Source organism: Balaenoptera borealis, assembly GCF_965194805.1.
Source record: "Balaenoptera borealis genome assembly, chromosome: 1".
Taxonomy (NCBI): Eukaryota; Metazoa; Chordata; class Mammalia; order Artiodactyla; family Balaenopteridae; genus Balaenoptera; species Balaenoptera borealis.
In genome coordinates, this window is record NC_138860.1 from 175,477,217 (window position 1) to 175,547,806 (window position 70,590).

Consider the following 70,590-nt stretch of genomic DNA (forward strand, 5'->3'; position numbering starts at 1 on the left):
GCTGAGAAAACCTCCCCTGATCTGTTTTCCATGCAGTCAGGCCTGAGCTATGAGCTCCTTTCCACTGCAGCGGCGGTGGGGCTAGAGCTGGATTGGAAGGGATGGAGCCGAGGGGAGGAGCTCTCTTTGGGAGGAGGTGGGGGTGGGGACAGCTCCACCTGTTGCCGTCTTGGCAATGCTGGACCCAGGGAACGGCCCCTCCCTCTGTCGCCCCCCCCCCCACCCAAAGTTCTCATCCGTTGTCATCACACTGCCTCAGAGCTGCTATATTTAAGGCCCATGCAGGCTCCAAGATCACATTCTTCTCCCGGTCCCCGCTGAGTCCAGGGCAAGAAGAAATCAAGGACCCTCTCATCCTCTGGAATCTTCTCCCCAGAGACACCTAAGTGGGCACGGCTGCTTCTGTGAGTCACCTCCAGGGATCAGGGGTGGGGAGGGAGACCTCCAGATAATGAGACCCTCAGCTTTCCATTGGCAAGTGGAGTGTGTGTGTGTGTGTGTGTGTGCGTGTGTGTTGGGAAAGGATCCTGGGAGATTTGGAAAGAAAAAGTATACATATGCTTAGGTATCACCCCAAGTGGAAATGAGAGGGGATTCTAGAAAAAATCTCTGCGCCATCACACTGTTCTGTGTGGCCCTGGGTCTTCTGAGCTGAGCCTTCTGTGATGTGAAAGCTACAAAACACACGCACACACACATCATTTGGGGATGCCCTGAGAAGTGGAGGCTTTCCTGCAGGAATCAGGCATCAGCAAGGACCGGGGTGGGCCGGCAGGTCCAGCAAACCTAGAGCAGTCCTGGCGGAGCCCTGCTTGGCCGGCCCGGCAGGCGGGGGATGAGGGCAAGCCCGGAGGGCCCGCATGGCGAGGCGGGGAGGACGTTCATCCAGCCTGGGCCCACTGGTACGAAACCGAGGCCAGCACTCCAGCCTCGGAAGCTGGTGGGGAGCATTAGGAGCACATCCCAGCCTGGGCAGGCGGTGTCTCTGCTCCCACCCACAGGACCCAGCTTTCTGCCATCAGGGCTCTGAGTCACTGTGGCTCGGTGCGCTTCTCTTCCACTCCTGAGGAATAAGAGAGGCCTCCTTGCCCCTTCTCACCGAGGGATGCCGTCAGGGGACCGGGCGGGGCAGGGCTGGGGGTGGGCGGCAGACAGACCGAGGCTGGGGAGGAAAGTGGAGTGGGTGGGGAAAGCCACACAGCAGGACCCCTGGCCCGCGGCTTTGCACCCTCTGGGGAGGGCAGGGGGGACGATTTCCCTTCCTGGCCAACCGCACACTGCTGACCCCTCCGCAGCAGGCACACACAGCACTCTGGAGACAGGACTAGGAAGCTGCGATCTCCTCCTTGCTGCCTAATCCTTAGCCTCAGCCAGTGCTTTAAAAAGAATCGATGGCTCATCCACTAAAGCCAGGGGTCTGGTTGCAGGCGGCCCTGGAGGTCAGGGATGAGCGCCAGGCCCGTCCTGCTGCGCTAATCAGGAACAGAGCATTCGGGGAAGGGAGCCAGCAGCTGATGCCAGGGAACGTTAACCCTCAGCTGCTGGGGCCAGGGCCGTGTGTCCCAGGAAAGCCGGGGGCCTCCCTGCGCAGGGTGGTACCCAGCGGCTCTCTCCTTGGGCCGTGAGGAGGAAGGAACACAAAGAGCAGGCCAGTCATTCTCTGGGTGCAGGCAGACCCTCCTCCTCAGGAGGAGCCGGATGCGAAGCCCAAGGGGTGACTGTCCCGTTGTGTTCAGCCGAGGTCACTGCAGGAGGCCAAAGAAGCCTCACGGGCAGCCCTTGGTCCCGGAGGACACTCTGCAGTAACCCAGTCTGCCTTGGGTGTCCTTTGTGGATACCCAAAGGGAGCAAACTTTTAGGAACCGGAAGGATCAAATCCCACTAAAATTGACCCTTGGCAGCCTGAGCCCCCTGACACCCCAAAACAGGCCCTTTTAGGCCAAGGATCTCTGATGAGGTCAGCGGGCCCACCTCACACATCATGGACTTAGAGAAATGGTCCCCCACGGGCGAGTTCACACCCCGGTCAGAACACAGACCGCACGTACACACTCCGCCGTGGCCGGCAGGCCCCGAGGGAGAGGCAGGGACAGGGCAGAGCCGGACCTCATAGAAGCAGACAGGAGAGGGCTGAGGGGGTGGTCCCCGCTTCTGCTTCCGCCTCCATGCCCAGGGTCTACATCAGGGCCTCCCAGGTCAGAGGCCTGCCCCCGAATTCCCACCTGGAGAAGGTTTGGGAGCCATTCCAGGGGTTCCACCAGGCATCCTAGAGCTTCAGTATCAGAGGGCCCTCAGAGGCCTGGTGGTGACACCGCACCCCAGATCTGGGAAGGAATTTAGTGCAAGAACCCAGAGCTAGCTAGCTGGGGGTCCCCCACTCTCCTCGCCTGCCTCTCCATGTCCTGGACATCAGAGTGCCCAATCCCTCACCGTCTGGGAAGCTGAGACCCGGAGAAGGGAGGGCCTTGCCCAGGTCATGCGGGGGAGGGGGGCAGGTGCCGGTGGAAGCCGGGGGCCGCTGGGGCAGCGCATGGAGTGGTGGACAAGCCAGGCTGAGAGCGCAAAGCCTGCCTCTGTCACCTGGGGCGGGACCCCGCGGGACCCCCCCCATCGGGCCTGAGCTCCCCCGTCTGCCCACGGGAGAGAGAACCCCTACCGGCAAACCTCCAGAGATGCTGGCGGACCCCACGGGGAAGGGCTGGGTGGACGCCTGGTGGAGTGACCGTGCACCTTGGCTCGGCAGGTTGTCGCTCTTGCAGCCATAACTCTGCCCCAGAGCCCGGGAGGTATGGGGGAGCCCCGGGCACCCGAAGCCGTGGCGGTGCACAGGCTAGAACACCGCCAGGAAGAAGAACAGAAGGAGGCGCGGCAACACAGCCTGCAGATGGGCTCCTCCACGCGGAAATGGACCTTCCGCAGCAGGTGGGAGCCTCGGGGACCCACCCCAGCCCCTGCCCTTCCCCCAGGGCCCTCGGTCTGACGGGGAGGCACAGCCCTGCTCTCTGGAGGCCCCAGTCTGCGGGGGGAGGCGTAGCCTTGACCTCTGTATACTTCAGTTTGAGGAGACAGGCACAGCCCTGCTTTCTGAGACCCGGTGTGAGGAGAGAGGCACAGCTGTGCCTGCTAGTGCCCTGAGGTAGGCAGGTGGATCCCCCAGCCAGACCCCCAGCCAAACCTGCAGGAGCCATGAACTCTCTTTTCCCGGGGGCAGCGAGGAAGAGGATCAGTTCAGCGCGGCAGACTACGCCCTCGCAGCTGCCCTGGCTCTGACGGCCTCCTCAGAGACATCGTGGTAAGTCAGGTGACCTTTCCAGAGAGCCCTGGGCTGGGAAGAGGTCATCCTGTCCAGTCCTCTGCCTCCCCACTGGGCTCCCACACTCAGCTTGAAGAACCTGCCCGAAGTTACACATCTAGAGTAAGCGGCTAGTCAGAGGTTTAAGCCCGGGGCTGACCGACCACAAAGCCCGCTGCACCACCCTCTGGATGAGCCCGCAGGCAGTAGTGAGGGACCATCCCCGAGGGAGAGGCTGGTGGGGGTCTGTACTCCACCATCCGGCTTCCATGGCGGGGAAGGAGGCTGGGGATAGGGAGAGGAGGAGCAAGGAAACCAGCCCAAATTTTGGACACGAGTCCCGAGATGGGAAGGCCTCTGAGCCCTGGAGCATCAGGAGGCCTGGGTCCTGGTCCTGGCTGGCCTGGAGCAAGTTACCCAGCCTCAGGTCCCTACCCTGTAGAATGGGGAGACTAAGACCTGTCCACCTGCTTGTAGTGAAAACAAGAGGAACAATGGTTTGTGAAAGAACCTTATGAACTGTATCAATAATATTCATTACACACCTTCTAAAAGCCGGACCCACTCAGGGTATTTTGGAGGCAAGAGAGGATTAGAAGTTGCCCTTGTCCTCAAGAAGCTTTAAGTGTGGCCGGCAGTGCTGAGCTTGGGGAAGGCAGGGCCAGGGCATCCCCACATCACCACCCCCAGGGTCTCCACCCCTGACAGCCTCCGTCACCGCAGGGAGGCCCAGCTGAGGCGCCAGACCAGCACCGTGGAGCTGGAGGAGCGAGGGCAGAAGCGGGTGGGCTTCGGCAATGAGTGGGAGAAGATGGAGATCGCCTTCCTACAGACCCGGTGGCTGCTGCGCCAGAGGCGAGACCAGAAGGCGCTGAGATGGCAGGTGAGAGGGATGGGCTGGGGCCTCCAGGGCCCTGGAAACTGAGACCCATCACATGCCATCCAACTCGACCTACCCCCTTCGCAAGAAGTGCTGGACATCCCAGCGCCCCTACCCTCTAGCTGCGTGACCTTGGTCAAGCAATAATTCTAACTGAGCCTCGGTTTTCTCATCTGTGAAATGGGTGTATGTGGTACCAATGCTTGGTGTCGAGGTGGGAAGTAAATGAGATCAGGCTGATAAAGTCACTTTCCCAGTGCCTAGAACACAGAAGACCCTCAGGGAATGCTACTCCTGACAAATGTCAGGGATCTGAAGCCACTTCCATACCCCCTCCTTGGGCAGGACAACAATAGTTGTAATACTTACATGGGTGTTATCAGTGCCTATGTTTTTCGCATATTAACTCATTTAATCCTCACTGCAACCCCACAGGCGGGTGGGGGAATATTATTATCATCCCCATTTTGCAGATAAGGAAATGGAGGACTGGCCTATGGTCTCACAGCTAGTAAGTGGCAGCGTTTGGCCTTGACCCCACGCCCTGCGCTCTGTGGCACGCTGCCTCTCAGCCGCTGGTGGGGGAGGGGCTCTAGCCCACGTGGGCCCGACTCCAGAGCCTGGGTTTTCGGGGGGGGGGGGGCGGGGGGGGAGGTAACAGCAAAAACGGGGGAGAGGTGGTGCCCCGGCTCATAGAAGTCACAGGCCCCCTCCCGCCTCCAGACAGAGAAGAAGGTCCGGGAGGCCAAGGAGCTGAGGGAGCTGTGTTCCGGACGCGGGCCCTGGTTCTGTATCCCGCTGCGCTCCCACGCGGTCTGGGAGCGCACCACGGTCCTACTGACCTGCACCGTGCAGGCCTCGCCTCCACCCCAGGTCACCTGGTAAGTCCCCGGGGGCAGGAGAGAAGGGGTCCTTGCCCTGCCCCCACGCTCTGGGCCTCTGGGGGTTCCCTGAGTGTGAGTTCCTTACACCCAACACCTCCCTTCCAGGGACCCGGCCCCTCCCCTAGAAGTTCCTGCCACCTTAGAAAAGCTGCAGACCCACAGACCCCGAGCTCTGCCCGCCCCAAACAGAGCAGCAGCTGCTGGGGAGGCTCCGGAGGGGTTATTCTTAGCTGCCTCCCAGCCAGCCTGGGGCTAGAAGTCTGGGCTGCCCGGGGAGTCAGCGCTTATAAAAATACGATTCTGGTGGCATGTGAAGGCAGCTGCTCTGAGCTGGACATCTCTGGGGCTGCAGGAAGATGGGGGGAGGCAGGGAGGGTGGGGGCCCCGCAGTGAGAAGGAGCCCAGGCCTCGCTCTCTCTCTGCCAACTTGGTGTGTGGTCTCAACTATGGCTCTTAACCTCTCTGGTCCTGCCTCCATTTCCTGTTCTGTAAAATGGGTTGAAGACCTCCTGTCTGGCTTGCACGTGGTGAGGATTTAATGCCACGACAACGTGGAAGCCCTCAGAACTTGAAAGGTGCTGGGAAAGCAGGAGGTGCCTTTCCTGGGAATGAACACGTAACAGAACCACAGAGTCGAAGCCTTGCTGGCGGAGGCAGGCAGAGGCAGGAGCCTCCTGAATGGGCCTGGGGGAAGTGGGGGTGGAGAGTAGGAGAGAGTAGGAAAGTGATCATTACAGTTGGTTTTTCTTTTTTTCTTTCCTTAAAGCATATATAATGCCTCAGAAGTCAGAGAAAGAAAAAGAGCTTAGGCCAAGAGCAATCAAGAAAAGTGTTCTGAGGGAGGTGGCCTTGGGGCTGGTCATTGCCAGGTGGCATTCATTCAAATTCCTTGGGGACCAAGGCAGTCCGGGAGGAGGACTGCTCCCAACAGCCAGCCTGGGCTAAGTGGGGGTCAGCTTCTCAGCTGGCCTGGCCTGGCAGCCAAGCCCTGCCCTGCCCTGGCACTGAGGCCCACATCTAAGGCATTGCATGGGAGCCTCCTGGGAGGGAGTCTTGTTTCCACCCTTGCCAGCAAGGTTGCCACAACAAGGAGCTGAGCATTTCTTGTAAGTGGCAGAGGCCAAGGCCAGGCCCACCTCCAGCCAGAGGGACTCAGGTGGCCCCCGGGGCTCCTGGCTTTGGGATCTGGTTTCCCGTCATCAATCACCTCCGGCAGGGCCACACATCATCCTGGGATTGGCCTCCAGAGCTCTGCCCAGGCCCTGGTAGAGACCCAGCCCCCCCGGTCAGCAGGAAGATCCTGGCTGCCCAGGCTTGTCAGGCGAGTCCATTCATTCAGCAATATTGAGCACTTCCTGAATGCAGGAGCAACTTCAGGGCGAGTTAGGCAAGGCCCAGGCTGGCTATGTTTACACTGCAGAAGTGGGCCCTGGCCACAATTCATTAATGTCAGAATCACTCTCCCAGGCCAAGTAGCCTTCAAAAGTAAAATCTCACACCAAAATATGGGGAATTCCCTGGCGGTCCAGTGGTTAGGACTCGGCGCTTTCACTGCCAGGGTCATAGGTTCGATCCCTGGTGGGGGAACTAAGATCCCACAAGCCGCATGGCCAAAAAATTAAAAATTAAAAAAATAAAGGGGTGGGGAGGGGGAAAAAAACACCAGAATATGTAGGGGAAAAATAAACCTAGAAAAATAATAAAAATCTCACTCTTTTATGTGGGCCTCTCTGAGCCAGGCTCTAGGCTGGGTGCCTCGCCTTAGCTGTCTCACTTAATGCTGTTTTATGATTGGCTGCCATTCAGCCTCATCCTTCAAGGGCCTGCCGTACAGGCAGGAGACTGAAGCCCAGAGAGAGGCAAAATGAGACCTCAGGTCTCTGGCTGTCCAGGTCGAGCCCAGAGCTGCAGCTGCTGCTTTTTCTGGGAAAGGCAGAAAGCTGGCCAGGCTGAGTTGTCTGGAATGTTCCTGACAGCTGGCGGGTTGGGGGGGCTGACCTTGGCCCCCAGACCTGGGAGACGTGGAAAGATTGGGCATGCAGATTAGGCACCATCCTCCCCACAGGACACTTAGTTGGGCTCCTTTCAGAAGAGGTCACAGCCTGGGGGCTGTGTAGTGGGGCGTGGGCACAGCACTGTTTGGTTGCCATGGAGACAAACGGGGCAGGGGCTGTCCAAGGAAGATGATGTACTGAGGTTGGGGTGCCCTCTCTTGGCCAAGGCCTCCTCTTTGACCTCAACCACCACTGGGGCTGACTTTTCATGCAAAGTTCTCATGGACACAGAGGCCCAGAGAGGGGGACTGATTTGCCCAAGGTCACACAGCAAGTTAACTTTCACAGACATTCACTCGCTAGCCCCGACTCCTCAGGCCTCCAGAACATACCCCAGTGGGCTGTGGACAGACACAAGGCCACCTCATTGTCCAGTGCCTGTGGCAGAGAAAACCAGACCCCAGAGTTCACAGAAAACAAAAGGAAGTATCCAGGGTACAGCCGGGCAGGGCGATCTGCGGGGCCATGCTCGGGAATCACCTGGGAAATTTTAAAAATTACTGATACCCAGGTCCCATGCCCAGGTGGCATTCATTCAAACTGAGCATTTCTTGTAAGTGAAATGTAAGCATTTCTTGTAAGTGAATCACTTACATTTCTTGTAAGTGATTTCATTGACCTGGGCTTCAGACTGGGCATGGAGATTTTTTTAAAGGCTTAAATAAGATAGATCTTTTTTTCTTTCATGTAAATGTCTGATGTAGACAGGATAGGGCTGCTATGGCAACTCCACCCACAGATTCCTCAGGGACGCAGGCCTGTTCCCTCACACTGCTTCAGGGCTCAGGCCTTCCCGGTTCGAGATGCAGCCCTCATGGCCGTATTCTTGCCACAGAATGGAGGGAAAGATGATGGGAAAAGGGGCAAAGGATGTCATCAGAAGCTTGTACTTACTTTCTGCTGACAAGACTTAGTTTAGTCACATGGCCACACCTAGCAGAAAGAGAGGCTAAGAAACATGTTATATTTACTTTAGAATAAGAGGGAGAATGGCTACTGGAGAACAATGAGCAGTTTCTGGTGCAAATTCTCAAAGGCTTACGTTCAGACTCTGAGCATGGAGACTGTTAAAGCTTCCTCTGGTGATTTTAACAAGAACTGAGATCAAGAACTGCTGTCCTTGGGGTTGACAAGAAGGTAGGGATGGGGAACTTTCCTTGGTACCCCCTTCAGAGAGGAAGGAAAAGCTGGGGCCTGGTCCTTGGGGGATACCACTGGTAGGGGGAGGGGCAGATACCCCTAATTACAGTTCCCTCTTCTCACCCTCCAGAAGAGAATGAACCCTTGAGCATCTACAGCAGGGGTTCCCAACCCCTGAACCATCCCCCTCCCCACCCCTCCCTGTCTGTGGAAAAATTGTCTTCCACAAAACCGGTCCCTGGTGCCAAAAAGGTTGGGGACCAGTGATATGTACAGCCTTCAAGCTTTACGTATCTTATCCCATTTAATCATCACAACAACCCTACAAGGTCAGTGCAATTATTATTCCCATTTCACAGATGAGGAAAACTGAGGTTCAGAGCAGTGAAAGTGCTGCCCTGGGTCACACAGGTAAGCAGCACAAAGCCGAGGTTGGAATCCAGGTCTGAGAGGCTCGGGATCCTTCCCACACAGAATCACACTGCCTTCCACAGACCACTGTGTCTCTACAGGTACAAAAATGACATGCGAATTGATCTCCGCCTCTTCCCTGCCGGAAAGTACCGAATCACCAATAACTATGGGCTGCTGACACTGGAGATTAGGAGGTAAGACCATGAACCCTAGAGATCCACGGCCCCCAGTCCTAGCACTACCACGGCCAGAGCAATGAGTCCAAACCCTTCCTCGGAGCTATGAACCAAGTCAGCCTCATCTTCAGAAGTATCTGGGGTGCTTGTTAAAATACTGATTTGTGGGATGTACCCTCCTTTTGCCCCCAGAGAGTCAGGTTAAATTGGTCTGAGGTGGGGCCCAGGCATTTGTATTTAACAGACACCCCCATGTGATTCTAAAGCCTTGGAATATGCGGTGAGAAATTTGGACTCAGAGGCTAGCAGCAAGGACTGAATGACTGCTGAGCTAGGCGTGCGGGGAGAGCTCCTGGCTGGAGGAGAGAAAACACATGTACACACACACACACACACACGTGCAAGGGGAAGCAGCTGGAAGGAGAGAATTAGGTAGGTCTTTCAGGAGGTGGTGAGTCTCAAGCATGGTTTTAAAAGAAGAGGCAGGATGTATGGAGGGAGAATATGAGTACCGTCTGCCCCGAAGTGTGCATTATTCGTATGAGCTGCCAGGTGCTGAATTCCTCCGGGTGCTAAGGCCTGTGCTTGCTGCTTTACACATATGGTTGATAATGCCCACCACCATTCTCAACAACGCCGGGAAGCATTGTTCTGTCCGTGTTACAGATGAGAAAACTGAGGCTCTGAAAGATTAAGTGTCTTGCGCAGCTTGTACAGGGCAGGGCCTGGGTCTGAGTCAGTTCTCTCCATCTGGGTTCTTTCCAATACACCAAACCCTCCATCTCAACCAACTCGGGCTTCAGAGACACAAATGTGAACAGGACCCTCGAGAAACAAAGTGAGGCTACACGGACATAAATACCTGACCATCCAAGGCTACAAAGGGAGGTGCCCCGTGGGCTGCACAGTCGGGGAGAGCGTGCAGGGCTGGGCAGCCTGGAGGGACACATGGAACCGGCCCTTGAAACGAGAGGGATTCCTGCCCCGAGCAGCCAGGGGAGGTGAGGGGGCACCAAGGGGCCTCTCTGCTTGCTGATGGGGCTGGATGTGTGACTTGTGTCCTACCATCTACCCTCTTTGCCACCATGGTGCCCCTGGGATGGAGCTGGCCCAAGCCTCCACTGGGAACAAGACAAGGCAGTCCTGGCTGGTGGTGAGACCCAGGCCTGCGGTTGAGAACCCCTGGGCATCCGGCCCAGTTCTGGCGCAGACTGGCAGTGTACCTGGGGCAACTACTGCTCCAGGGTTCTGCTCTGGAGGTGTTGATAGGGCCAGAGGCCGTGCCTGGGAGAGGGCTCGTCACCTCAAAGCTGGGTTGAGTTCCAGTTGCTCTGGGACTCTGGACAAGTCACTCAGCTTAAGTGTTCTGATAACAATCATATTTTCAAAGCACTTTCCCCCGAGGTGGTTTAGGCTGGTGTTACGTCCCGAGATTTTCAGCGGAGGACTTGGAGGCGTGGAGAGGGACAGTGGCAGCCCAAAGGCCCCCAGCTTCTCAGAGGCAGGCCCTGACCTAGAGCCTAAAGCCCTCCCCCAGGCCTTCCTGTTAAGCCCCGCCTTCCCCCCACACCCCACCTGCACGGGGACTTGAGTTTCCCGTGGAGCCCAGCCGTCTCGGGGGGAACTTCTCCCTCCCTCCTTTCCAGATGCACCATTGAGGACGCAGCCACCTACACAGTGATGGTCAAGAACGCCTACGGCCAGGCCTCCTCCTTCGCCAAAGTCCTTGTCCGCAGTGAGTCCTGCCGTCACCAACAGGCCAGAAAGCCCACAGCAAGCCCCACATGAGCAGATGAGGACATGAGTCTGCGTCAGACTCGGGGAGGGACCCCCAGCCCAGGGGTATTTGGTCTGGGATCAGGTGACCAGGGCAGCCCCCGGGATTCCCGCTCCCCGGGGCCTTCAGAGCAAGTGAGAGTCTCCGCCCTCAGACTGTACAACCTACATCCCTGTTCAAGGGGACCCCACCTGCCTGTCCCCAAAGACCATGCTCATCCCAGCGAGCTGGGCTTCGGTCCAGATCCAGCTCAGGGCCCCTGGGAGGGCGGCCTGGCTACCAGCGGTCCTCAGGGGCAAAGGCCGAGTCCTACCAACTCCCCTCCTGACCCCCACGGCCCCTTTTGGCTTCTGGTGCATGTTCCCCAGTTGGCTCAGGTGCCTCCTGGAGGTTAATCACAGCATGAAGCAGAGGAGACGCTCAGGAATCTGCCAGACCCCAGTCCACATGCTGCCTCTGGCGCTGACTGGCCGTGAGAGCCTGGGTGCCATCTCACTTACCTGACCTCCCCACCTGCAAAGGGGGAATCCGACTGCCTCCCTCAGATACTCCTGTGGATTAAATGAGATGGTTTAGGTAAAACTTTGCTGGATCAGGCTCTTGGGGGAAGGCTAACCCTCCCTCCCCCGACCCCAAGGCCAGGGCCAAGCCCAGCCCAGGAGGCCACACCTCTGAGCCCAAGGCCTTGCCCTCAGGGCCCCGAGAGAGAAGCTGCACGTGTGTGAGTTCGTGCGCGCGCGCGCGCACACACACACACACACACACACACACACACACACACACACACACGGCAGCAGACAGGCCGGAGTCTAGTTCTCACCTCCCAGCCTCTCATCGGACCTTGTTCAACTGTCCTTCACAGCCTCTCTACCCCTCTGCCCTGTTCCCCAAATAGCTCTTGGGAGGCAGCTGTCCCCGCTGCCAGGCCAGGCTCTCTGGGTGGAATCTGAGCCGTCCCTATAGGCAGTGCCCAGAGTCAATTGCAAGGTCAGGCGTCGGGCCCTTGGGCCCTGCCTTCCTCTGTCCGCCCATCCTTCCCATCCTTTCATCCACATCCCCATCCCTCCTCCATCAAGGCCATCCCAGGGACCAGTGTCATGTCCTGGCTTCAGGCTGCTGGGGTGCTCGCTAGGTGATTATGCCTCAGTTTCCTCATTTGTATGAGAGGATAATAATGACAACAACAGACAAGGCTTCTGTGGATTAAACGAGTTAATAAGTGGCACGTGGTACACGCTATGTGAATAAAAACTGTTCTCACTATCCCCTGGTGGTCCGTGTCCACACCACCTTGGACTTCACCCTGAAGCCTCCAGGAGGCTCTCTTAGCGCTGCCCTGGACCCACCAGAAATCCCAGTCTGACCAGGCTCCACCTGCAGGACTGTGATTCTGCCGGTGGATTTGGGTAAAGGAAGGAAACCACCATTTATTGAGCACCGACTGTATGCCAGGCTCCTGCTGAGGGCTTTGTTCATGTGAACTCATGTATTCAGAACCCCACCACCACCTCCATCAGGGAGGAATCAGGAAGGAACTGAGGCACAGAAAGGCTAGGAAACTTTCCCCAAGCCGAAGCGGGAGCCACTGCCAGATCAGGATTCAAACCCACGCCCAAAGGCCATGCCTCCAAAATCCAGTAGGAACGTGGGCTCTGAGCCTTCTCCAACTCCATTTGCTCTGGGTTTTCAGCTTACCTGGGGAAGGATGCTGGCTTCGATTCGGAGATCTTTAAAAGTAAGGAGGCTGGGGGAGGGATGGGCCTTCAGGGAGGAGGGTGTCTGGGGCTCCTCTTCAGGGCCCCCAACAGTCCCCTTTAGAATATAGCCATCCACTGCCCACAAAGGGATGTCCACGGGTGGTTTGCCTATAAACTGTTAATACTTGTAGACTGGTTTCTGGGGTCCCTAGGCACCCCAGAGCTGCCTCCAGCTGCTGCACTCTCAGTGGCCAAAACTGAATGACAAAGGCAAATCCAAAAAGACAAACCAGTATTTGCCGTTTCAGCTCATCTGGTCCCACCTAGAGAAATCTCTTCCCCAACCCTGGCCCCCAGGATCAGGCCCCCTCTTCTCCTTGTTAACACCACCTGCAAAACTGTGAATCCTGACCCAGAGGAGTGGGGACACCCCAGAAGGGTCCTCACTCCCATCTAAGCCCCAGGCTAGGCTGGCAGCCTCAGAAGACTTCTGCCCTAAATTTCTGTTCCCGCCCAGGACTGATGTTTGGCCCCAACGTGGAATTCACGTCGGTGCTGAAACCAGTCTTCGCCCGTGAGAAGGAATCCTTCTCCCTGTCCTGCCTATTTTCGGAAGATGTGTTAGACGCCAAGCAGAACATCCAGTGGTTCCGAGATGGTGAGGACCCCTAGTCCTGGCCCCTAACCTTCAGAGGCAGAGGTGGAAGCCAGAGAGGGACTAGAGCCCGGGCTCCACCCCCACCTCTGGGGCCCCCGGTGGAGAGAGGAACTCAGCTATGCCCACCCCCTAACTCGTACAAGCTGGGCGATGGGTGCCAATGAGGTAGAGGGAAGCAGAGCACAGCCAGATGGGTTCAGATCAAGTCACCCTGCAAAGTGTCACCGAGCACCCGTGGTGCCAGGCCCTGTGCTGGGTGCCAGGGCAGGGTTAGGAACAGACATGCATGAGCTCAAACGGCTCTCCATCCGGGAGGGAGCAGGAAGCCAAAACACAATTGCACACTGCCCATTGAGAGCCTGTGGTTGGCCAGGCACCAGCCCAGCCCTTTACATCTATGGGCTCGACATCAGCACCCTAGGGGTAGGTGATGACATTTGAAGCAACAAGAACAGAGGCCAAGGCCAGGAGCAGGTCAGCCTGAGGAGGGTCAGGGCAGGTTGTGACAACTGCCTTGGGCTTTTCAGAGTCAGGGTTGGAGGTGCAGGTACATAACTGCTACTCGTGAGCTGGAAGATGCTGGGGGTGGTGGGCGGGTCATGGACCAGGGCTGGGGAAGGCCGGTCAGCCAGGGAGGAGAGGAACAGCTGGACCTCCTGCCCCATTCGTGACCAGGCCTGCAGCCAAAGGGCCAGGAGCACAGCCCCCTGACCCCACAGAGCTTGAGCCTAGGGAAGCTGCCCCTGCTGGGGGCTGAGGCGGAGGAGTGGGAAAGCCACGAGCCCTGAGAAACAGCTGCGATAACAGGCCGAGAGGTTTCCCAGACCTGTAGGTCTTCCGGAACAGAGGTGCTGACAGGAGGGAGGGGCCTTCGCGTGGCACAAGGAGCAGGATGGTCCAACAGCAGGACCTCAGGGCGAGGCCTAGAGCCCCAGAGCCCCTTCCCCTCGCCCTCACTAAGGTCCCACCTGCCCAGTCCCCACCTGCCTCACTGACACCCCAACTCTTTCAGTAAGTCCCCTACCCCTTTCCTGAGTCCTCACCCACCTCAACAGGCCCCCCTCCCTCCATTAAGCTCACAACTCCTCCCCACCGAGCCCCATCTCCTTTCTCAAGCCCCCAGCATCCCAAAGAGCCCATGATCCTCACACAGGGCCCCATCTCTCTTGTTCCCACTTCTTCACAGGACCTCCAACTCCTTACCGAGCCGCTCACCGAGCCGCCGACCACTTCCCTGAACCCTCATTACCTCACTGAAGCCCCAGCCCCTTCCCTGGGCCCGGCCCTGCCACCCACCCCCCCCCCCCCCCCGCCCCGCCTCAAACCTTCTGCAGAGGAAAGTTCAGAGGCCACCTTGGTAGAGTCCTAGAGGTCACCACCCCCTCCCCAGCTCCCCAGCAGAGCCTCAGGCTCTAGCCAGGCCAAGCTCACCTCTGCCTAGACCCCCAGAGCATCTGTGGGTTCCCAGGTGAGGCCCAGATCCCCCACGAGCTCACCCTGGACCCCTCCCCCTGCAGGGAGGCTGCTGAAGTCCTCCAGCCGCCGGCAGATGCTCTACGCAGACCGCCAGGCGTCCCTGAAGGTGTCCTGCGCCTACAAGGAGGACGAGGGTCTCTACACGGTCCAGGTGCTCTCGCCCTCTGGGCTCCGGGAGCAGAGGGCCTATGTGTTTGTGAGAGGTGAGGGGGGCGGTGAGGGACCGGGGCTCTGCCTTGACTGATTTGCTGTGGGACATTTGGGTGAGTCCCTGCTCCTTGAGGCCTCGGTTTCCATGCTATATATTGGAGGTGCTGGGGTAGAGTCTCTCTAAGAATCCCTGTGCATCCCATGACCCTCCAAAGGGACACAGCCTGAGAGTCTCAGACGCGGAGACAGCTGGAGAGGGAGGGCTGATCGTGGGCTGGGATCATTCTAGTCCTGGTTGATTTCTGTCTCCTGGCTTTGCCACTTCACTAGCTGGGTGATTTGGGGTAATTCACTTCTCCTCTATGAGACTCAGTTTTCCCACCTGTAAGATGGGGGTTTGCGCCGGGACTCAGAGATTAATTATGCCAATCATTCAGGTGTGTGGCATAGAATGGGCCCCTAATAAACAGTCCTCCTACCCCCTACCCCCAGATGCTGTTGTTTGAAAGGAAGAGGCTGTTATTCAGGTCGTGCTCCTCAAGATCAAACTGAGCCCCTGGGGGGTGGTTAATGAGAAGAGGACAAGGGGTGAGAATGGGAGGGGGTCTGTCGCCAAGTGGACATTCACTGGAAGAGCCTCCCCCTCACTCTCTTCCCACCCCCGCCCACCCCGGGCTTCAGATGCTGCAGCCGAGAAGCCAGGGGCTCCAGGCTCCCCCCTGAATGTTCGATGCCTGAACGTGAACAGGGACTGCCTCACCCTGACGTGGACCCCGCCCAGCGACACCCGTGGCAACGCCATCACCAGCTACTCCATTGAGCTGTGAGTCGGTCTCTTCAGTGGCAGAGCCCATGGGGGTAGATGGCTCTGTGAGGATAAGAGTGGGGGCCACAGGAAAGAGGGACCCCCATGCCTGTCCTTGGAATAGGGCAGGAGGTAGATGTGTTATTTAGGGGCAGTAGAAGGGTGTCCGCCCCTGGAGTCAGCCGCTGCCCTCTAGACCCTTTACAGCAGGAGCTGACACTGGGAGGGGCAAACATCAGTGCTTGAAACCTGAGCACGTGTGGAGGCTGTCCTCCCTGAGTGACGGAGACGGAGTAGCACTGACGCGGGAGGGAGGGGGCACACCAGGAAAGGGAAGGCCCAGAACATCCCACCTCCTTCACCTGCCGCTGGCTCCGAGGCCCTAGCTGGAGGTAACCTAATCCAGCCACTCGGATCCTTACAACAATCCCTATCTAAGGGGGAGGGGGACTCTCTAGTGCCCCATTCTACAGATGAGGAAACTGAGGTACGCGGCCCCATCCAGCCAGTACTGAGGACAGTGGCACCCAGGGGGGCGCAGAGACCCCAGACTCCGAGGGTCACTCTGGAATGCACTCCGACAGGGAGTGGACAGCCCTCGGGGGAAAGGCTAACTCGCCCACTCACAAGCCGTGTGACCTTGGGCAAGTCATCTCACTCTCTAAACGCGGATCCTGTTGGTAGAGTGAAGGTAATCACACCTAACCGTGAGGACCGTCAGGATTAAACGAGATAACGGGTGTGGAGGGACACAGCACAGCTCCAGGCACGCAGGAAAGCTCCATGAAAGGCACTAGCTATTTTGATTAGCACCGTGCTTGGTGGAGGATGGTGAGAAGGCCTCCTGGGGCCCGAGGTTGGAGCCGGGCTTTTAAATGGAGAGAGATGAGCTGGGCCGGCAGCCCAGGGCGGGGGAAGGGACCTGGAAGACGCTCAAACTGGGGCGATGTGAGTCGTGGGCAGGGGCTGCAGCCGGGGCCTCTCTCCCACAGGTGCCAGGGCGAGTCCGAACAATGGGTGCTCTGCCACCAGACCCCCGGCGGGACCTGTCGGTGCCCAATCCAAGGCCTCGCCGAAGGCCAGAGCTATCGGTTCCGGGTGAGAGCCATCAGCAGAGCCGGCGGCAGCATCCCCTCCAAGGCTTCGGAACCGGTTGCCATGGGCGACCCTGAGGAAGCCCGGAGGAAGACAGGTGGGCACAGAGGCCCTGCAGGGACATTCCAGAGCATCAGTCAGGGCATACTCAGGACTGCCTCACGCAGCAGACAGGCGCACAGCCCCCATGCCAAGCCCTGATCCAGGAGGGGAGACACAGCCCCGCCCTCAGGAACCCCTAATCTGATGGAGGAGACACAGTGCTGTCCTTAGCAACCCCTAGCTGGAGGGGGAAGGTACAGCTCGTCTGATGTAAGAAACACAAACCTGTCCACACAAGATGCTAATCTGGGGTAAAACCACAGCACCCTCTTCAGATGCCCTTAATCTGAAGGAGGAAGACCGTCCTGCCTCAGAAGCCCCCAGCCTGGACGGCGGGGGGGACACAGCCCTCTCAGCCCTGAGGAGCCAGCCTGATCTGGGTTTGCTGTGCCCTAGGGATCTGACCCCATCACTTCTCTCTGTCCCTCTTTGTCCCAAGAGGACAGAGCATCTTTGGGGTCCAAGAGCAGCAGTGCTACACTTTGGACCCCTGAGATCGCTGGGGCCCAGATGGACCTGCTTGAGTGCCCACAGTGAGGGGCCGGAAGGCCAGGGCCAGGAGCCGGGGAGGAATCAGCACCCAGAGTGGGGCAGGCCCTTCCCTGTCGCCTGCTGACCCCGCCCACCACACACACCCTGCACCCCTTAGTTCTCCCCTAACATGTTCCCTTCTCCCCACTAGAGATCCCCTTTGATATGGGAAAAACGATCACGGTCAGCACAGATGATTCTGAAGGTACGTGTGAACCTCCTGACACTTTGTCTCAAGACTCCAGCCCCCTTTGCGGTTCTGGAAACTCTGGGCCACAAACTGAACCCAGAGGCAGAAGCTGTCGTGTGCAGGGTGTGGGGAGGCGAGCGCGGGTAGGATCCAGGCTGAGGGGCCAGACTCTCTGGTGGGCGACTGCGCCCCTCGCCGAGGAAGTACACGTCGGGGAAAGTCCCGGCAGGACGTGGGGAGACCTGGGTTCTGGCCCTGGCTCTGCCCAGCCTTGCTGGGTGACTGGAGCAAGTTCCTGCCCCTCTCTGGGCCCCAGTTCCCTCCTCAGTGAAGTGAGGGGCTGAGATTCGGGGTCTCTGATGGCCCACACATCTCCGCCCCTGGACGGCTCTGCTTCCAGACTTCGTGACCATTCCCTCGCCCCCGACCAATGTACACGCCAGCGAGATCCGCGAGGCCTATGTGGTTCTGGGATGGGAGGAGCCAAGACCCCGGGGCAAAGCCCCACTGACGTACTTCCTGGAGAAGGTACAGAGCCCCCAAGGGCCCCAGCCCCAGGCCGGCCTGAGAAATAGACATGCTGTGTTACCAGGACGTGGGGGGGGGGGTGTTCAGGGAGGCGCTGGGAGACCCCGGCATTGCCCCCTGGGGAGGCCTGAAGAGAAGAGAATTTCCTGCCTGGAAGACTTGAGCATAACCCTGCACAGAGGCAGGGGAATGGATTAAATGACCTTTTGAGGTTACCTCCAGCCCCGAGAGGCCAGTTACTGATGGCAGTTCCGGAAGCTGTTCACGGAAATACACAAAATTAAGAGACACAGACAGTAACAACAGTAAGATCCACCATTTCCTGCGTACACCCCCAACCCAAGTCTGTCTGGCATCTGGTCACACATTGGGTCGAACACCTAACCCTGGCCAGGGCCAGGGTGGGAGGGAAGTCAGGATGGTGCCCACCTGCTAGGGTCATTGATAGACAGCACATACAGGGCATGGGGGGTGGAGGCGGGTAGCACCAGGAGGCAGTTCTCCCTGGGGGCAGAGTAGGGGCGGGAGACTGGGGAGGGGGGCAGCTCATGTGAACTGGATTTCACAGTGGAGGGGAGGCATCGTGGCAGAGTAAAAAACAGCATGGTGTTAAGATCCATCCCAATCCTGACTTCCGCTGTGTGAGCTACTTTGCTAAGTTCTCTGAGCCTCAGTTTCCTCCAGCAGAGAATGGAGACCCTACTCCGGGAGGACGAAATAAAAGCAGCACATAGCCAGGGCCCGCAGCCCTGGGACTGTAAACCCTTCCCAAGGAGATGCTCTTGCCTCTGATCCCCCTAAAGGAAGACACCAGGTTTACCTTCTCATTACTCGCTGGGTCCAGCACGGTGCCTGGCACATGGCAGGTGGGCAGTACAGGTTTAGTGAATCAAGGAATAAAAATGTTCCAGGGAAGAGTCTCTGGCTCTCGTTGTCCAGATGGGCCTCTCTGCACATTCACAGGTGATCCTATTTCTCTGACATGGGAAAGCTATGGATAATGGAGGATTTGTTTTGTGAGGCTATAGAGTATAATGGTTAAGACCTTGGAGTCTGACTGCCTGGGTTCTAATCTTGTCTCTGCTACTTACTAGCTGTGTGACCTTGGGCAAGAAATTTAATCTCTCTGTGCCTCAGTTTCTTCTTCCATAAAATAGACATAATAATTGTACATCTTATAGGGTTGATGTGAGAATCAAATTAACTAAAGCACGTCAAGACTTAGAACAGAACTTGGCACACAGTGGGTGGTGCTCAGCCATGTTCCTTGGTTTTTGTAGCGATTTCTTAGCCTACCTGGGTTCTAGGCTACTGACAGCCAGGTGGGCCTTGGGAGGGAAAAGCATAGAGAGGGCAGGGTCAGTGGGTCCCCCCAGGGCTTCTAGGTTTTAACTCTCACACCCAGACTCAGCAGAAGTGGCCTCTGGGTGCCTTATTAACCTGCATCACCCTCGGCTCTTCACCCTCTATCTACCCAGAGACACAGGATTTATGGCTGCCTTTGGGGCCCCCGATGCTGTGTAGAGTAGCAGGTTTGGGGGGTACCCACACCTGAGCTTAAATACCAAATATGCCAGCTATTAGACGTGTGACTTTTGGCCAAGTTACCAAAACTTCCTGAACCTGAATTTCTTCATTGGTGGGGAAATTAACCCTTACTTTGCAGAGTTTTGTGAGAATTCATCCATTTACTCATGTATTCATCCCACAAACATAGACTGAGCCCCTCTCACGCGTCAGTACTGTTCTCAGTGGTGGATAAAACAGACAAACTCCTGCCTCCAGAGCTGAGATTGGAGTAGGGAGTGGGGGATGGATGACAAAGAAGATGAATCCGAAAAGTATTTGGCACATTTGCTAATGGTAGGAGCTTAGGAGAAAGACAGAAAGCATGGAGGGGATTTGAAGTGTTGAGGGAGGGGCTGCTGACCTTTCATATGGGGGGGGGTGCTGGAGAGGCCACCCTGAGAAGGTGAGTTTTGAGTAAAGACCCAAAGGAAATAAAGGGCAAACCAGAGATTTCTGGGGGAAGAGCATTCCAAGAAAAGGGACCAGCAAGTGCAAAGGCCCAGAGGCAGGGATTGGGCCTGGCACCATCAAGGAACTGCAGGGGGACACAGAGCCTGGTGAGTGGGCAAAGGGGGGCATGGAATGTGGCCAGAGAGGTGGCAGGAGTCAAGCCATGGAGAACTTCGCTCTGAGGGAGATGCGGGGCTTGGCAGGGTTCTGGGCAGACACGGATGTGATCTGACTTGTGTTGTAAAAGGATGCCCCTCTGCCTGTCAGTTGGAGAAAAGACTGAAGGGAGTTAAAGGTAGAAACAGGCAGACCAGTTAGGAGGCTATTAAGATAACTCAGGCGAGAGACGATGGTGGCTTGGATCAGGGTTGTGGAGGGGAGCATGGGGGTGATAAGCCATGGTTGGACTCTGGATAAATTTTGAAGGTAGAGCCAACTGGGTTTGTTGACAGAGCATCTTCGGGGGATGAGAAATGAGAGAAAGAGTCCAGGATGGCTCCCAGGGTTCTGGCCTGAGCAGCTGAAAGGACGGGTGCCACTAACTCGGTGTGGGCTGCATTGGCATGGGGGCAAGTTCCAGGGTCAGTTCTGTTGAATGCGAGATGCTCGATGGGCATCCAGGTAGAGACGTCACGGAGGCAGGTGGATCCAGAGTTCAGGTGTTGAGGGGCAGCCTGGGCCAAGGATAGAAGTTAGTGAGAGCACATGTGGGAAGGCAACCACTTAACCAAAGGCAAGTTTCTCTCCCTTGTCACAGTCGGTCATAGGTAGTGGCACCTGGGAGGCCATCAACTCAGAAACGCCTGTGAAATCCCCGAGCTTCGCCCTTTTGGATCTGGAGAAAGGGAAGTCGTATGTCTTCAGAGTGCGAGCGATAAACCAGCACGGCATGAGCGATCCCTCGGAGCCCAGCGAGCCCATCGCCTTGAGGGGGAAGCCAGGTACCTGTGTGACGCAGGAGATGGGGCCAGGCCAGGCCAGGCTGTCAGCGTCCAGGGCTCAGGACCCCATGGCTGCAGGGACAGAGCCGTGCGCATTTCTCTGTCCTTGACCACTTCTACCTGTCACGAAGCTGAAAAGCAACATGATCACAGGCCTGTAAAGTTTTAGACCATCAAGAATTATTGATACATTTCTCTGGGCAGGAGGCTCTTGAAAGTATAGACGTTTTTTCTAGATCAACAATTCACAGGTTGCAGAATCCAGCCAGGTCCAGCACAGGATCTGAGTGTGACCAAGTGGTCCCTCAGTTCTAAACGTCTCCAACCAGGGCCTGACCCCACCTTGTGCAGCCAGGAGTGAGCCCCTGGGCAGGCCTCCGGCCCTCTCCCTGGTCCCACCCCAAGCTCCGCCTCACCAGGTGGGACCCCTCTCATCTGCAGCACAGCGTGGGCCTGGGCAGGTCATTTCTGAGCTGCGAACCTTGGTGTCCTCACCTGCCAAACCCATTGTTCTGAAGGCCTGGTTATCGCCCCCACCTGTGGCTCCTTCCTGAGTCTCCCAGCGGCAGCTCCATCCTGGTCCTGACTTCCCGGGGTTCCCTCTCTCCTCTGAGGCCTCTGGATTCTGATAAGATCAGAAGGTTCCCTGCAGCTGCCATCACCAACTAGTCCTTTAAGGAACCCAGCTGCAGCACTGCCCGTCCGAGAAGAGCCTGATATGCTGCAAGGCCTGTTTGGGGAAGATTTCAAAGTCCTAGATTTGTACTGTTTCAATAATGTAGGAAAAAGAAATATATATATATATATATATATATATATATATATATATATATATATATATATTCATAGTAAGTATAAATAGGTTGATGGGCAAATGGAGTTTTTCTTTAATTCTGGTCTGGTTAACATTTAGTCTTGACTCAGGGGCCTGGCCAGTGAGTGGTTTGTGATTGGATGTGGGCAGTCTCTGGACCACAAGGCAGCCTTAGGGCAAGGTTCTGGTACAGTTCGGAGAAGGAAAGAAGAGAGAGGAGGGGAGGAGAGGAAAAAAGAAAAGGCATTTACTTGTATTATGAAAGTGAAATTATTGTACAAAAATGGGAAAATACAAAAGAAGCGAGAGAGAGAGAATTCCCTCCACCCCAGGATTCCGCTGACCAAGGGTAACCACTGTGAGCATCTAGGTGCTTGGGCCTCTGGCCTTTGACACATGCATGCTAATGCATCTTTCTGAAAGTCCAATCAAACCACATGTAGAGCTTTGCATTCTACCTTTTAAAATTAACATTACGCCACAAACATATCCTCAGGTCTTGAAATCATGATTTTAGTGGGTGAGTACTACTCCATACGTGGATGCCCTCAGCTCAAGTTCTTGCCTACGGGTAGAATCAGGTCTCTTGGACACGTGGGGCCTCTGAGTGCCCTCCTACTACCCTCTCCCACCACCCAGCCTTCATCCACTGTCACACTGTCTTCAACCTGAGAGGCTGAAGTTGCTGACAGGACCTTCCTGAGCCCAGGACCCCAAGTCTGTTTCTCAGTACTTCCCCCAGGCCAAATGCAGAGCCTGGCTCAGAGCAGGCACTCAGTAGTTACTGGATTTATGTTGGATGGATGCTGAGTTCAGCCTTTGCCTGTTGACTTTGAGGCACCACCAGAACACAAGGAGAGGTGTCCAGGGAAAAATGGAAGATGAGGCTCTAGAATTCAGGAGAGAGAGCAAGCCTGGAGGTAAAGCCTGGGGAGTCACCTGCAGAGAGGTGAGGGTTGAAGACATGGGAATAGGTGGACACTTGAGATGAGAAAAGAGGAGAAAAATGGAGCAAGTCAAGGAACAGACACTTGGAGGAGTCCCACATTTGGGGACAAAAGAAAGAGGGGGAGCCACAAAAGGATGTGTAAGGAGTTTGAGAAGTAAAAAGAGAACTAGGCAGGTCCTGTATCTGCCATCCATCCATCCATCCTTTCATCCATCTATCCATCTATTCATCGACCTATCCATCCATTAGTCTATTGATCCATTCATCCATCCCCATCCATCCATCCATCCATCCATCCATCCATCCATTCTTCCATCCATCCATCCAGATCTGTCCATTTAACACATCATGGCAAACCCTACCTCAAGGAGCATAGTCTCAGGGAGCCATGAAAGTTAAAGTTTCAAGGCAAATAAAATGAAGTTTCCTAGAGATCAAAGATAAGGCTGAGGAAAATTGTCAGATCTGGTGACTTCTAAGAGAGACAGAGTGATAGTAAGGATTAATGAATGGGGATTTTAGTGAGGAAGCGGAGATGTTTGGAGGTAAGATGAGAGAAGACTTTCAGAATACAAGAGTCTGGAGCACACCTCTGGGACTAGGAGAGAGCTGCCCAAAGTCCCAGGGTATGTCTGGAACGCAAGTGCCCCCCGTGATTGCCATGTGCGCACCTCCCCGCCTCTCCCACACGCCTCCCCCTCCCCAGCCGTGTAACTCAGCATCTTCACTCAGTCCACACTTCTGATTTTCAGCCACTCTCCCTCCTCCAACTCAAGTTCAAGCTTTCCGAGACACACAGACCTCTGTCTCCCTGAACTGGGATCCTGTGAAAGACAGCCCAGAGCTCCTGGGTTATTACATCTACTCCCGGGAGGCAGGATCATCCGAGTGGAAAACAGTTAACAACAAACCCATCCAGGGCAACAGGTGAGTCTGCCCCCACCCCCTTCCTGCACTAGGGCAGGGCCGTAATAATAATGAAGCCTGCCATTCACGGTACGGTTGGGCGTTGGGCACTGTTCTAAGTTCTTTTCATATATTAGGTCATTTAGTTCTGGCTGCAATCCTATGAACTTAGGACTATTATTTCTATTATCATTGTACAGATGAAGAAACCGAGGCACAGAGCAGTTTAAGTGGAGTTTGCCAAAGCTCACTTAGCTAGTAAGTGGACTTGACCCAGACAGCCTCTTTTTCGGCAAGCACTCACCAGCAGCGTGCTGTTTGCAGGTAGTGGTGACTAGCTAGGTCTTGTCCTTCCAGGAGCTTAGAGACAGAGAGGCGGAGAGTGCAGCCAGGGCGGCTGGGGTTCAGGCTCCACACCCGCCCCTCCCTCGCCGGGCGGCCCTGCACAGAGACTCGCCCTCTCCGAACCTCGGCTCAGACTCCGGTGCTCTTGCCTATCCCACTCTCACTCCGCTCTGAGTCGCCCTCCTCACACGGTGGCCCTGGTCCTTGCAGGCAGAAGCCTCGAGGCTTCTGGACTCATGACTTCTCTCCGTTTTGAGGCTCTGTGGGGTCAGGGGCTCAGGTGATGACACCCACCCCCCTTCCCTTTCCATCAGACGACCGGCTGGGCTCTGAGCACACCTGTGGGCTCCCCTCACCCTGGGCTGCGAGCCCCAAGATTATCTCACCCAGAAAAGGGGACAGGACCTGGTGCCCCTCTGGCACGCGGTGCCTCACGGTCACTCATGCTTTGTCACTGCTAAAGTTCTCCAGCTGGAGAATAATCGGGTTTTGGACCAATGAGCTCGGAGTCCAGGTTATCCCTAGGATGACATCTCTCCCCTGAGTTGCATTCAGATGTGCGTCCCTGGAGGGGAGGACAGGGGCTGAGGGAGAGTCATGTGATGAAAGTGGCGTGTCGGAAGAATGTGTCACATGTGGGGCGTGGCGTGGTCCTCTGGTACATCCAGAGACCTTGTCACATGTGTGCATGTTATCGGTTACATGTGTCAGGGCTGGAAAGAGGCTAAACACTGCTGCCCAGGGGTGCTGCCTGGGGTGATGGTGTGAAGGGAACTCAGCTGGGAGGCAGGGTCTGGTCCACCACCATTCCACGAGCTCCTTCGAGCCTGGCTCACAGGAGATGCTCAAAAAAGACCTCAATGAATGAATACTGAACGGGCAGGCGCTGTGCTGGGATTCAGGAGACCCGGGCTCGGTCCAGGTTGTGTTCCTAACTGGCTGTGTGCCCTTGGCTCACCCCATTCCTTCTGGGGGAGCCCTTCGCTACCTGTAAAATGAAGAAACTGGATGGTCTGATCTATAAAGGCCCCTCTGACATTCCAACATTCAACTCCTCGGGGTCAACTGGCCGAGGGAAGCTCCCTGTAGAACAAGATTTGCTACAGGAAAATGTTGATAAGTGAAAAGGGAAAAAAGAGGTTCACAATTTGGGTCTTATCAAGAAGAGACAGGACAGGAGGACATTTTTCTCTAAGCCAGAGTGTCCTTGTATGTCTCTGGCTGATAATTCAGGGGTCTTTAAAAGGACTCTGTGCTTTAGTCACAGCAACCGTACAGATAAGAAGAGCCATCTGTTGTGTCTCCAGGACGAGGCCCAAAGTCCTAGAGATGTACGAGGTTGCTCAGTTTAGGGGTTGGCTACCTGGGCCTTCAACTGGTAACTTTCCCAGCGTATTTGCATCTTAATGATAGGCTCTGGAAGCTACATCCTTTAAAACCTTAAGGACCTCATCCTCCAGGGGGCAGGCATCACTTTGGGGGCAGGGGCAAGGTCTTTGGGCAAGAACTGAAGCCTCAGATCCTACCACGCTGGTGGCCACTTATCGCCACAAGGTTGTTCTAGAAAGTTCAGGAATGTCTCCATGCTGTTGGTTTGGCCTTTCCTGAAGGCTGTACATTTCTCTCCCAGGTTCACGGTTCCCGGGCTGAGGACAGGGCAGGAGTATGAGTTTTGTATCAGGTCAGTCAGCGAGGCTGGAGTTGGGGAGAGCTCAGCCGCCACCGAACCCATCAAGGTCAAGCAGGCTCTTGGTAAGTCCAAGGGGCAGGTGCAGCCTGCAAACCTCTGGGGACAGACCTGGGCTGAGCAGAGAGCAGGGGGCCTATCGACCACCTCTTGGAGGGTCCAACTCCAGAGGCCATGAGGCAGAAGCCTTCTCAGGGGATCTGGTGCTGACCCCGACCACCCCTTCCTTTGGGGAGGAAGTAGCAATGGCCTGAGGCCATGGGGTGAAGTCTGACCAGCTCGGAGGCCCAGGTGCCCTGCACGTAGCTGAGTCAGCATTACCAGTGGACGCTACTGGCTAAGTCCGTGCCCCAGAGGGGGTGGGCACCCACTGGGGGAGGCTCGCTGCCTCCCTCGGGCCCCACTGCCCAGTCCAGCCGCCCCTCGGGAGCAGTGGCCCTCACCCCCTTGCCTCCCCGTAGCGATACCATCTGCCCCATATGACTTCGCCCTCCTGAACTGTGGGGAAAATGATATGGTCATCGGGTGGAAACCCCCCAAGCGGCGTGGAGGGGGCAAGATCCTGGGCTACTTCCTGGACCAACATGACTCGGAGGAGCTGAACTGGCGCTCGGTCAACCAGCAGCCCATCCCCACCCAGATCTGCAAGGTGAGGCTGGAGTGCAGCCACTGGCCTGCTGTCCTGATTTGTGTGGGTGGAGAGCGGGGGTCAGGGTTGGAGGTCCCGAGGCTGAGAGGGGCCTCAGGTTTGGTGCCTCAATAATCCAGCTGATTGTCAAGTGCAGACCAATCTTATCTGAAGCTCCTATAGACCTCCTGCTGTGAACCTCGTCCCCTGCCTCCCCAGCCTCCGCCTTCACGGTCTGTGTTTTTGCTCTTCAAGGTCAGTGACCTTCATGAAGGCCATTTCTATGAGTTCCGTGCCCGGGCGGTAAACTGGGCTGGTGTTGGAGAGCTGTCGGCGCCCAGCAGCCTGTTTGAGTGCAAAAAGTGGACGATGCCTCAGCCAGGTGAGCGGCTGGGAGGTGCCAAAGCCCAGCACCTACCCTCCCATCCCCCCCCCAAACTAACAAACAAGATGACCGCTACCGCCGGGCTCGCTGTGCATTCAAGCTTGCTCTGTCGGTCCCAAACCCCAGACCCCTGCCCCCTGTAACCTCTGACACAGTCTTAACTCTGCCAAGTCAAGAGCCCTGACCTTGGCCATTGACTGGTCCTGTACCCCCATCCAAATTATCCTCTAGCTCAACACCCCATCTGAGCTCCGATTCTCAACACAGACCAATATCACACCCCAAAGGCACACTGCTAGGTGACCAACTCGTCCCAGTTTGCTCAGGACTTTCCCAGTATTACCACCGCAAGTCCTGTGTCCCAATCCTGGACAAACAGGGCAGGTTGGTCACCCTCTGCACCACTCCCGCAGCCCCATCAGCCTTCTCACAAACTAGCCCTTCATCTCCCCCTTAAGAAAGAAGGATGACGACCTTCCATCATGCTGTTCAGCTCAGCTCTGTTTTCTGCACAAAACCTTTACCTGAATGGCAGATCATCACTATGCGTGATGCTTTAGACAACGACAGTTACAAACAACTGATATTTGTTGGGTGCTTACTATGTATTGACACTTTCCATAAATTATGTCATTAATGCTCACGACAGCACTATTTTATAAGAACTATTATTATCCCCATTTTACCGATGAGGAGGCAGGAACATAGAGGCTAAGTAACTTGCCCAGAGTCCCCATAGCCTGAAAAAGGGCGTTCGCTGGGACATGAACCCCGGTGATCTGACTCTGGAGTCCACACCCTGAGCTTCTACGTTAAACACTGAAATGGCAAAGAGATTAGAAAGATTAATGCTGTCTGGGACAGGGATGGGGAGGGTCAAGGATGTTTCCCAGAGGAAGTGATACTGAGCACGCTTTGAAGAGTTAACTCTATTGCAGACACAGACCAAGCTTTGCCATGAAGCCAAGGCCGGCCAGGTCCCCACCATGTCCAGAGCAGGCACTTCCAGGCCTGGCTGGGACTGAAAGATTGACAAGCTTGCTGACTCGCCACCCGCCCACTGCCTGACTGGCTGGCTGGCCATTTGGCTATCCATCTCCTTCTCTACCCCGTCTTCCCACAGGACCCCCGTATGGCGTGCGGGTGTTTGAAGTGCGGGCCACCTCCCTGATGCTGACGTGGGAGCCCCCACTGTACCAAGGGGCCGGACCGGTCACAGGCTACTGCATCAGTGTCCAGGAGGAAGGCTCTGAGCAGTGGAAGCCAGTCACTCCAGACCCCATCTCTGACACCCACCTGAGGGTGAGTCCCTGCCCCTTCATCCTCTGACCCGCCCTAAGCCTTCCCTGCCACAGGATATGGCAGGACTACAGAACATCAAAGCTGGAACGACCCTCAGAGATCACTGCCCTCACTTCATGGCAGCAGAGGACTAGAGAGGGGGAGTGGCTTAGCCAGGGTCACGCAGCGAGTTGGTAGTAGATCTGGCCGGTGGTTGGTCTTAACCTGCTCCATGCTGTTCAGACTCCTCCCTAAAACCTCACTTATAATCAGCAAGGTAGATTAGCATTGGATATGCACATCCCTTGAGCTAGGAATTCTGCTTCTAGGATTGAACTGTAGAGAAATAATTAGTCAAGTGTGCAAAGACCTAAGGACAGCGACGCTCGTTGTAGCGTTGTTTATAAAGGCAAAATTTGGAAACAACTTAAATGTCCATCAGTAGGGGGTTGGCTCAAATAAATCACAGTGTATCCTTAATGTGGACTCAATGTCAGTGAGTGTAAAGGCTACGGTAGCTGAAGGAGTGGCAATAATATAAAGAATGAGGTAGAGCTAAAAAAATAAAAAATAAAAAATAAAAATTTTAAAATTTTTAAAAAAAGAGTGAGGTAGAGCTACTTGTATGTTGTGACATAGAAACATATCCACCATATGTGGCTAAGAAAAAAAAAGCACAATACAGAGCAGGATATTTATATGTTAGATAACATTTAGAACATGTATATCATATTGTACATTAATGAACACAGAGGCATATATGCATTTCTTAATTTAAATGATAAGCAAACTCTAAACTCTTTGGATAAATAAGAAATCTAGCAGAATCGTTGGTTTTATGCACCTGTGGTGGTTGTTTTCACTTGCCCTCGTGTAGAAGGGAAAGCGCAAACAATGCTCTCCTGGCATAACAAACACGACTCACACATATTTGTCATGTCAGGAAACAAAGGTGTCCGCTGAAGCATTCTTAGCAGACACAAATTACTAACAGACAATCCATCAGGATCGCAGACTTCACAGAATCCATCTCTGAAGCCAGCATGTCTCACAGGCCTTCTTTGTTTAAGGAAAGTTTGTAAGGAAAGTTCTGTGATGTGTATTAGATTTTATCTTCTGCAGCTCTAGGGAGAGAGGGAGTATTTTCTCCAGCTCATTTTCCTGAGGCATCTTTCACCAGCAGGCAGGAGGGTGTGTGGGTTTCAAGACCACACGTTAGCACTCTGTTAGCACTAAGAGGAAAGAAAGCAGGCTTGAGAGGCCCAAAACAATGTGGAAAGAAGATACGAACAAGCAGAATATGCCACATGTCACGCTTCTGCATGGTTTACGTGCATTTGCAAGTCTAAATGGATTGTTACAAAATTGTCAGTTCTGGGCATCTCTGGGAATGGGGCTGCCAGGAGAGCCTTACCCCTTCATTTTATATTCTTTTCTATTGCTTTAATATTTCCTCCAACAAACATGAATTTCTTTCATAATCAGAAAAAAATAAAAATATTTCCTTTTGAAACAATAACATTAAGGCTATCTAAGACCAAATGAAGAAGGGCAAGCGTCAGCCCGTGGAAGGCTCTGAGATTGTGCAGTTTCCGCCCCCATGGGGCCCAAGTCCCTACCGTAGAGTCGGCCAGTGCTGGACAGCTGGCCCGAGAGAGCCCCGCAAGACGGATGGCCCCTCTGCTCCCCAGGCAGGCTGGCCCAGGGTCGGGGAGCCTCGGTGACTTGGCACCGTTTCTGCATGCGGATGGTTGGCCGGCATTCACTCAGTCATTCACTCGACACTTCTGGACCCCTACTTAGTGCCAGATCTGGAACTAGGTCGTAGATGTAAAAAGCTACAGTAACAGTCCTTAGGGAACAGGCAATTACAATACTGTGTGTCGTACAATCAAGGAGGGTCCGAGGGATTCTGGGAGCTCCCAAGGAGGAAGGTAAGAGACCTCTCCTGGCCTCATCCCATCTGTCTAAGCTGAGTGGCCAAGGGTGAGCTCTTGTTGCTAGACCAAGAGAAGGGGAGGACGTTCCAGGCAGAGGGCTCAGCAAGGGCAAAGGCAGGGAGGCATGAAGCGACGTGATGCATGGGGGACCCTGAGGAGTCAGGGAGTGAAGGGGGCGCAGAGAAGAGGACAGAAGGCTGAGGATGGATGGATGAGGAAGGCTTTAGGTACCAAGCCTCGAAATCTGAACTTTACCCCGAAGGCCACTGAAAGAGTTAAGTGTACTCAGACTGGCATCTTGGAAACATCGGCAGAGGGAAAGATAGACCCGGAAGAAGGGTCTAGAGGCAGAGGCACCATTTAGGAAACTGTTGGACTAATCCAGGAGAGGAGAAATAATGCTGCAGTCAAAGGCGTGGCTGGGACACAGAGAGGCCACATTCAAGAAACGTTAGGGAAATAAAATGGGAACTTCGGTGATTAGATGTGTAGGGCTCAAGAAAAAGATGTCAAAGATGATGATCCCCAAGCTTCTTTCTAGGGTGACAGATGGAGGAGAGGCAGGGGGCGCAGGAAGAGAAAGGGTTTTCTTGTTGAGAGGCTGATGATGAGTTAAGCTCCGAGCAGGTGGAGTTCCAGGCCTCACAAGCGTGGGAGGTAATCTCAGGGGGAGAGGCTCACCTGAAGCTGGAACTCAGGAGAGCAATGTGCCCCTAGCCTGCCCCCCACCCCCAGGGCAGCCTGGCCCTCCTGGGGGTCCCCTGCAGCCCGTGGCCAGGGCTGCAGGAAGGGTGGGTCTTTGCCATCCTCGGTGCTCACTCTTGCCCCCTCCCTTCCCCCAGATCTCTGACTTACAGCCGGGGAAGACCTACGTGTTCCATGTACAGGCTGTGAATTCAGCGGGCCCAGGGCAGCCGTCCGTGCCCACCGACCCCGTATTCCTGGAGGACAAGCCAGGTAGGGGCAGCGGGAGGGCGCTGGTCTGCAGCAGGAGGACAGAACCTGCTGGGCCCTCACCCCGCCACACCTTCCTGCCCCTCATTCCTTCCTGCCTGTTTCTCTCCCGTCCACACTCTCCTTTATTTCTGTGGGATCCCAAGATATGAACATATGGTTTCCTTCCATGTGATGGGTCTTCCATTCTTTATATGCCACATTCTTAAACTCATACAGCTCTTCGTGGATATTTAGAAGAATAGCCAACTTTATTTCAGATATGCCGTGTGGCTTTGCCTGCCTTGCCGTCACGGCTCCCGAGGTCCGCTCCTACCACACACGCCAGATGCTGTGCTGGGTCCTTACACTGTCTGGCCCTCCCAATGAGCCCCTGAGGGAGCCGTTACTGTCCCCACTTTAGAACTGATTTTATTGTAGCTCAGAGAAGTTAAATGACCAGGTCACGCAGCTAGTATACGATGGAATCACTCAGCTCTCCTCACTATAAAGTGTGTTCTTTTTCCATTCTTTTAATTATTCATTCATTCAGCAAGTATTTGGTGACACCCACAACTGCACTGGGGACATGGCAGTGATGAGAAAGCAAGGTCCCTGCACTGGTGGGGGGAGGGGCAGGACGAATGGACAGTAAACACGTAAATGATGAAAAAGTCAGTGATAAGTGCTATAAAGGAAGTGAAACAGGGTGATGGGGTGGGGTGGGCTTTACTGTAGCCTCAGTAGTCTGAGGAGGTGACATTTGAGCTGAGAAGGAGCCTGATCATACGAGGCCTTGGAGGCCACAGCAAGGAGTCTGGGGTTTATTATTCTATTCAAGAGCAATGGGCAGCCACTGGAGGGGTTAAGCAGGGGAGGGACCTGACCCGGTTTATTGTTCCTAAATGCCTGGTGCCCTCCGTTGGATCCTGCCCTCAGATGCTCGTGAGATCGAGGTCGGTGTGGATGATGAGGGCTTTATCTACATGGCTTTCGAAGCCCCCGAGGCCCCCGACTCCTCGGAGTTTCAGTGGTCCAAGGACTACAAGGGCCCGCCAGACCCACAGAGGGTCAAGGTCGAGGAGGAAGTTAACAAGTAAGTGAGGGGAGGGGGCAGCCCGACTCGTCCACAGGTCCCAGACGTTGTCGGATGGGTGGGCAGAAGCTCATGGGTGAAACCATCCGGCAGGACCCCCAGATAGCGAGCTTGAGAGGACTGCTTGGTCTCTCATGAGGGATGCTGACTGCCACCTCGGGGAGAAGTGAGGGAGAGTGCACTGGAGAGGCTGAAACGGTGCCATTCATTTGGAGGTCCTTTTGCTGTAAGGAATGTGTGTGCCTCTGTGCGGGCCCCTCCGAGGAGACGCTCAGGACTTGGTTTCTAGCCTGAGAGCCAGTGACTTGGTCTTGCAAGTTCTCTGGGCTCAGCTTCCTCATCAGTAAAAGAGGGGTTAGGATGTCAAGTGCCCCCAGGTCTCCCTCCTCCACCCCCAGCAGCTCTGGCCTTGGCCCTGTCCAGCAGGAGACAAAGCTGATGACTTGAGCCCTGTGGAGAGAGGCAGGCCTGGGGGATGTGGCCAGTATGAAGACTGTTCCAGAGAGCCTGGCTAGTGAGGACCACTGAAGGTGGCAGGCCAGACGTGCCCTGGGCAGGGGACCCCAAAGAGGTGTAAGGAGGCTGCCACCCCTGCTTACTGGCTTGGCCGGGGTCTGGGCTGGGGTGCAGGGCTTGCAAAGCCGACCGAGACTCCCCAGCTCCCAGGCCTCCAGGGCACACGGCCCCTCTCAGAGCCTCTGCCCTCCTGTCTCTGCAGGTCCAAGATCATCCTGAAAGAACCTGGCCTCGAGGATTTGGGCACCTACTCGGTGGTGGTCACCGATGCTGACGAAGAAATCTCAGCAAGCCACACGCTGACGGAGGAAGGTGATGCCCCCTGTTCCACTGCCACCTCCCCAGAGAGACGACCCAGACACGGAGTCCCAAACACAAATACCCCAGAGGCCAGCAAGAAGCAGTAAAAATGAGTAAAGCAGAGATTTCCAGGGAAGTAGGCCCTCACCCACCCATTCAGTCAGTCAGCCAGTGAATAAGTATCTGCTGAGCACCGACCGTATGCCAGAGACTGTCCTAGGCACTGAATTACATCAGTGAACTCAACAGGCAGAAACCCCTGCCTGATGGAGTTCACGCTCTTCTTGTCTCTCTCTTTACTTTATCTACTTTTGATAAAAAGCAAAGGTACCACTGAATTATTTCACTTCCTTCCGTAGCCTAAGAAAAACAACAGCATAAGTAGAATGATGAACTGCAAATGGCAGTCGGTCTGAGGAATGAGGACGGCAAAAGGGAGCAGTGGGGACTGTGGTAAACCAGAGAGGGAATGCGGGGCCTCAGCGGTCATCTATGAGACTCACCCTCTGCTGTCTCCATAGCAACTGGGGCAGCCCATTGTCCTCCCTGATGATTGCACTGGAGGCCCTTTGATTTTGTTAAGAAGCAGAAGCCAGGCAGGTCCAGATTGCAATTCCAGTTCCACAATTTCCTGGCTGCTTGACCTTGGATAAGTCATGACACCTCTCTGGGCCTCAGTTTCCTCATCTGTAAAGGGGGATTATAATCCCTGCTGTCCTAAGTGAAACAATGTTGTTATGCAGATATACTTAGATGATTCCATGCAAACTAAAGCCATCCACAAAAGTAATGGGGTTTGCTTTTTGTTTTTGGACTGGATGCTTGCCATGTGTCCAGACTCATCATGCTAAGGACTCTGGAGCTTATAAGAGGAAATGAGATAGGAGCCCTGCCCCTGCCAATTCATTCATGCAACATGTATTTATTGAGCACATACTGTGTGCCAGATACCATGTAGGTCCAGAGCTCAGCTTAGCAGAAGAGACAAACCTAACACAAAGAAGCAGTTAGCAGTGAGACAGCACTCTACCAACCTGCCCTAGACACAGGTAGACTGAAATGCTCAGTGGGGAGAGCAGACCCTCAGATACTAGGACAGTATGGCTCAGTGGGGAGAACAGACCCTCAGATTTGGACAGTGTGGCTCAGTGGGGTAACAAGGGGCCTCAGGAGGCAGACAGTAATGCTCACCCCACAGCATGGTGTGAGGACTGCTGAGATCATGCAGAGCCTGGCACACAGTAGGTGCTTCTCTGGGGAGGTGGCACTTGATCAGGTCTTGAAGGACAGGAGAATAAGCAACCTCAGGGTAGCCTGCGGCAGCCCCCCAGCCCCCTCAGAGCCCCAGAGCCAAGGCCCACAGTGGTCATCATCAACCCCTCAGTAGCCAAGTGACCCCAAGCTGAGTCTCTCAGGACTTTCACCCAGTGTGGATGCTAGGACGGCTTCCACAGGCCCCACTGGCCTGGATATGTCATTCTCTTTGGTTTCTTCCTTGCTTCTCCCTGTCCCAGAGCTGAACAAGCTGAAGAAGTTGAGCCATGAGATTAGAAACCCAGGTAAGCGGTCCAAGCCACCAGCCTTGGGCAGTCCCACCAGGCCCACTGGGGTGTTCTGAGCAGGGCGGAGTCAGCCAAGAGCCAGAAACTAGCCGGGGGGCGGCGGGCAAAGGATGGGGACGTCTTGGGGCTGGAAGGTCATAGACCCAGGGAGTGCTCAGTCCATGAAGGGAACAGAGCGGCCAGCAGAGAGCACATGGGATGCAAGGGAGGGCAGAGCGGCTGCTTTCTTCTTCTTCTTCTTGCACTGCGGATCATCTAAACCCCTGCTGCCCTCCATTGGCCAGGAGTAGCTTTTGCAGTCCCTGGGGCAGGGGTCACAAACTTGGGTGCATATTGGAATCGCCCCCGGAGCTTTTCAAAATCCCAATGCCCAGGCCACACCCCAAACAAATTAGAACCTCTGGGTCTGGAACCAGACACTGGTGTTTTTGAAAGTCCTTGGGGATCCAGTGTCCAGCCAGGGTGAGAAGCACGACCTCAAAGCTGTGGGAGGAGGATGAATTCCCTGAGATGAATTCAATCTAGGGGGACCGAATGCGGGAAACCCTCCCCAGCCCCTCGCCCCAGTCGTGTCTGCGTCAGACTCTGAAACATTTTGCACATTAAATGCCCACAGTGTGCTCAAGGTGGGGCTGTCGGGAGTGGGGAGGGGAGAAGGGTTCCCTGCCCACCCTTTCCTGTCCTCTGCCACCCAGTGATCAAGCTGATCTCCGGCTGGAACGTTGACATCCTCGAGCAAGGAGAGGTGCGGCTTTGGCTGGAAGTAGAAAAGTTGTCTCCAGCCGCTGAGCTGCATCTAATCTTCAACGAGCAGGAAATCTTCAGCTCACCGGTAATTGGGGGCTCAGAATCCCTAAGTGAGGTTCCTGGCCCAGGAGGTGGCCTCACAGGCAGTGGTCTCCACTGGCTGCACCTTCCCCTAGCAGACATTTCAGAAACAGCCACCAGCTTTGGCTGTCACAGTGATAGGGTGGGGGGCGGGGACACCTGGATTTTAGTACCTGGGGTGCGGGTGGCAGGGATGCTAGACACTTGCCAACACAAGGAACACTCCCGCAAAGAACTTCCCATGCCTCCCACAATTTTTCACTGTCCTGTCAAACATTTGTAAGATGAAAAACCTACATTCACGCTTATAATTATCCAAGCCTAGACCCTAACTCTCAGAAAGACAAATAATTTTTTTTTTGCAGTGTTAATATACACTGAATAGAGAGTTTTTATTCTATTAGCCACATTACCTATGCTCTTTCATTCATTTTCCTGTTCTTCATGTACTCATGAGAAGATCTTATTTGTGAATTTCATCTCCAGATGGCCATCAAAAAATATGTGTTATAAAGAGGGGAGCTGGTTCTGACAGAGGAGAAAGAGCTCAGGGCTAGATGTCAGAAGACATATTCATCTCCTGTGGGTTGTTTGCCCTTGGGCAGGTCTCTTCACCTCTCTGTGCCTCAGTTTCTACATTGGTACAATGGGGTTGGTTGCCCCAGGAACAGGAGGAGCAACTGGAAAAAAAATAGATTTGAAAGTTCTGCATAGAGATTAAGCATGACCTTGGCTCATGGTAGAGGCAGGGTAACAAAGTCTGGACTCTTGGTACACAGCGCTGATACTAGCAGGTGCCGCTATAGAAAAATCAAACTAGACGATTCTCTCAAATCATACATACACCCTAAATGTGGAAAATAAAACGTTTGAAAACTGTTAGAATGTGACAAAATGTAAATACGTGCTAATTCTGGGTAGCAGGTACACAGGCTTTTTTATATTATCCTTTATAGTTTTATGGGGTTTTTTTTTATATTAAATTGCAAAAGAAGTAGAAAATAACCAAAAAACATGGCGCAGTAGGAGATTGGGGATTATTATTAATTGCAACTGATACAAGCATGCAAGACTCTTTCCAGTGTCTGCCAGGCCCCAGGGTGTTCTCAGGGGCCGGGTGTGGGAAAAGTCCAGTCTATACACAGTACAGGGGTACCTAGGGCCCCCTCCCCAGTCTCTGAAGGCTTCTAACTCTGCATATATTACCCCCAAGTCCAACCACGCCCCGATCTGCACCCCACAGCACAAATTCCCTGGGATTGGAAAAGGGCAGAAAGACTTTCGGGTTTTGTTCTCCCCAGAACCGCAAAATCAATTTTGTCCGAGAGAAGGGCCTGGTGGAAGTCATCATCCAAAACTTGACTGAGGACGACAAAGGGTCGTATACTGCTCAGCTCCAAGACGGAAAAGCCAAGAACCAGATCACCCTGGCTCTGGTGGATGACGGTCAGCTGTGCCCTGACCCCCGCCCTGCCCCATGCACCCGGCCTCAGCTCTCAGCCTGGGCGTCTCTATCCATGCTGACGCCCTCCTCTGGACCTGCGCTCCTCCTGGTTCACGCCCGTTCCCCCCTCTGTGTCCACAGAGTTCGACAAACTTCTAAGGGAGGCAGGTGCTAAGAGAAGAGACTGGAAGAGAAAGCAGGGTAAGAACTGCTGGGGCGAAGTTCAAACACCTCGACCAGCAGGCCAGCAGGCCAGCAGACAGCGCCGGGGAACCGCTGGGCAAGTGGATTAATAGATCCCTCCGCCCTGCTGGACCCCCCGAGGGAGGGCCACTGCCATCTGATCCAGTGCTGTCCCCGTGCCAGAACGAAACAGCACTTGCCCAACCCCGAGAGTGAGCGCCTTAAACTTTGCACCCTAGATGCCTCCCAGATGCCTCACCCCAGTCCCCTCCCTCGTGGGGGCGAATTCCCAGAATCCGAGGGGCCAGTAGTCATTAGGTGCCCCTCCCCAGCTGCCTTCCCCTGTCTCGCCACCAGGTGGCGCCCGGGCCGAGCCCGGCGCTCTGACCGCTGGGCGTGCTGTTTTGCCCTCATAGGTCCGCATTTCGAGGAGCCTTTGCAGTGGAAGGTCACCGAGGACTGCCAAGTGCTGCTGACGTGCAAGGCAAAGCCCCGCCCCCGCCTCCAGCCCTGCCCCCAGGCCCCGTGGGGCAAGACCTGTGGTTGTCCCCAAGCCCTGTGGCTGTCTTTTGCCCCACTCCCGGCAACTCCACACCCTGTGCTGGTGTGATCCAAGCAGAGGAAGTAGCCCCAGGGATTTTGCATTTAACTGGAAAACAAAAGCCCAGGGAGCAGAATTAGTGTGAATTAGTGTGCGCTGAGTCAGCCTTGAGCTAGATCTCCCAGCTGCTCTGGGAGGGGTTCTGGGGGTCAGGGGTCTGGGAGCAAGTGAGGGCTCTGTATGTTGAGCGGTAGTCCCTGTGTCTGTTAGTAGCCCTGCCAGACACTGTTCTCAGCACTTCAGAGCATTATTTTATTTCATCTGCCTCACAATCATCTGTGAGAGAGGTGTTACAATCCCCACTTTAGGATGAAAAACCAAGTGGGGAATTAGCTCAAGACTACATGGTAACAGGCAGAGTCTAGAGCCCAGGTTTTAACCGGATGTGCCTGACTCCAAAGCGGGTGTTCTTTCTCAGCACCCTGCAGCCTTTTAGATAACTGGGGGAGGGCAGGGGAGGGCAGGGGAGGGGAGGGCGCACTCCCAGAAGCCTATCCATTCAGCAAACCTAAGTACCTACTCTGTGTTACACACTCTGCAAGCACTGGGCATACAAGGATGAAGAAGTGGTCTCCTTAGGCCTGTAAGATCCCACAGTCCAAAGCAAGATCGTGGGGAAAACAGTGTAGCTCCTGCTGTGATGGAGACATGCAGGAAATTGATTCCTCATGATGGGGCACACTCTGGGGTGCATAAAAGAAGGCTTCCTGGAGAAGGTGACACAGGCATTTACAAGAAAAAGTAGGGTAGGAAAGGGGTCAAGAAGCAGAGGGAATAGCATTAGCAAAAGTCCAGAGTCCAGAAACCATCAGAGGAGACATATGGTGTGAGGAAGGGGTTAGCTGAGATTTAGCCTGGGGGCGGGGTGGGGGGGAGTCATGTTTGTAAAAAAAAAAAGGTTCTGATGAACTGAGTCTTCACATAAAAGAGAAAGCCTGAAGGAGTCTCCTCACTCCCCACCTTCCTCAGGTGGCCAACACCAAGAAAGAAACCCGCTTCCAGTGGTTCTTCCAGAAGAAAGAGTTCCCAGATGGTCAGTACGACCCGCAGACTGGAGCAGGGATTCTCTGCATCGAAGAGGTAAGTGCAGCTCTGACTTCAGGGCTCACAGCCTCCAGGCAGTGCCAGGAGCACTGGGCAGGGAGTCAGGACCAGGGTGAGGCAAGTGAGGCACTGACCTCACGCACAAACTTTAAGGAAGCACTGAAAGGCTCAGTACTCAAGATAAATAATATTTCATGCAATATTTTCAAGAATCAAAATTCACGCCAAAAAAAAAAAAAGACCATGAGGGAAAACAATACCAAAACTTTAAATAAAGACAGGCTCAGTAATACTGATTTTTCCTTTTAGTTGGATTCCAGTCCTGGCCCTGCCACTGACTGCGTAGCCTTAGGCTGGTCACTGTGCCTCTCTGACCTCAGTTTTCATCTGTTACACGAGCGGGTCAGAGGGATGCTCTCTTAGAGATTCCTTCCTGCCCCAGCAGCCTGAGATTCAGGACAGGAAGATGGTCTCTGTGTGAGGCAGGTCTGGGCAGAGCAAAACAGGGCCTGGAGCTCACTTCTCCCACCCACGACCTCCCCGTGGCCCTCGGAGGAGTGTGACCTGGTTAAGGTAGAAATGCAAGGCTTATCCTTAAATATTCAATGTTTTTCTGCCTTGCCCCTGATTTCTGTGGCCTCACCACGTGCCAAGGAGGACTGCGGCAGACGCAGGTTTGCGGACTAGGAAGGAAATAACGATTTCAGGGTCCTCTCCCAAATCCTGGCCGAGACGATGGCAAGTTGGCCTTTGTCATCACAGTGCAAACTCCTCACACAGGGCTTGGCATCAAGTAGGTGCTTAATAGCTACTGAGTGTTGTCATAATCATCCAGCCTATTGGTGCAGAACTTTCTGGCTTCCGAAGAGTTATCTCCCTTGATCCTCACAGCAACTATAGTACGTAGCCAGGGCAAGGATTATGCCACCATTTTACAGATGAGTAAACTGAGGCTCAGAGAGTTTAAATACCAAGATACAAAGCTTGAGAGTGGGGCCGGAAGTTTCTCCAATCACTCTCACCGGAATTTGGCTGGGACTTTGGAGCCTTCACTGAGGGAGGGGGCAGGGGACATGGGAGAAGACTGTTGGGGTTTTCAGCCCTTTGATCCCCCAGTTAAGAGATGCTTCTGCCTTGAATCCTGCCTCAAAGCACACTATGTAGAGATGGTTGGGGTGAGAGGGGCCCTTTGAGGGGACAGGGAGGCAGATATCACGCCCCCACCCCCGCAGCCCCTGGAGGAGTTGCTGTGTAATAAGAGGGCACTGCTGACTTCTGACCTTGCTTTCAAAGCATGACCCAAGTTCTTGCTTTGCTGAGTGTTGACCCAGGCTTCACTTGGGGTTGACAAGCATGTGCTAGTAAGGACCCCCTTGTCCTGAGCAAAAGAAAGCACACTTCCTTCTGAGAGATGCAGAGAGGTCCCTCTATCCAGGGCCCCTGGGAAGCAGGGCAGCGCTGGTGGAGGGTGCGCCCTGCTCGGCCCAGCTCTGCTACGAGGGCTCGCTTTACTCTGCTCAGAGCAGCCGCCTGAGAAGCACATGCGGGGCGTCTGTTTCTGCCCTCAGTTCCCCCTCTCGCCCCACCTCCAGGCCCAGACAAGCCCTGGGCTTGGGATCAAAGGGCTCTGGAGCTGGAAGGAGCCTCAGAGATCACCCATCGCAGGGGGGTAAACTGAGGCCCAGGGAGGAGAGTTAGGGGCAGGCCTAGAGCCCAGGCCTCCTGATTTGCTGTCCATCGCTCCTTCTGGAACTCATGCCGACACCGCCTTCCCACATCCTTCTTTCCAGCTTTCCAAAGAGGACAAGGGCATTTACAGAGCAGAGGTTTCGGATGAGCGAGGGGAGGACGACACCATCCTGGACCTCACAGGTGAAGGTGGGAGCCGGAGACATCAGAGACGGGCCAGGAGGGCCTCACACTGAACCAAGAGATGCAGTGTGACCTGTGGGGAAACTGTCTGGGATCCTCACCTGGGGCAACTGAGGCCCAGGGGAGTTAAGTGACCTGCCCATGGCTGCACAGCTGGTCAGTGGCAGGGCCTGGTCTGTGTGACACTGGTGCCCATGTTCACTGCACTATCCCACAGCGAGCCCAGGCTTCAAGACCCGGAGCCTGAGTTCTCTGCTCTGCCCCCCCAGCGGGCCCCAGGCTCCTCACCAGGCTGGTCGTCTCAGCCTGCATGAAAACTGTCACGTCGGCCCGTTCGTCCTCCATCTGTGTTGCCCCCCTGCCCCATCAGTCACGCAGTGCCCCGGATCCCCTCCCCACCCCTAAGCCTGTGTTCTGAGAGCTGCTCATAAGGTCCACCAGCCTTTTCCAAGGACGGCCCCACCTGGTGCATCCCTAGGGGAGCCCTTCATCAGCTGACCACTCCCTCTGTCTCCCTCCAGCCCTGGATGCCGTCTTCACTGAGCTGGGCAGGATTGGTGGTAAGCAAGCCCCTCTCTGCTCAGCACTGCCGTGATGCTGCATAACCTCCGGGGGACCTCTAGCCATCCTTGGCTGCCGGGGGTGGGTTTAGTTTCCAGCCTCAAAGACTGGGGGAGACGCTCCTGCCTCTTCACCACACTGTTCTCCCCACCACGCCCCAGAGCAGGGGCGAGCTGGCTGCCCCCCAGATGCGCTGCCCAAAGGGCCTTGGGGAAGACTCACCCTTCTCCCATGCCTCCCCAGCCCTCTCTGCGACCCCACTGAAAATCCAGGGCACCGAGGAGGGGATCCGGCTCTTCAGCAGGGTCAAGTACTACAACGTGAACTACATGAAAACCAGCTGGTTCCACAAGTAGGTTGGCCTTGCCCTGGAGCCCTAGCCAGGCTGGAGGGGGCCCAGCACCCGCCTCAGAGCCCAGTCCCAAGGGCTTGGCAGAGACAGGGTCTCTCACCGGTCCTGCTGTCCACAGAGGGAGTCTGGGACAGGGAACAGCCGTTGGAGGCACAGAAGGGAGTCTCCCCAGGAAAGGTGGGAATCCTGGTGCTAAGATCACTTTCCCAGAACATCCATGGCCACAGAAGGACCATTGTCTTAGAGCACCATCTGGGAACTGGGGGAGAGATGGATGCAGGAACGATGGAGAACCAGATGGTCAAGTGGGTCATGGTGCCCTTGTGGGTCTTTGCAGCCTTAGCAAACTCAGGCAGCCAGGCTGAGGGGAGAGGTGCAGGCAGAGGGACCTGGGGGGCTGACGACTAACTGAGGGCCAGGCCTTGAAGTCAGTATCAGGTATCAGAGACTCAGCCAGGAGCTAAGTGACCCCAGAGAGTTTGGGAGCAGGATATTCCCAGTGCTTCTTACTTGCAAACCTCAGCCTTGTGGAGCAGACATTACTGCACCCTTTCTATGGAGAAGGCTAGACGGGACTTAGTCAGATTTGTCATGTGAGTGAGACCAAGGCCAAGCTGAATTTCAGAACAGTGAAGCTCCTCCTCGAGAGTTTCTGAGCCCTGTGACTAAGCCCAGAGGTGTCACTTCTGTGACAAAACACTGACACGGGCCAGGTGTCTTTAGGAATGAAATTTAAGTAAAGAAGGAAAGGAGTTTATATAGTTTATAAGAATTATGTAAGAGTGATTGTGGGAAGAAATCCTGGGAGGTTTTAAGATGAGGAAAAGGATGAAGTGAGGAAGTGGCTCCCACTGGTGGGGTGGGGGGAGGTGGTCACTGACCCTGGAGCACCATTTCCTCAAAGTCCCAGCCTGCAGGACATGTCACAAATATAGATTCAGCGCTGGCACAGGGTTTGATGAATGAATGAATGATGAATGGATGAGTGGATAGATATTTATCAAATATCTCATGGATGGCCACCACTTTCAGCTCACACATCTGGGAACAAAACCCTGGGAGAGGAGTTTGGAGCAGGGGTGCCTGTAGATGGGCAGACAGACAGCCCGTCCCGGGCTGAGCTCTGTTAACCATTTCTTTGCCCTCACGTTCAGAGAGAAACGCCTGGAGAGTGGTGATCGGCTGAGGGCTGGCACCACCCTGGATGAGATCTGGCTCCACATCCTGGACCCCAAAGACTCAGACAAGGGCAGATACACCCTAGAGATAGCGGCCGGGAAAGAAGCCCGGCAGCTCTCAGCTGATCTCTCGGGACAAGGTGAGCTCTCTGCCTGTCTGTCCTCAGTGAAACCTGTTTAGAAAACCCCATGGTCTTTTGGGGGGGCTCCCATCTCCCCACCCAATCCTAGCACTGCCCCAGAGAATGCTGGAACAGAGTGGAGGAACAGTCAGCACTGAGCTCTATACCTGTGGGTTGCAGGAGAGGGGGAGATTGGGGGTAGATGCCCTGACGCACCTTTTCCCCTTTTCCTTCTCGTAGCTTTTGAGGACGCCCTGGCTGAGCACCAGAGACTGAAGTAAGTTTCCTTGGCGTTTCTCAGTGTGATCAAGGCCCCTGGGGTGCACGAGCACAGGACCCTTCCTGGGAGGCCGGACAGTTCCACCTTTCCCCCGTCACCCCCTCCCCCCTACCCGGGCAGGACTGTCCTTTAACAAATGAAACACCAAAGCTTTTTCCCATTTCCATTTTTCAGAGCCTTGGCCATCATCGAGAAGAGTAAGTCCAGCCATATTTCTCTTGTTTCCACTTCTGAGTTTGGGGCGGCTTCCCAGCTGCTCACGCCTCCTGGCAGGTAGCTGGAGTCCCAGTTCCCCATGGGGTCTGTGTGGCTCTGGGCTGTCACAGAGCTGCTGGGAGACCCAGATGGTGGCAGCGTGAAGACAGGTGGATGAGGAGTCCAAGGATACCTGAGACCGTGGATGTGGACGCGCCTGGTGTGGGCCTGGTGGCGAGTAGGCACACGGCCGATGTCGGTGGGACTCCAAAGGCAGGGGCAGACGGGACCGAGGCTGGGCTGATCTTTCCAAGCGAGGCCCGGGACGAGATGGCTTTAAAGCTGAAGCTTGTTCTGGCTGTCGGGGCACTAGGGCCTCATCTAATCCAGGACACAGCCTCTGAGTTGCCCAGGGGGACCACCAGGTCCATGCACTGGAGCTTCTCCGGGTCCCCGCAACCAGTTCTACCCAGTTCCAGGAGGCTAGCTTTCTGGTCTCAGTGAGCCAGCCGGTCAGTGTAGGACTTTCCATGAGGGGAAGCGTCCTGGCAGCAGAGCAAAGCAGCCCCGTTCAACCTGACAGTGAGGAGGGAAACTGACCGTTTGGGGCCATTGGTAGGAGGGGGCATTAGCCCTATGTGGCGTCTTGTCCCTGAGTGTCCCCGCTTGGCGGGAAATGCAGGCCGTTCATAACTGCCATCTGGAAGGGGGCCATCTGGGGTGTAAGAGCAGTGAGGAGCCCTTGCAGCGGGCGGCCACCTTGGTGGGAGGAGCGCAGCCTGGAGACCCGACTCAGCCCGTCACGCCTCCGTCTAATCACCCGCCCCCCCGATCCTGGACTGCCGAGTCTCTTCACAGGACACCCCCCTCCAGGACCCTAAGAGAGGGGTCTGAACTCACCACCTGTGGTTGCTAGGGCTGGCCGAGTTGAGAGTCGAGGGAAGTGGATTGTTTCGCCCGCCATGATGGGCCTGGTGAACGATCCTCCCACAACAGTGTCCATCTCTGGGGCCATCCTTCCCCTCCCCCCTCAACCCTGATTCAGGCTCCTTCTCCCCTACATCCGTTGCACAGACACCAGCCACTTTAGGCTCTTGGCACATCCCTGATCGTGGTCTAGGGTCCGTTCCCACAGCCTCGATTGCGACGTGTTGGCTTTCTGCTTAGTGATTTACAACCACAGTCTCTTCCTGTCCAGCCGCCATGGCCACCAGGTCCCCTCCCTTGACCAGAATCAGTGTCCCGAAAGCTTCCTTCCTGTTCACTGCCTGAGCTGGTTCGTCACACCTGTTGTGTGCATTTTGCCAGTTTAGGGTCAGAGCAATCTTACCACCTTCTCTCCCAGTCCTCAGGGGAGGGGCACCTCACTGTCACCTCCAGGTACCACCAGCCACGATAATAACCTCAAGTCAGTGACAGAAACACATTCTGTCCCCTATCTTCTGTTTATAAAGGCAAGGAAATAATGTAATACAAGTTTAAGGATGTCCACCCAAAATGATGCAAATAAGAAAAAGAAGCATTGCTTAAAAATAAACCTCAACTGCGTGGAACCTGCTGCTGGGAAGCAGCTGGCAGGAAAACATTCATCACTGGGGGTCTCGTTTTTCCCTTCCAGATCGTGCCAAAGTGGTGAGGGGCCTGCCGGACGTGGCCACGATCATGGAAGATAAGGTACTGACTGTCCCCCAGCCCACGGCCGGCAGTCCCACCCTGGGTTCCCTCCTGTATCCATCAAAGGGCACGAAGCAACGAAGCACCGTGGATTCCAGAGCCGAAGGGGCTGCATGCGCCAGAGTCTGGCCGAGTGACCAGACCTCACTGGTCACATGTAGTATAAAGGAAAGACACTGAGCCTGGTGTCAGGCCCGTGGTGGGGGTGACAGGCCTGTGCTCACCCCGGTTCTACCCCATCTCTCCAGGTGGCCCTGGGTGTCACGGACTTTTCCGTGTGAGCTTCAGTTTCCCCAGGAGTTTGACTAGATGATACCTAAAAAGCCCTTTCAGGACTGAAGTTACGCAAGTCTAATGTTCTAGAAACTGATAGCTAACGTTTTCACGTTGCTTACTTTGTGCCAGGCACTATTCCATTATTTAAACGTCAAGGCAACCACATGAAATAGTGTGTTATTACTAGTCATACTTTATAGCTGAGGAAACTGAGGCCCAGAAAGGTTAAGGGACTTACCTAAGGTCATACAGCTTAAAGGAGCCGAGCTGAGATTCACAGCCTGGCAGCCCAGCTCCAGAATCTGAGTGTCTGGCCATTACACCAGAGAGCCTCTGCAGTGAGAGTTGCTCTGTTGAGAATTTTCAAACTCAATTCTTAAATCTTTATGTTAAAGCAATCTAGCCTTATTTGCATGGTAAAATCATAATGAAATATACAATAAAAAGCAATAAAGCAAAGTCCAGGCCATTCTGGGGCAGGTAATTGCTAAAGTAATAACGGCCTGACAGTCTAACTAGTTAAGTGTTCCCATAGAAATGTTGAGAATGGAGGATGTGGGGTTAGAGTAAAACATCTCCCTTTACTGTTATTACTTTATGGGTCACAATAAAACACACATAATGAACTTACCACAAGGAGCAGCTTGCACTGGGAGCTCCCTGGGAGTGTGAAGGTGATACCAAGGGTTATTCCAAGTGGGTGGACTGAGCGTTCCCTTCCTGTCCTTTCAAACAGACCCTGTGCCTGACCTGCGTCATCTCAGGAGATCCTTTCCCTGAAATCTCTTGGCTGAAGAACGACCAGCCCATCACCTTCCTTGACCGCTACCACATGGAGGTGAGGGGGTCGGAGGTCACCATCACCATCGAGAGGGTCAACAGTGAGGACAGCGGGCGCTACGGTGTCTTCGTCAAGAACAAGTATGGCTCCGAGACGGGCCAGGTCACCATCAGCGTGTTCAAGCACGGGGAGGAGGGCAAGGTGCTGAAGGTGTGACGGTCGGATCCAGGCACAGCCTGAGGTCTAGTCTGCGCGAACTAGGAGGGTCAACCAGCGGCTCACAGCCTGGCACAAGCCACGGAGGCGGGGCAGGGGGGATTGGACATTGTGGAACCCGGGACATGGGAGTGGAGTAGCTACACCAAAGTGGAGAAGCAGAGACCTTGCTGGGGTCCTGGGAGGCCTCCAGGATAACGGGATCAGCACTGGACTTGGAATGGGAGACCTACGTGCAAAACTGTTTCAGCTCTAAACTCTCCATGAGCCTTGCCTTCCTCATCTATCACATGGGAATTCCTACTCCTAGGGATTGTTTATGAAAACCCTTGAAACCACACACCAGTGATTCTCAACAGGAGGCAGTTTTGTCCCCCAGGAGACATTTGGCAGTGTCCAAATTTTGGGTTGTCACAGCTGGGGATGTCCGCTGGCGTCTAGTAGGTAGCAGCCTACTAAGCACAACAGCACATAGAATTCAACCCCAAATGACAATAGTGCCGAGGTTGATGCACCGCCCACCCCCCTTGTAAATGGATTTATCACAGTACCCCCTTTTGGATACTGTATTTTCAATTCACTTAAGTTCAACGAACATTCATTTGAAGTCTAGCGTGTGCCAGGCTGCAGATGGCATCGGGAGCACAAAGATACATAATATGCGGGCCCCGCCCTCAAGGACACCTCAGCCCAGGAGGAGAGTCAGACCTGGGTGCAAATGACTCCAGGACAAGTCAGATGATCAGGATTATAAAACAGGTTCACATAAAGTTCCACTGGTGGTCAGAGGAGGGAGACAGGCGTTCATCCCAACTAGGAAAGGTGAGCTTTAAAACACCTTCATGGAACTAGCAGAATTGGTGGTTGGGCCCTGAAAAAAGAAGTTGGATTTGGTGATGGTCATGGGAAGAGATTTCAGGAGCAGGGGATGGTGAGAGCAAAGGTGAGGCGTGGGGGTGATGCCGCCTGGGTGGCCTTGGATGCCAGGCTGGAGAGTTGGATGACCTTCCGGACTTCCAGCTCAGGGCCTCTGCCTGGCGGGACCGATGCTGGTTGGCCTTGCTTGCTGGACCTCAATACGGAGCTGGGCATTTCACCACCCTCCAGTTTCCTTCTTTTTTAAAATCAGATTGGGAGGGGTGGGGTTTATAAAGTTAGAGACGTTTGTTGTAAAAATTTTGGAAAACCTTGAAATGTTGAAGGAGAAAATAAAACTCATCTGTACTCCCAACACCAAAACATAACACCCACCTCTGATTTCTGAAATGATTTCTGAATTTAAAGGTAAGATGAATCACTCCTACATTTACCACCTACACACGCATCAAGGCATGATGGGTAACTTATACCCCCAGCAGCTACAGTTGCAGTCAGGTCAGGTGTTCAGTGAGGGGGGCGAGGGGGCCAGGTGTCCTGCCGTGCCCTGGCTGGGAACGAGTATGGAGGATTATGCAGGTCTTGGAGGCAAACACAACCAGGCTTGAAGCCAAGCACTCACTGTGGGATCTTGGGCATTGTTTTTTTCCTTTGTCTGGGCCTCAATTTCCCATCTATAAAGCAAGAAGTCTGAAAGGTCATTTTTGAGGGTCCTTTCAGCTGACACTACCTCCTACCTAGGAAGACTGTGGACAGGGCAGGTCCAGGGTGGGGCAGTGGGGATGGAGGTCCCTGAGACCTTTCGCTGTTCTCTGTCTTAGCTCCTCCCACTTAATCCCAACTAAACCCCAAGTGCCACTCAGGTGGGAGAAAGGACCTTGCTAAAGGATATTGTGATAAAATTAAAAAATTTTATATCTGGTCTTTGTTCTTGGTTTGGGACACACAGCTCCTAAAACCCTTGGGATCTCCAGGGTGAAAAGAGCATCTTCTGCATGCTAATAAGACGGCTGGTGACTGCGGGCCCTTAGATAGCTTCAGGATGGGAGCTGGTCACCAGAAAGACCAAGGCAGGACTAGAGGGTTGGAACTTTCTGCCCCCAGCCACCTCCACTTCCCTCTGGAGAGGAGAGAGAGACTAGAGATTGAGTTAATCACCAATGGCCAATGATTTAATGAATCATGCCTAAGTACTGAACGCTCCATTAAAACTTGCTAAGCGACAGGGTTCCGAGGGCTTCTGGGTTTGTGGACACATCAAGGTGCTGGGAGCGTGGTGCACTTAGAGAGGGCGTGGGAGCTCCCTCCACGCTCCCCGGCTCCTTGCCCGGTGGACCTCTTCATCTGATTGTCCATTTGTATCCTTCATAATAAACCAGAAACCGTAAGTAAAATGTTTCCCTGAGTTCTGTGAGCCATTCCAGCAAATTATCGACTCTGAGGAGGGAGTCATGGGAACCCTCGACTTATTGCCAGTTGGTCAGAAGTGCAGGTGGCAGCCTTGTGGAGTCTGACTCTACCTCTGGGTGGTTAGTGTCAAAATTGAATTGAATTGTAGGACACCCAGTTGGTGTCTGGATATTTGGAGAACTGGTTGTTGGTGTTAAAATAACCCACGCATTTGGTGTCCGAAGTGTTGTGAGCCAAACCAGCTCAGAGTTATGAATCAACCACCTCCCCAGGGGTCTTTCCCATCTTCATCTAGTCTATATTCCCTGAGCCCAGGGTAGGTAGCGGTGGCACACCGTCAACCAACGAAGCCAGACTCCGCAGCTCCACGTCTTTCACACTCTGCAGCCTGAACCACTGGCCTTGACTTTATTCTCCTCTCCTCAGCCTGTTCCCAATGGCCTCCACTCCTACCCCTGGCCTGGGCCGCTTCCAGCATCCCAATTTCTGAACCCCTCTGATCCTTCCATCTTTACAGTTCCCAGTTGCTCCTTGTGTTATTCTTCACTGGCTCATCCTGGAAAGCATCTCAGTTGGTCCAGCCTGATCCCTGGTACCCTGCATGGGACTCAGAAAGTCAGAAACTTTGTCTCTTATCTGGTGAAACCCATCAGCGAACACATGGTCCCGGCATTCTCCAGGAACCCTCCGCGGATCTCCTGGCACGCTGGACTTCCGGGGGCCAGGCAGGGCGTGCAGGCTGAAGGAAGGCCAGCCAGCCAGTGCGTTCCCCCTTGATCATACCCGCGGCCCCCTCCCCACACCCATTCTGCCACCTTTCACATACCAACCCCAGTGCCATCCTTGACCTAAAGAATTGAGAGCCGTAAACAGGAAGCGCATGAGGAATAAGAACCCTGATGGGAAATGCCTGGCCTGTGTAATAATTAACCTCTACCCACTTGGCCTCAGGCACCGCTCATCAGATGCTTTCAATACCTCAAAACTTCCAAATCACTTCCAGCAGCTCCGGGTGACATTTTCATGCCAAAAATAGTTTCAGAAGCAACACTTCCCAGATGTCTCTAGCTAGAAGCCAGATAGTTTATTTTCAGCATTTGAGAAAAGTTTCAATTCTGAGGCTGGAGGAGTTTCAGCCAAGAAGTGCCCTGGGTTGAGAGCAAAACAAATTGCACAGCCTGTGAGGAATGTGCCCCTCCTCTCCTGGGCCTCCCAGAAACCCTTGTGTCCCTGGGCTGACTTTTATACCACCGCTTCCTGTGCTATAGCACATCTAAAGAAAGAGAAACACGGGGCCACACAAAAGCCTTTTCATTCCAATTATAGAAATGTTCTTGGCGAAATGAGACTTTGGGTTTGCTTGAAAATACTCCAGTTTTAAAAAAAAAGTAAGAGGAAGAGAAATAAATGAAATAAAGAGAAGTAAATGAAAAAGTTAGCAAAACATTGATGATTCTTGAAGCTGGGTGATGGGTATATGGGTACCATGCTCTCTACTTTCGTATATGTTTGGAATTTTTTCATAATAAAAATATTTAAAGACTCTACGGGAGACAAACCCTTGGCCGTCTTTTCATCTAGAGTCATATGAGTTACTTAGCCAGCAATTAGTCAAGGACATTAGTTACAGGCGAGTGAGCACAGGGTTCCTCTCTGGCAGGCAATGTACACAGCCTGCTATTTTTCAATCACACTAATTAAAATTAATGGTAACAGAGATGTTCTACAAGAAATAATTATCAAGTCATAGCTGTAGTTTAAAAAAAACATTATACATCCTATTGATTCGTTGACTCTGCATTCATTCAGCACAAGTTTGCTGAGCTTACTATGTGGCAGGAATATACAGATTTAAAGCTTGGTGCTATAATCTGAGATCCAGCTTTGCTTTACTTGATGTGTGTGCCTTAATTCAGTAATTTAAAGTTCCTGTGTCTCGTCTGTAAAGGAGGGCTGCTGTGAAAATTAAATGAGGGGATGCTTGCCGAGTAACTAGCGTGGTGCCTGAGAGGATCAAAATAAATGACAGATTTCCCCACCCACCCACCCATTCCCTGTAGTCTCAGTTGCTGGGGAAGATAGAAGGGCTAATCCAGTTCCCACAGAATTCAACAGTTCCTTCTGCACTTTTTTGACTGATGACAGTACAGACACTTCCAGAGACAGGAGTCCACAACCTCACAAGGGATTTTTAAAGTAGCATCTGTTGTATTCTTCCAATGATAGAAATGATAAATGGTTGCTGTAGAAAAATTGGACGAGACAGAAAAGAACCAAGAAGAAAAGTAAAAATATCCATAAGCCGCACAGACTTGTGGTTGCCTGGGAGGGGAAGGAAGGATTGGGAGTTTGGGATTAGCAGACAGAAACTATTATATATAGGATGGATAAACAACAAGGTCCTGCTGTATAGCACAGGGAACTATATTCAATATCCTGTGATAAACCATAATGGAAAAGAACGTGAAAAATAATATATACATGTATAACTGAATCACTTTGCTGTACAGCAGAAATTAACACAACATTGTAAGTCAACTATACTTCAATAAAATTTTTAAAAAATATATCCATAAGCCCTCCAACCAGAAATAAATACAATGGAAGACACTGTTTATTAACTAGCCTAACAGATATTCCCACCCCTTCCCCATTGCCACCTCCACTCTCAAGACTGGAAAGCAAAATATTCACTTTCCCAGGCTCCCTTGTAGCTGGGGGCAGCCACAGGACACAGTTCTGGTCAAAGAGACATAAACAGAAATCTGCTGGGGCTCTTTGGTAGGTTCATGTTCCCGGTAGAAGGGACAGACACTGCAGGCACCAGACTACCCCCCTTCCTCCTTCCTGCCTCAAATGTGGACGTGGTGCCTGGAGCTGGGCAGCCATCTTGTGACCTTAAAAAGCAGATTGCAGAGATGCCAGCCCAACATCACCAAGCTGCTGATGCCAGGCCTTCAGACCCCCAGACAACTTATGAGAGAAAAATAAATCCCTCTATGCTTAAGGCACCATAAGTCAGGTTTTCTGATCCTTTGAGCTAAAAGCATTCCCAATTCACACACCACTTGTTAACATTTTTTTTGATGTATTTCCTACCAGTCTTAACAGAATTGAGAAGTCTTACATATAATTTTACATTCTGAGCTTTTTTCCTATGGTATGACGTCATAAAAATTTTCTCACATCACCAAAAAGCATTCCAAAACCCTATGTTAGTGTTTATCTATCATGTAACTATACATCATTTCCATGTTCCCAGAAATAGTTTCCAATTTTTCACTAGTAAATGAGACTGGGATGAACATCCTTATATAAAAATCTTTGCTTGCATCTCTGAAAAATTCGCTTGTATAGATTCTAGAAGAGGAATTACTGAGTCAAAGGACATGAATTACTAGGTCAAAAGCAGACTAGCTACATGGCAGGAGTGGAAGGGAACTAACTGATAGTATCCTAGCCTTCCCCTCAGGGACACAAATCAGAAGTTAGTCAATCATCCAACACATATTTATTGAGTAGCTATTTCACTCCAGGTACTGTGCTAGATGCTGGCGATACAATGATGACTGAAACAGACATGGGCCCTGCCCACATGGGAAATACCATTTCTCAGATGGCCACCCAGAAAGATGGTGACTGGTTTTTACTGAACCATGGCCAACTGATGAAAGGAGAGGCTCACCATAAAGCTAAAAAGCAAATGAGAAAAATATTTGTGATCTCTATGGAAAATATAAGGCTAATATGCTTAATATACAATTACGATCCAATCATATCATGACTGGTATGCTATCATCAAAAATGATGCAAAAAAAATATTTAGAGGCATGGAAAGATGTTCAGGATAGGTTTTAAAAATCAAAAGGCAGGGCTTCCCTGGTGGCGCAGTGGTTAAGAATCCGCCTGCAAATGCAGGGGACGCGGGTTCGAGCCGTGGTCTGGGAAGATCCCACATGCCGCGGAGCAACTAAGCCTGTGCGCCACAACTACTGAGCCTGTACTCTAGAGCCCACGAGCCACAACTACTGAAGCCCGTGTGCCTAGAGCCCGTGCTCTGCAACAAGAGAAGCCACCACAATGAGAAGCCCAAGCACCGCAACAAAGAGAGCCCCCGCTCGCCTCAGCTAGAGAAAGCCTGTGGGCAGCAACGAGGACTCATCAAAGCAGCCAAAAATAAATAAATTAAATTAAATTAATTTTTTAAAAATCAAAAGGCAGATTTCAAACAGTATATAAAGTGTAAGCTTATTTAATGAAAATTAAAATTGTATATATTTTAGAAGACTAGAAGAATAAACATCAAAATATTGACAGTGGATTCTCTAGTGGTGGGATTATAATTGATGTTTATTTTCTCATCTGCATTTTCAAAATCTCTATAAACTTGCATTATATTTTAAACAGAAGAGAGAAAAAAATTTTTTTGAATGTTTTAAAAGCTACCACAGATATGCACCCTGTCTCTGCCAAACTAGCCTCTTATTCTCTGTTTTCCTGGTTCCAAGATCCTGTTTATTTTGCTTTTGTAATTCACTCATCAATGTTACCTAACACCCTCACTTCATGATCCTTTGAGACTTAAGCCTACCCAATGCCTTTTTAAATTTCAGATATTGAATTTTACAGTTTTGGAATTTCCATTTGGTTCTTTTTTTTATAGTTTCTATTTCTCTATCAAGCTTTTCCTATCTTTTCCTTCATTATGAGCATACTTTCCTTTACAGCAAAAAGCACAGCTATAATAGCTACTTTAAAATCATTAACCAGTCACCTCAGGGTCAGTCTCTTTTGACTATCTTTTCTCTTGAAAAAGGATCACATCTTCCTTTCCTTTGCATGTCAAATAACTTTGGATTTTGTTTTGAATATTATGTTATGAAGACCCTGGATTATGTTATATTTCCACTACAGAGTGTTGATTTTTGTGCTCGTTTTGTCAGGTAATTAACTTGGTTGGACTACAAACACAAACATTGTCTTTCGGCAAGCAGCTCAAATGTCAGTTCACTTCTTTTACCCTTAGCTGATCTGCTTGTAGTCTGTCCTATGTATGTGTAATTTAGAGGTTGGCCAGAGATTTGTACAGAGTTTATAAAGAAGTCTTCCCTCTGACTCTCACCTTTCCAGGATTTCCACCTCACTTTCCAGTGGCTATGATTGCCCTCAACTCTGTCCTCTTGAGTTTTCAGGCCAGAAGTACTGCAGGTGTTCTACTGAACACCTCAAATGGTGCTGACTGCAGTATACTGAAAGGCATTTAAAAAATGAGAAACTCATCCTGTGCCATTCCCTTCCTCCAGGTGTTGACTCCTCTCTGGAATCTGTCTGCCTTTGTTTATTCTCCAGTGCTTCAGGTAAGATTTTTAGTTTATTGTTTATTTTTTAAAATTTTTTTTATCTTTTTATTTTTTGTCCAGAGGTTAATAGCTGCAGTCTGTAGGAGGATCAGTCTAGTTGGAGCTTACTTGGGCATACTGTAAGTGGAACTCCTCATTGTGACTTACTCTCCGGGCTTCAATATTCAGTAGCCCCTTCTAGGTGAGGATTCCCCATGGCCAAGAGGATGTGCTGCTCAGACCATCCCTTCCTCCTGGGAAATGCCTCAGCGATTTCTGGCATCTGCCTCTGATCAGATTTTAGATAGGGTTGGGCACCCTTTGCCCTGGCACTCCAGAGACTGTCGGCAGGTTTGACCCTTAAGTGGTCGCCCGCAACCGGACAGTCAGAACTCAAGTTACATTTTTTTGAATCATCTCAGTGGTAGCAAATCACTGAGCTTTGAGGATGAGTTTACTTTCAAAAGCTGTTAAAAGCCATTTGGAGGGACTTCCCTGGTGGTGCAGTGGTTAAGAATCCGCCTGCCAATGCAGGGGACACGGGTTCAATCCCTGGTCCGGGAAGATTCCACATGCTATGGAGCAACTAAGCCCGTGCGCCACAACAAGAGAAGCCACTGCAATGAGAAGCCCGAGCACCGCAACGAAGAGTAGCCACCAATCACTGCAACTAGAGAAAGCCCGAGTGCAGCAACAAAGACCCAACGCAGCCAAAAATAAAAATAAATAAATAAAATAAAATAAAAACCACTTGGAGAAAATAGTATTGGCCTTAGACCCAGGCCAGAGGGTCTTCTTCTCTGGGCCCCATGCTTTAGTGGGCACTGTGACCCTCTGCTGGCTGCACCCCTCTCCACGGGCCAAGGAGTCTTTGGAACCAAGGGAACGTGGTAACACAGTCTGTGACATCTCTCCTCTCCAAACTATGCATGCAATACCCAGCACCCAGAACTCTCTGGCCAAATGGTCCCAACTCACTTCCAGGACCTGCATGGACCTCTTCCACAGATGTGGAAGGCAAAATAATGGCCCTTCAAACATGCCCATTTAAAATAAATTTTAATAGTTGGACAAGAAAGACGTGGTCAAAATGTAAAGAAACAGATCTAAATTAGAACAGGGGAGCAATACACAGAGTGAGTAGGGAGCTAGAATGGATTAGGAATGTGGTGAAGATGACCCATGTCCCTTTTGAGAAGAGTATAGTAGTTAAGCGTGTGGACATGGGCACCAGGCAGAGTCTGCATTAAACCCCAGCTCCACCACCTAACCTCTCTGTGGTTCAATTTCCTCGTCCATAAAATGGGGATACTCTTGTACTTTCCTCTTTGGGTAGCTGTAAGGATTAAATTAATTATTATGTGTAAAGCACTCTGTAATGTGCCCAGCATGTGGCAGTTGCTCAAAAAAGATTAGCAATTTTTATTAGCTTCTCCCAACTTCGAGGCTCAGAAATGCCAGGGGAGGGGGAGGAATAGTATGGGAAAGACATAATCCAAAAATAAAATATGTCATGATTTTAAAGAATCAGTGATGTGTATTAAAGAAGAATCCATTTGAAATTGACTCTGGGGGCATTCTCCTTGAATGGCATTGAATGAGCAGAGAAATAAATGCCATCCTAGCACATTACTTGGCTCTATTTACATAATGATAAATATGTAAACTCTGTTTCTTGGAGATCAAAAGATAACTGTGGAAAGTTGACAGAAAAGAAAAGATATTTATGAAGTTCAAATGCACATAACGTATCCAAACTTTGTTATACAGCAGAAACTAACACAACATTGTAAAGCAATTATACTCCAATAAAGATGTTAAAAAAAAAAAATGAGAACAGGAGGAGGTTGGAGGTTGTATAACCCACAATGAGAAGTCAGTAGAAATGTCTAAAATCAATGCATTGAGAAGTAACCACACAAATCTATCTTTAGAGGTGTAGGGTGACCACTAGAAGAACTAAAAACAGAACCATTTCAAGTGGTAGATTCCAGATTGCTTTCTGAAGATGGGAAGGCAATTAACAGCATTTAGTTTACTTGGTATTTTTCCAATAACAATCTCTAGTCCCTAAAGCAGCCTCAGGGGGCAGGCTATGTGGGTTCAAATCTCAGCTCACTTATCTTGGCCCAATCACTTCACCTTTCCAGAATTCAGTTTTTTCATCTGCCAAGTGATGAAAACAAGTGTGCCTACCTACCCAGGTGATTGTGAGCCTCTCCATTCTCAAAGGATTGGTTGGAGCTGGGTTTTGAGGCAATTCAGCTTCCAGCAGAGCCTCTGCCTATTTAATTCTGACTCCGAAATTGAAGTGAATATGTTAACAGAGCAGATTACAAAAGCATGCAGCTTGCTGGCCAAAGAGCTCAGATCTCCCCAGCAGCTGTCAGCTGGGGTCGGGCCCCATGGGCAAAGGGACTGGCGACTCAGCAAGGTTTGCTCCTCCTGACTTTGACCAGATGAGCTGGCTTTCCCACCTCTGACATCCTGTAACATCTTTAGTGGCTTCCCACTTGCTTTTGTACCAATCTCACAGGATACTAAACATGCTTAATAAAGTTGTCTCACCCATCTGGTGCTCAGCACATGACAATATTTCCAAATCATTTGTATTCTCAGGAAATAAGAATAATACTTTGAGTACCAGATGCTATACTAGCAAATTATTTTCATACATACATACATGTACATATATTACATCCATATATATCTACATATAATTCATAAATATATTTTATATATTCTGCTCAACTGATCTCTACAACTGCCCTTTGGTAGATGTAAACCAAAGGAAGATCAAGGAGGTTAGTTGATTTGCCAGAAACTACAGTTAGTAAATGGTTGAACCAAGATTCAAAGCCCAGGCTGCCAACTCTAAGACTCTTTTGACTGTAAACCATGATGTCTGTATGACACCTTTCACATTCTTCAAGATTTCCCCTGAAAATCTGGCACATAAATCATTCAATTCAAAGAGCCAGCTGGCCCTGGTCAATACAGCAGTCACCAGCCGCATGTGACCAGTGAACCCTTGAAATGTGGCCAGTCCAAATTGAAATGTGCTGAAGTATAAAATATACACCAATTTCTAAGACTTAGTACAATGAGAAAAATGTGAAATAGCTCATTAATAATTTTCATATTGCCTACATGATGAAGTCATAATATTCCAGATATACTGAGTTAAATACAATGTTATTAGAATTAATTTCACCTGTTTCTTTTTGTTTTTTCAATGTGACTATTAGAAATTTTTTAATTCTATGTGTGGTTCATGTTATAGAATTTTATCTGTCTATTGGACAAAGCCAAGCTAGACTGTTCAATTAACAGAGACACCTGTGGATCAATAGAAAAAACACTGGTGGAGAAGTCAGGAAACCTGAGTTCAAGTCCTAGCTTTGACATCATCTAGCTGTGTGGTCTTAAGCAAACCCCTCACCCTCTCTGAGCCTCAGTTTCTCCTCTCTAAAATGAGGGACTAGATCAGATTATTTCCATGAGCCCTTCCACCCTGACAGTCTAAGTTTGTACCAGCAAATCTCTCAGCTCTCGGCACTTACTAACATCTTTGTCTTGTGGGAATTTCTCAGCTAGGAGTTCTATCTGCCCCATCTTGCTCATAAACTCCTTGAGGATAGAACAACAGTAAATTATCACCTCTCTGTTCCCCAGCCCCAGTCTCACTGCACTGTAGCAAGCACACAGTGGGCACTTAATCATAACTTGTTGGTTTGAAACTTATTTAAAGTCTATTATTAACAGTCCCTGCTTCCTTTTCCTTCATCTCTCCATTCCCCCCTCCCCCTGCCACCCGGGATTTCCCCAAAGATTCACATATTACAATTCCAAGGAGCGTGAAATAAGAGTGTAGTTTGGCAAAAGTTTAAGCAACTTCTTGTCACCCTATATGCATCGGCGAAGTGTAAAGCTGAAGGGTGGGTGTCACCTTCCAGCCCAGGACTTGGGATTCTACTAGGATCATCAGAGGTTGCAGAATACAAACAGTGGACAACTTTTTGTTCTGAGACTGTTTTCACCCATGTTGAATAGGCCTCCCAAGTCACATTGTTAATTATGAAACTAATTTGATTAAAATTAAAACGCAAGTGAATTCACTTCCTGAGCAGTTCCTCTAGTTTCTGCTTTTAAGACTATGTTTTGAACTTAGTTAGATTATGAATTGCCTGAGAACAGGTGCAGGGCCTTGAGCATCTTGATATTTGGTGCCCTCATGGCATTGGGCAAATTGGAGAATGTCCAAAAAAAAAAATCTTTGCTGGCAACAGAGAGTTAAATAGAAGCCGTCATCAACTTCAGGAACTTGGGCTGAGTGAAGTCTTCATTTAGAGCTAATGTAAACTGAACTGTGACCAAATGCTAGCACCCTGTGCTGGGACATGTGGCATTTAATCCTCTTAACCATGACGCAGGTTACTATTATAATGCTCTGTTCAGTTTACCTGGGAAGTTCGTTCATTTCAAAAAAAAAAAAAAAAAATGTGTTTTGAGCTCCTACTGTGAGTCAGACACTTCTAGGCATTGGGGTCTGTAGTCTAATGAAAGGGAGATAATAAACAAATGAACAAAAAAACAATATCAATTCCACTCCTAGATATATACCCAAAACAATAGAAAACAAGGACCCAAACAGAAACTTGTACACTTCATAGCAACACTATTCAAAATAGCCAAATGGTAGAAACAACTCTGAAGTGTCCATCAACCAATGAATGGATAAGCAAAATGTAGTACCTACGTACAATGGAGTGTTATTTATCCTTTAAAAAGGATGAAATTCTGACACATGCTGCAACATAAATGTATCCTGAAAGCCAGACACAAAAGGACAAATGTTATATGATTCCACTTATATGAGGAACCTAGAAATAGGCAAATTCATAGAAACAAAAAGTGGGGGGGCTTCCCTGGTGGCGCAGTGGTTGAGAATCTGCCTGCCAATCCAGGGGACACGGGTTCGAGCCCTGGTCTGGGAAGATCCCACATGCCGCGGAGCAACTGGGCCCGTGAGCCACAATTACTGAGCCTGCGCATCTGGAGCCTGTGCTCCGCAACAAGAGAGGCCGTGATAGTGAGAGGCCCGCGCACCGCGATGAAGAGTGGCCCCCACTTGCTGCAACTGGAGAAAGCCCTCGCACAGAAACGAAGATCCAACACATCCAAAAATAAATAAATAAGCAAATATGGTTAAGAAAAATATATTAAAAAGGCCTTAAAAATAATTGTTAAAAAAAAAAAAAAAAGTGGGATAGATGGACTTCCCTGGCGGCCCAGTAGTTAAGACTCTGCGCTTCCACTGCAGGACCCATGGATTCAATCCCTGGTCAGGGAACTAAGATCCTGCATGCCAAATGGCACGGCCAGAAAAGAAGAGGTGAGATAGAGGTTACCCAGGGCTGAGAGGAGGAGGGAAGGGGGAGTTATTATTTAATGGGTGTAGAGTTTCTGTGTGGGATGACAAAAAGTTCTGGAAATAGATAGTAGTGACGGTTACACAACACTGTGAATGTACAATGGCACTGCATCATACACTTAAAAGTGGCCACAATGGTAAATTTTAACGTTATGCATATTTTTACCACAATAAAAAAATCAATTAAAAAAACTAACAATTTCAGATAGCAGCATGTAAATGGGGTGAGGTGGTAGAGATTAAGGGTGAAGGTGGAGCTATTTTAGGTGGCATTATCAAGGCAAGTCTCTTTGAGAAGCTGACATTTGAACTGAGACTTGAAATGTGAGAAGGGGCCAGCCATGTAGAGAATGTCCCTGGGGAAGGACGCTGCAGGCAGAGACAACAGCCAGGGAGGGGTTCCCCAGCAGTTGAAGGAGCCCAGTGTAGCAGACTTGTTCAAAAATATTCATACCTATGGACTTGAGGATATGGGGAGGGGGAGGGGTGAGATGTGACAGGGTGAGAGAGTGGCATGGACATATACACACTACCAAACGTAAAATAGCTAGCTAGTGGGAAGCAGCCGCACAGCACAGGGAGATCAGCTTGGTGCTTTGTGACCACCTAGAGGGGTGGGATAGGGAGGGTGGGAGGGAAGGAGATGCAAGAGGGAAGAGATATGGGAACATATGTATATGTATAACTGATTCACTTTGTTATAAAGCAGAAACTAACACACCATTGTAAAGCAATTATACTCCAATAAAGATGTTTAAAAATATATATATCCATATCTACATGGTTCATTATAGCTAAAAACTTTGAACAACTCTGTTGCCCATCACCAGTAAGATGGATACATTAGATGTTATACGTTCACACAGTGAAGTGCTATACAGCAATAAGTTAGGACTATACACAATGACATGGATGAATCTCACAAACATAAGTTAGAAAAAACACATCCAGGGAATTCTCTGGCGGTCCAGTGGTTAGGACTTGGCGCTTTCACTGCCAAGGACGCGGGTCCAATCCCTGGTTGGGGAACTAAGATTCTGTAAACCTCGCGGGGGCAGCCAAAAAAAAAAAAAAAAGAACACATCCAGTAAGACTGTATTCATATAGAACTAAAAGTAAACGTAATTACATTGTTTGAGGATGCATACTGTTGGAGGACAAAGAGAATGAAAAGCGCCCACTGAACTGAGATTATCTTGAGACTGAAAAACGAGGCAGGCAGCTCCATATACTCAATGGGTCAGCTTATTATAGGATAACTTGCTCACAGAATGGGATCAGGCAGATGACAATCTGGAAGCATTCACGGCCGCGCTCTACAGCACAGAGGGGCCATTGGGACAATTTTATAGTTAACCTAGCGTACGGGGGTACATGCTTGGAAACACAGAGTGCTCTCCTAAGTCAAGCTTTATGAATGAGTAACTAGTCTCCTGAGCACTGGGAGTAAGTCAGCCAAGGTCTTCATCATTGTTTGGGAACTAAGAGCATAGAGGCCACCTGGACCTAAGAATCATTAAACATTATCTATTAACTACAAAGCCCTCCACAGAGAAGAGATGTGCTACATAGTACAGCCCAAGGTAGGGTCAGTGGAAGGACAGGAGGAACCAAACGGGGCCCAAGATTGTGTCAGTTATGCTAACAGCCAGACACACACAGATGTACTAAAACTCTAAAGTAAAGCAAGGATAGTGTTATTATAAAAGCCAGGATAGTAGTTATCTGGAGTGGGAGGAGGGGAGATGAAGATGGAATTGTGGTTGGCGGTTGGGGGGTGGGCGTGCTGGGACTTGCAGGGTGTTTACAATGCTCTACTTCTTGACCTTGGGAGGGAGAATACATAAGTGTCCTCTCTATAATTATTAGTTAAATTCTACATACGTGTACTTTTTAAAAAATATTTATTTTGGCTGCGCCGGGTTTTAGTTGCGGCAGGCGGGATCTTTTAGTTGCGGCATGTGGACTCTTAGTGGTTCCATGCATGCAGGATCTAGTTCCCCAACCAGGGATCCAACCTGGCCCCCCCCACCCCCCGCATTGGAAGCCCGGAGTGTTACCCCCTGGACCCCAGGGAAGTCCCCATATGTGTACTTTTTATATAAGTAAGAGTCTGGGGAAAGATATGTAACAAATACATAACACAGTATTAAGATTTGGAATATACAAAGAATTACCAAAAATCAATAAGAAAAAGACAAATGTATTAGTCAAGGTCCAGTCAGGTGACAGAAACCACACAGTAATTTGAACGGGGAAAGCTTAATGTAAAGAATTGTTATCTAATAATAGGGAACTCTTAGAATAATTAATGACTAAGGTGTAGAGAGAATGCCCAAGAATGACGCAATAGCTGATACAGGGAACAGGCCTTCCCTATAGGACTGAGGCAGAGTGCCCAAGGAAAGAACAAATCTGGAAGAAATTCAGACCTCATGAGAGATGTTTCTCCACTAGATGGTGGAGAGGTTTGCTGAGGCGCCATAGGCCAGGGCTGACAAGCAGAAAACTGCCCACTTGGGTGAGAACAAAATTCACTAGGAAACTACTTAATGGAGAAGAATAGCTGGGAAGCCACCCAGTGGATGCCAACAGAACTCACTTAGAAGATGCCCACGTGGTGCCCCTGAAACTCACTGGGAAGCTGCCCACAGGGGTGACTCTAAAACTCACTAGCATGAGCACGACTGTTTGTCCCACATACCACTGGTCACTGAACACTGAACATTGCTACGCATCACAGGAGCAAGAAAAGAAGAACATGGAAATCCTGAAGAGAAGCCCCCTTCCTCCTGCAGTGTCCCCCAAGCATGCTCTACAAACAAGGCTGATCATCATGCCAGCTGGCAAAGGGGAAATATTTACCGGGGTCCATCTTAACTATCAAAAGCAGGGCAATGAATGGTGGCTTTAATGCTGAGACACAATAAATTGTTAACTGACACCACAAACAAATAACCCAGACTATCCTTAGAAACTGGTAAAATATCTATCTCCAGGGAGAAGTTTGACCGACAGCAAGGTAAAGGTGCATGCTTTCCATGGGCAGACCCCAGGGGAACTGCCAGGAATGAGACACCCACAAAGAAGTCTGCCCCAGAGAGTCAGATGTCATCTGCCAGAAGTCAGATGACATCACCTGTAAAAGGCTGGATTTCAGAGCATCAAACACAGAACTGAGATGGGGTGGCCAATCAGATGAGGCATCCCCCACTCTGTGGAACTGCAGGGGGGGTCCCCAGAGAGGGGATCGCAAAAAAAATCCACAAAATCACCTCACAGGACAGTCATCTTTAGATTTCCACTACTTCAGTAGTAATCTGGCACCAACGTCAGATTAGTAGTGAAGCCACCAAAAACAATCTTTCCCTCCCCCTGCCCCAGCCCTAGAGGGACCCAAAACAGGGCCCAGGGAGTGGGGAGGGAGGGAAAGGAGAAAAAAGAGGAGATGCCAACCATGTGTCCTCCCCACTCTGCAGGCTTCTGAGCCTGGGAAAAGGGAAGCTTTAAATTGGATGAAAGTCTGAAGGTTTTACATCAGACTGGACTGGGGCTTTTTATTACCCTGTCTGCCAAACCCACCAGTTTTGGGTTTTTTTTAAGTTTTTTAACTTTTGTTTTATATACAAAGAGGTAGTATTGTTTCTGCATAAGGTAGATTCCTGGATGACCCATTCAAGGAAGTTCACTTAGTCCAACTTAGGCCAGCCCATAAAGATGGTGAATGATGAGGTAAGCCCTCCTGCACCTCCAAATGATGTTCATTCAGTTTCCCAAGGCTGATTTCTATCAGTCCTCTTTCATAATTAAATAAAGTGTTTTGTGGGGTTTTTTCCTGGAAGAATTAAGGCCTTCCTATGCACAAATATTGTTTCTGCCACTGTTGCTAAAAAACTCCTTTGTGATATTAATCCCCACTGGAGACCAACCCTCTCCATGTCAAACAACAGAGGTGCTCATTTCACTTGAAAGATTGTTTTCAAAAACCTCCAAATTCTTCCCAATTCAAGACAGGGTCTCAGTGATCCCCAGAGTTCAGAAGCATTGAAACTTTTTTTCTATCAATAAAAGACAAATTTAGCTAAAATACATGTCCCTACAAACATTAAGCAGCCTGAATCACTCCCCTTTGGCTAATAAACATTGCAGAAATTCCAACAGGTAAACTAATCTGAGGTCCTACTGTCTTGTCAGGAGAAGATGCATAAAAAATAATCCTGATTTACCCCTATTATTGAAAAAAAGAGAAAGAAAGAAAACAAGCCCGAAAAAGATCTTCAAAAGCACTCATAAAGCTGTAAGTTTCTGCCAAGCTCGTATGGGTTTTGTGAAATCTTATCATTCACAGCACTGCAAAACAAACAATTCCACATACACTTCCCTGTTTCTGCCATCAATTTGCACCTGGGTTGGTGGATCCACTTTCAAGACCAACAAAGGAAAACTTCTTTAGATTCATGCTGGAAAAGACCTTACCTTGTTCCACTGAGCTCATAAACTGCTGGGAAGCATCGGGGTTTCTCAGTGTAGGTTCACAAGTCAGTCTCTAAGAAGATACCTACCCCATGCAAACACCCAGTGAACCAGACTCTTTTCTTAAAGCGTTCAGTAGATATAACAGCACTAGTAATATTGATAAAATGAGTGCACCAAACCCCTCTCTATGCAATATCACTATGAGTTAAAGCTTCAGACACACACATTAACAAAGTGACCAAAATTACTCAATGATCCCATTTTCTTCACAGGAAGCCAAAACTTAAAGAAGCAACTCCATGATGCGTGCTGCAGGTAAGTAATATATTTTTAGTCTAAACTGTCCTGGAGGCCTGTGACAATGTTTACAGCTCTGTAAAAATGGACAATAAAATCTTTAAAAGAATTTTCCAAGGTCAAACTAAAAATTTAGCACTATCTAAATGGTGCTTGATGAACTAAAATTCTAGGTAAAAAAAAAAAAAGTTATTTTAATGAACAGTGACTTTCTGAGTCACTGGTGTCTCCAAGATACTTTTGTGGGGGGTTTTTTGTTTTGTTTTGTTCTGGGCTTAAAGAACAAACATTCATTTCCCAAAGATCTGGAGGCTGGGAAGTCCAAGGTCAAGATGCCTGCAGATTGTATATGGAACCTAGAAAAATGGTACAGATGAGCCGGTTTTCAGGGCAGAAGTTGAGACACAGATGTAGAGAACAGACATATGGACACCAAGGGGGGAAAACTGCGGTGGGGTGGGGATGGTGGTGTGCTGAATTGGGCGATTGGGATTGACATGTATACACTGATGTGTATAAAATTGATGACTAATAAGAACCTGCAGTATAAACAAACAAACAAACAAAACAACTAATACTAAACTTTCATTGGGTTATTTGTATGGAAATATGTTAATAAAAAAAATTAAAAAAAGATGCCTGCAGATGAGATGTCTGGTGAGAACCCACTTCCTGAGTCTTAGAGGGCTGTCTTCTGCTGTGTTTGAGTGAGGGAGCTGAAAAATATGGAACATTTCACGAATTTTCATCTCATCCTTGTGCAGGGGCCATGCTAATCTTCTCCGTATCATTCCAGTTTTAGTACTATATGTGCTGCTGAAGTGATCACTTCAAGACACCTTTGGATCTTAATCACTCACTTGTTCTTTGATCAAATGGAAAACCACTGCATTAATTCCGTTTGGGCAAGTTGCCACTATGACCTTACTTGGTCTTGTTGCTTCTTGCTGGAGAGATTTTTCTCTACTCCTGTCTCTGTAACTCAGAGGCTTTTACCAATGATCTTGCCCTGACTGTAAAATTCTAGTTTCTAAAAAAAAAAGAATGCAAGGCTATTGGTTGGTCTAGAATGAGTTTGTCTCGAAACATATTTTGTTAAATACATTGATTTCCTGAGCTGACCACTGACCAAAGTAATATTCTGCTGTCCCTGTCATTAGTAGCTTTATCCTGCTTTTCTATCTCCCAATCCAAGGCTGTCCCCAAAACTTCACTAGATGAACCTCAAGTCAAAACACCCAAGTTCTGAGGACTGCGTCTATCTCAAAAAAGAACATGCCATTCTAATTTATTTAAACCTCACTTTACAGTTAATCTTGGCTCAGAAAAACAAAAACTTAAATTGAAAACTCAGTCAAACAAGTTATTCACATGAAGTCATAAACCAGCAACCATCCACCCATGCACCCACCCACTCACTCAGCCCACAAATATTACTGAGCACTTACAAAGTGCCCAGGCGCAGTATTAATTGCTTGGAATGGCTCCTTGAGCAAAACAGACAAAATCCCTGCCCTTATGAAGCTGCCATTATAGTGGGGATGGAGAGAGGGGTGGGGGGAACAGAGAGGGGTGCTGCTCGGCTGGTGCCAGTATCTCTGAGGGGGTACAGTGAAGCTGCTTCTGCAGGTGTTAACAACACTGCAAAGTGGATTCAGCTGCTGCTACAGGAAGGAACTGCCACTGCTGGGGTGAAGATCTGTAGCTGGAGAGATGTTCACCGGAACAGGAAGCAAACTGGGAGGAGCAAGTCCCTTCCTCCTCCTCCATCCCTGCAATCTCCCTCAGGTATTGTCTATGCAGAGTCTAACGGGGACCAGCTGGCAAAGCAGAAGTGTAGTTTGCAGAGTCCCAGCACCAGCACTGCAAAGAATATAGGAAGGTGAGTTGGAGCTAAAATAGCTTGTCACTGGCACAATAATAAAAAGGTAATTAAGGTTAGAAGATGATAAGGGCCTTGGGGGGAAGAAAAGAGCAAGGTAAAGAGGATCAGGAGAGTGTTACATTTTAAATAGGGCAATCAGGGTGGGCCTCATTGAGAAGGTGATTTTTGAGTTATACCTTAGAGTGATGAGATGTACCACTAACCTAACAATGGTCCTATCCAAGATGTGTTCCTGGCAGTCACTGCACTGCCAGTAATTGTCCAGGACCAGCAAAATTCACTCCTTCAGGCTTTTCTTACCCGGATTTATATTTGAGACAGAACTGCTCCTATTTCTCACATTTCCTTTCCCAATCCTATGTAAACAGATGCTTTATACTGAATGTCAGGGACAAAGCCCTTTCCTAAAACTGAAAAGATACCTGATCTGAGGGATTTATCACAGGTGGAATCACCTGGCATGACTCCATATTCCAAGAACATTCTAGAGAAAGCTTCTTCTCTGAAACAGAGACTTACCAGTTACATGCACACACACACACACACACACATGCGCGCGCACACACACACACACACAGAGGCATTCTTCAGCCTATGAGACTATTGATGCCAAGGCTGGGAATAAGCAAATTTGTGAAAGCTGTCCAGTCATCTCGGAAACCATTTTAGGGGGAATTCCCTAGTGGTCCAGTGGTTAGGATTCTGTGCTCTCACTGCCAAGGGCCTGGGTTCAATCCCTGGTCAGGGAACTAAGATCCCACGAGCCGTGTGGTGCAGCCAAAAAAAAATTAATAATAATAAGAGTAATGCTGCACCTTTGAGGTTTCAGAAACCATTTTAAACATTGGCATATTCCACTATGTAAAATATAAGGGCTTTTCAGATAAAAAGTAAAAGCCTGGGTAGAGTGACCCACAGAACTAAGTAGCCTTGAAATACAAATTAAAACCATGAGGAGACATCACAACACTCCCATCAGAATGGCTGAATTAAAAAGACTGACAAGGGGCTTCCCTGGTGGCGCAGTGGTTGAGAGTCTGCCTGCCAATGCAGGGGACACGGGTTCGAGCCCTGGTCTGGGAAGATCCCACATGCCGCGGAGCAACTAGGCCCGTGAGCCACAACTACTGAGCCTGCGCGTCTGGAGCCTGTGCTCCGCAACAAGAGAGGCCGCGATAGTGAGAGGCCCACGCACCGCGATGAAGAGTGGCCCCGCTTGCCGCAACTAGAGAAAGCCCTCGCACAGAAACGAAGACCCAACACAGCCAAAAATAAATAAATAAATAAATAAATAAAAATAAAAATAAGGGAATTCCTTTAAAAAAAAAAAAAAAGTAGCCAGTGGCTGCCCGAAAAAAAAAAAAAAAAAGACTGACAAGTGTTCACAAGGACTTGGAGCAACTGGAATGCTCATCTCTTGCTGGTAGGAATATAAGATGGTACAACCTCTTTGGAAATCTGTTTAGCATATTTTTCTAAAGCTCAATATATGGCTACCTTCTCATTCAGCAATACCAATCCTAAGTATATACCCAAGAGAAATGGTTGCACAAAAAGACATGTACAGAATGTTCCTAGTAGCTTGACTTGTAATAGCCAATAACTGGGAACAATTCAAATTAGTCAACAGATGAATGGGTAAATAAACTGCGGCAGAGGCATATAATGGGCTGCTACTCAACAGCAATGACAACAAAACAGCCCTCTGTACACTTGTTCATGCAGGACCCTATGGGGCCTTCCTGGTACAGACCTCCCTATGTCCTCCACCTTCCTCTTGTTTGTAGAAAAACTTTAGCCTCCTAGGCCTTCCCCAAATGCCAAAGAATAAATTTAATCAGAGAAGTGAGAAAATGCAGAAGCAAAGGGAGACAGTCAAGCAAGACAAAATAATAATAGTTTAGCCATTAAACAGAGTCAGGGACGTTTAGTTCCTCCTCAAGCGCTGTAGATAATATTCTGAGCTATATCCGTTGAGCTGTTTTGCAGATACTGAAACCCCCACCAGATGGAAGAAGTTAACTGTATGCTGCCCACAAGCATGTAGACCCCAGACCAGTTGGAACCAGAAGGCTGATGATGTTGACTCCCAATTACCTCACTACCAACCAATCAGAAGTATGTCCACAAGCTAATCATGCATTCCATAACCCCCCTCCCTTACCCTGTCTTTAAAAACCTTTCCCTGAAAGCCATCAAGGAGTTTGGGCCTTTTGAGCATTAGCTGCCTGGACTCCTTGCTTGGCGCCCTGCAATAAATGTACATATTCCTTCACCACCACCAGTGTCAGTAGATTGGCTTTACTACACAGGGACAAGCAGACTCAAGTTTGGTTCCATAACACACTCAATAACTTCGATGAATCCCAAAAACAAAAATATTGCACAAAAGGAGCCACACACAAGAGCACATACCGTATGTGCAAGAACAGGCAAAACTGATGATAATAGAAGTCAGAACTGTGGTTACTTCCAGTAGCGGGGTGGTATGGACTGGGAAGTTTCGAGGAAGCTAGCTGGGTTGCTGAAAGCATTCTCCACCTTGATCTGGGTGGTGGTCATGTGGATATGTACATATGTGAAAATTCATCAAGCATTTAGGATTAGCCTGGCTACGAACTTTGTAATCTGTGTGTTATACCTCAACAGAAAAAAGAAAAAGAGAGGAAGAGAGGGAGGCAAGCATCTTTCCTTAGGGAAGCATGGTAAGAAATCAAATAGTCTATAATCATCAGCTGACTGCTCAAAGAGAAGTATGTGCTCAAATCTATCAAATATGATGCAGCTTTGTCAATCAAGAGAAACACTTCAGGACAAACCAATTATAAACAAAATTCAAGCTGCTGTAAAATCTTTGAAGGTTATTCTAGTCAGCTCCACAAACTGGACAAGTGCCCTTAAAAAACCCTTTAAAATACTAAAAAGTTTGTCCTGTGTTTCCTCTTATATGACAAATAGTGATGCCTTAAATCTTCCTATGGACAAATTAAAGCAAGTCCTCATCAAAAAGGCACTTAACCAAATATATACATCAATCAAAAAAGGAAACAGGGCTTCCCTGGTGGCGCAGCAGTTAAGAATCCACTTGCCAATGCAGGGGACATGGGTTCGAGCCCTGGTCTGGGAAGATCCCACATACTGCGGAGCAACTAAGCCCGTGTGCCACAACTACTGAGCCTGAGCTCTAGAGCCCGCGATACTGAGCCTGCGTGCCACAACTACTGAAGCCCGTGTGCCTAGAGACTGTGCTCCGCAACAAGAGAAGCCACCACAATGAGAAGCCTGTGCACCACAACAAAGAGAAGCCCCCACTCACCGCAACTAGAGAAAGCCTGCATGCAGCAACAAAGACCCAACACAGCCAAAAATAAAAAATAAATAAATAAATAAATTTATTTTTAAAAAAAGGAAACAAATAGTTCTGATATAATTTGATCAGTATTCTTTAGAATAGTAGAGGAGAGTGTGGAATTTGGCTGGCGCTCAGTGTTTGAACAAACAGTTCAAAAATTATGCTTCTCTGTCTCCACAATAAAATATAAATATCTGAAACTACCTAACCAAGTGGATGACATAAGCCAGTTCATTAATTGCAAGACATTTTTCAGACAGCTGGTCAGCTACACAAGTCCCCCACCCCTACCCCTGCTGAAGGACAGTTCAGGAGATATAAAAAACATTTGATTAGTAAAGAAACAACACAATGTCCAACATCAAGGGCTACCTGGGTAAGTAGTGATAAAGCCATATCGTGTAATATTGTGTAGCACTTAAAAATCATGGAGTAGAAGTCTACTTATTGACGTGACGAATAAGCACATAAAAAGATGCTCAGCTTCAATGAAAATCAAAGAAAAGTACATTTAAACCTAAAGAAATGTATTTTACAAGATTATCTGTAGTAAAAAAAAAATCTAGGAACAACCTAAATGTCCATCCACAGGGGAATTTTTTTTTTTTTAAATGCTATTTTAGGGTGATGGCATTATAAGTACTATTTCCCTTTGATTTTTCCTATGACTTTTTTTTTTTTTAAAGATTTATTGATTGATTGATTGATTGCTATGTTGGGTCTTCGTTTCTGTGCTAGGGCTTTCTCTAGTTGCGGCAAGCGGGGGCCACTCTTCATTGCGGTGCGTGGGCCTCTCACTATCGCGGCCTCTCTTGTTGCGGAGCACAGGCTCCAGACGCGCAGGCTCAGTAGTTGTGGCTCACGGGCTCAGTTGCTCCGTGGCATGTGGGATCTTCCCAGACCAGGGCTCGAACCCGTGTCCCCTGCATTAGCAGGCAGATTCTCAACCACTGCGCCACCAGGGAAGCCCCCCACAGGGGAATTTTTTAATAAGTTATAGTGTACCTATACTGTGGAATACTACACAGAACAAAGAGAATGAAGTAGATCTAGGTGCACTGACAAGGAAATACAACTATTGTATATAATGAATTATTTTTAAATTTTATTTTATTGAAGTAGAATTGATTTAAAATGTTGTTAATTTCTGCTGTACAGCAAAGTGATTCAGTTATACATATATATACATTCATTTTCATATTCTTTTCCATTACGGTATCACAGGATATTGAATATAGTTCCATATGCTATACAGTAGGACCTTGTGGTTTATCTGTTCTATATATAATAGTTTGCATCTGCTAATCCCAAACTCCCAATCCATCTCTCCTCCACCCCCCTATAATGAATTACTTTTAAAGCCACAGAAGAATTTGTATAAAGAAGCTTTTCCACTTAAATTTCAATGTCTATAGATTCACAAAAAGATACACTCCAGAAAAAAGAATGTCAACTCTTCCCTCCACCAACAGATGGCACCGGCTATAGTGAAAGGTCATTTTAGACCTGCCATGGTGAACAATACAGTCCATTACTCAACTGTGTTGACATCCTTGTGCCCAAGTAATTGTTCACACATTATCAACCCCATAATAACCAATAAGCATAACGCCCGTGAGAACCTTGAAAGCACTAATAAGAGGCAAAATTGCAAAAGTAACAAATGTAGAAATAACATTTACTTTGAAAGTGGTGAGAAAATGAGGAATGGAAAGTTACAGGTGCATCTGGAAGGAACTGTCACCGTGGGAACAGTTTTAAAG

General features: G+C 50.7%; 1 protein-coding gene across 3 annotated transcripts; it reads left to right on the top strand.

The window, feature by feature from the left end:
* Nucleotides 1–249: 249 nt before the first annotated feature.
* On the top strand, nucleotides 250–47,002 carry MYOM3 (myomesin 3). 3 transcript variants are annotated; one of them, XM_082397848.1, is made up of 37 exons: nucleotides 250–404; nucleotides 2,744–2,922; nucleotides 3,212–3,292; nucleotides 4,016–4,175; nucleotides 4,896–5,053; nucleotides 8,763–8,858; nucleotides 10,487–10,575; nucleotides 12,308–12,352; nucleotides 12,832–12,972; nucleotides 14,490–14,651; nucleotides 15,280–15,421; nucleotides 16,396–16,595; nucleotides 17,283–17,336; nucleotides 17,722–17,849; nucleotides 20,626–20,809; nucleotides 23,325–23,499; nucleotides 25,454–25,575; nucleotides 25,972–26,159; nucleotides 26,394–26,520; nucleotides 27,647–27,825; nucleotides 30,587–30,701; nucleotides 31,617–31,773; nucleotides 32,492–32,601; nucleotides 34,104–34,148; nucleotides 34,847–34,983; nucleotides 36,281–36,425; nucleotides 36,565–36,624; nucleotides 37,023–37,090; nucleotides 38,177–38,287; nucleotides 40,042–40,129; nucleotides 40,645–40,683; nucleotides 40,928–41,036; nucleotides 42,191–42,354; nucleotides 42,577–42,613; nucleotides 42,791–42,813; nucleotides 44,430–44,485; nucleotides 45,498–47,002. In XM_082397848.1, the coding sequence occupies exons 2-37, from the start codon at nucleotides 2,789–2,791 to the stop codon at nucleotides 45,756–45,758; spliced, it is 4,290 nt and encodes a 1,429-aa protein (XP_082253974.1). In that variant the 5' UTR covers nucleotides 250–404; nucleotides 2,744–2,788; the 3' UTR covers nucleotides 45,759–47,002. The 3 variants fall into 3 exon arrangements, with proteins under 3 accessions (XP_082253974.1, XP_082253975.1, XP_082253976.1); XM_082397849.1 differs by having other exon boundaries at nucleotides 40,042–40,123; XM_082397850.1 differs by lacking the exons at nucleotides 250–404; nucleotides 2,744–2,922; nucleotides 3,212–3,292; nucleotides 4,016–4,175; nucleotides 4,896–5,053 and adding an exon at nucleotides 6,732–8,247.
* Nucleotides 47,003–70,590: the final 23,588 nt, after the last annotated feature.

Excerpts from the sequence above, each read along its gene's own strand:
- MYOM3 (XM_082397848.1), top strand. The coding sequence starts at position 2,789 with ATGGGGGAGCCCCGGGCACCCGAAGCCGTGGCGGTGCACAGGCTAGAA. Across the intron at positions 2,923-3,211 it reads AAATGGACCTTCCGCAGCAG|CGAGGAAGAGGATCAGTTCA; the intron begins GTGGGAGCCTCG and ends TCCCGGGGGCAG. Across the intron at positions 34,984-36,280 it reads AGGAAATCTTCAGCTCACCG|AACCGCAAAATCAATTTTGT; the intron begins GTAATTGGGGGC and ends TGTTCTCCCCAG.